This window comes from Haliotis cracherodii, unplaced genomic scaffold (assembly GCF_022045235.1).
Source record: "Haliotis cracherodii isolate W230 unplaced genomic scaffold, xgHalCrac1.p SCAF_9, whole genome shotgun sequence".
In the NCBI taxonomy this organism is placed as follows: domain Eukaryota; kingdom Metazoa; phylum Mollusca; class Gastropoda; order Lepetellida; family Haliotidae; genus Haliotis; species Haliotis cracherodii.
In genome coordinates, this window is record NW_027266343.1 from 5,524,081 (window position 1) to 5,596,169 (window position 72,089).

The 72,089-nt window shown below is 39.7% G+C and overlaps 2 protein-coding genes across 2 annotated transcripts; one reads left to right on the forward strand and one right to left on the reverse strand.

Annotated features, from left to right (window-relative positions):
* Positions 1-4,789: 4,789 nt before the first annotated feature.
* LOC139453052 (salivary glue protein Sgs-3-like) lies at positions 4,790-7,302 on the reverse strand. Its single transcript, XM_071234676.1, has 2 exons — positions 7,256-7,302; positions 4,790-6,029 (listed from the first exon to the last, which is right to left on the reverse strand). Exons 1-2 carry the CDS (start codon positions 7,300-7,302, stop codon positions 4,790-4,792), a joined length of 1,287 nt encoding a protein of 428 aa, XP_071090777.1.
* Positions 7,303-27,463: 20,161 nt separating this feature from the next.
* LOC139452544 (homeobox protein slou-like) lies at positions 27,464-35,395 on the forward strand. Its single transcript, XM_071234057.1, has 2 exons — positions 27,464-28,149; positions 34,341-35,395. The coding sequence occupies exons 1-2, from the start codon at positions 27,690-27,692 to the stop codon at positions 34,907-34,909; spliced, it is 1,029 nt and encodes a 342-aa protein (XP_071090158.1). The 5' UTR covers positions 27,464-27,689; the 3' UTR covers positions 34,910-35,395.
* The last annotated feature ends 36,694 nt before the right edge of the window (positions 35,396-72,089 follow it).

Here is a 72,089-nt window from a genome sequence, read left to right on the forward strand (position 1 = left end):
ATGTTGTAGAATGGCTGCTATCCCTCCCGTGTGATAACGGGAATAAACCACGGGGGTACATCGTCTTAATCACATAAAGCTGATTACATGTTGAAGGATGGCATACGCGCATTCCGCCATTTTCGTATCAGCAGACGATATCCAGCCTCGCTATGAGAGTCACGTGATGACAACCTCAAGTAGCAAGATGGCCGCTGTATGTGGTCTGTTATCTGCCCCGATGACACGTGACACGTGTTGCTGCGATATTTGCCCCCGTTCGTGATAAGACGGGATTCACGCTTCTGGTTGTGATACTTTAATTGGGTCTCATAAACTGATAATATCACAATTGCTGCTCCAATAGTCATAACACGATAGGAGGTGATTAAGTTTGAATAATAAACATCATTAATCTAATTGGAACATGAAGTGCCTGTGCGTGTGCTATACGCGATAATTGCCGCCCTCATTCCAGCATGTATTGTTTTCTTATAGGAACATTTTTCTATTCGACGATTAATATCACGCTTTTGGTCCTATTTTAATAGTATTGATCTTGAATTTAATCCATAGTTGCGTACATTAGTGGTGCCGAGATAAACCTGTGGTGATTCCAGAATTGCTCTCATTGCAATCCTTCATATCAATCAGTAGGCACCTTTCCGCGCAGGGGGTGTCATCAAGTGGAAAACATATCTGACCTGGGCACCGCTCCACAAAGCGATCTCAGCGCTACGACTATTCTAAGCCAGTGTTAAAGTATGGATGTGATGGCTTAGTGGAACGGGGCCCTGGATGATCTACACCTACGTTGGATCGTTGCTCGTGCTATCAACCACTGGTTTGCAAGACCATCACTTGATGTCTCGGTCTGGCGTATACCAGTGAGAGAGTGGGCTCGGTTAACGTCGCCTTTAAATGCATTTCTTTTATATGATGGCTTGTCGTCTTAATGTTAAGAAGACACAAAGTGCCGTTGGTCTTACACGTTTAACTCTTTGGTTAATCCCACGGGCACGATAGCTTCTGTCAGCTTCAGGGTGGGAGGATGCCTGAAGGGATGCAGATCATAGGTGCTTATACTTACCCCTTTGGTGAAACCTATGGGTACACATGATGCTGATAGAGCCAGAAACATTACCAAGGAAACTCTGGGATTCGAACCCGCAACCATACGTTTCTTGTACACCAAAAGGGAACAACTTTGCACATGAATCTGTGGCGCCTTGGACGACTCACCGTTCGTGAGGTGAGGTGAAATTGGGCATAGCGTCGCATTCAAGATCATCGCAATTATACAGCGACGTGCATGTACGTGTATGTGCATGGCTGCTTGTACAAGTTCGGACTAGTCTGTCTTACAGACCCTGATACAAATATATATCAAATACAGCCCATGCAAGTCTATAGTGTTTGGCAAGTCTAGATCACTGCAGTCTGAAAATGAAGAGAGTCACTGGGCTCCTTTTTATTATATTTTTATTAAGATAACTGAGCAACTGTTTTTTATGTACGATATGTTCATTTCAGAGACTAGATTTTAGTCTAAAGTTCGGACTTATGCGAGTTTTACTGTGCTAGCCAAATGAGGTACCATACCGCAGTTTATCATAAGTACTCCACTTATACCATTCCTGGATTTTATCCACTTAAAGGTAATCTGTTATCGTCTTTTGGTTTCACGCGGCCGGGGATCGAACCGCCGACCAACGTTCTGTCGCGCCAAAGACAACTGAGATACCCTACAGTACATTCTTACATGAAGACGTCGGCCCTTGAAGATTCGGGGGTAGAACAGGGCCCACTTGCACAAAGCGATCTTAGCGCTAAGACTATTGTAAGCCAATGTTAAAGTATGGGGGTTACGATCATCTTAGTGCTAAGATCGCTTTGTGCAAGTGGGCCCAGGTCTTCAGCAACCCATGTTTGCTGTAAAAAGCGACTAAGCTTGTCTTAAGAGGCGACTAACTGGATTGGGTGGTCCGGCTCGCTGACTTGGTGAATGCATGTCATCGTATCCCAATAACATGGATCGAGGCTCATGATGTTAATCACTGGATTGTCTGGTCCAGACTCGATTATTTACAGACCGGCGCCATACACCTGGAATATTGTTGAGTGCGGCGTTAAACAACAATTAAACAAACAAACAGATATATGAAGACGTTAAAATCTAAGTGAGGTCTGCTGGGGAGGGAACTTTTGTGTATATAATATCTACTTGGGATCAAAGTTAAGAGACACAGGACTTGTTTTTTGTGATCGTCTCACGATCAAGCTCATTCTGCTATAAGAAGAGCCCAACACGTGATGTTCACATGCACTTGAGCAAAGATGGGTTCGTTGCACAAACATGCGCCCTACGTTTAAATGATTGCTCTGCCTGTGCCTATCAGACAGTTCATTTTTTCGTAAGATTTTTTTACCAGCAATGATTGTCAGCAAACGGACTATGATAACGAAGGCAACGGGCACTTGCATTCTTAATCTCCAAATTCTATCAAACAGGCCCAGATAACATGGAAGAGGTTTTGTTCCACAATGTCATGTACACGCTAGTGACAATGGATTCTGTGGGTGAGTGAGTTGGATTTAACGCAGCTTTCAACAGAATCTATTAATATATTACGGCGTGTCAGCTGTGCCACGAAACCCACAGTGACGCAGGTCTTGGACCTTCAAAGCTTTGGTAAAACCCACGGTTAGTAAAAGGTTAGTAATGGAGGCGAATCTGAGATTCGCAACGGACTACCAGCGGATCCTGGCAACTATGGGGGTGCAACTCTGCACAGTGGTTTACGGCGTCCTATGTGTCAGTGAGCCCACTGGCTGCTGAGACGAATGTCATGTTTTCCATGAGTGTAATATCATAGGAACTTGTGTTTATTGTCGTTAACCAGTTATTGGCAGGCAAAATACTAATTATTTTTCTATAATGTGTTTGGGGAGGATGTTTGTATGGGTAGCAGAAACGAGGCAACCCAAGCTAAATTGGTACAGAATAACCCTACTTTGATGAAGACTATTAAAAACTCGGTGATTGACATCAACCGGCTTGATGAAGTTTCCATACTGAAACACTAGGCTACGCGATACATATACCTATAGACAGGCGCCCAGTCTGTGTCGTGAACGATACAGCGACATCTGTTGTAAGTGAAGAAACTATATCCATCCGAGGTTTAATTGTTTACATATCATGGCGGCAGCAGACAGACTCTCAACACGGAGGGGGTGGGGATGAAATGATCTGACAGGTTTCTGTACACAAACACTCTAATTGCTGCCATTATAAACTATCAATATTGTCTCTCGTGCGCCCTTCTGGTCTGCGATGTTGATGTAGCAACGCTGCATGATAGTGTAATTATCACGTGTCAGACATGCGCACAAATGCGGACAATACGAAAAAGACATGCGCACAAAAGGGGCACTACCAATGGCTAATGAAGATACGAAAGGGAGAAGGGTTGCATTTAATGACTTGGAGGGACAAAAGGAAGATGACAACGATATCGTTGGGAACGGGGAGATGAGAAAGGGGAGGAGTGGGAAGAGGTGGTGGTGGTGGTGGAGGAGGGGGTCGGGGACTTTGTGTTTGTGTGTAGTTGGCGTAAAAGCGTCAACTCCACGATATAAAGTTTAGGCGATACCAGTAATTTCTGATGGAACGGCTTCTGTCGCGGATGAAATCCTTTCTACTCATCTTGAAATGGACTCCAGTGGTCATCTTTGTTTGTTTGGCCGGACAGCGGTAAGGTCAGAGGGCAATAAGGATGGACGTACAAACGATCACCTGTTGGTTATGCCTGCTATTATTGCCAGCGCATCCCATCCTGATCAACATCGACTGCTAACGAGAACCGTTCTTCGTAGACCGGCACGAATAGGCGGAAATGCTGTAACTGTTGGTTTTATTAGGCCGAGTCAGGGAGGTCTCGAGTAGATGGTTAATGATTTAAATGTCAGTCAACAGCTTAGTGCGAGAAAAGTGTCAGAACGTATCTTGTGTTTGTTTGCTGAATATGTACCTCTTTACAACGATACTAGATGGTCAAATGACTAATACAAGAGACAGCTAGACAGATAAATGGACACTGTCAGGGGAGGTAATTTACAAAGCTTCTGCACATGGAGAGCACTGACTCGTCCTGGGGCAGTTAATGCTAAGCTCTATCAGATGGAGGAAGGAGACATTGACACGAGGGGGAGTAGACACGAGAAAGTGTTGATGAGAAGATGGATTATGTAGGGAGTCTCGCCAATGTTGCTGCAAGAAAGTATACACACCATAAGAACAAATGCTGAGTGTTGTTGGCCAAGTTAATTGTCGTCGCTCCTTTTGAAGTACCCAATTACCATGGATTTGTCGTCAAGTAGTATTTGGGTAGAGGGATATCAGTACTAGTGATGTTGGTACAGGGATGTTGGTACTGGAGATGTTGATACTGGAGATGTTTGTAGTGGGGATGTTGGTAGTAAGGATGTTGGTTGCAGGGTTGTTTGTAGTGAGGATGTTGGTACTAGGGATGTCGGTAGTTGGGATGTTGGTATTAGGTATGTTGGCACTGGGGATGTTGGTAGTGGGGGTGTTGGTAGTGAGGATGTTGGTAGTGGGGATGTTTGTAGTGAGGATGTTGGTTGTGGGGAGGGGCGTTGGGATAGTGGTTAAAGCGTTTGCTCGTCACGCCGAAGACCCGGGTTCGATTCCCGACATGGGTACAATGTGTGAAGCCCATTTCTGGTGTCCCCCGCCGTGAAATTGCTGGAATATTGCTAAAAGCGGCGTAAAACCATACTCACTCACTCACTCACTGGTAGTGGTGATGTTGGTAGTGGGGATTGTGGTACTGGAGATGCTGGAACTGGGAATGTTAGTACCGGGGATGTTGGTACCGGGGATGTTGGCAGTGGGGATGTTGGTAGTGGGGATGTTGGTACTAGGGATGTTGCTAGTGGAAATGTTGGTAGTGGGGATGTTGGTAATGGGGATGTTGGTAATGGGGATGTTGGTAGTGAGGATGTTGGTAGTGGGGATGTTGGTAATGGGGATGTTGGTAGTGAGGATGTTGGTAGTGGGGATGTTGGTAGTGAGGATGTTGGTAATGGGGATGTTGGTAATGGGGATGTTGGTAGTGAGGATGTTGGTAGTGGGGATGTTGGTAGTGGGGATGTTTGTAGTGAGGATGTTGATAGTGAGGATGTTGGTAGTGGGGATGTTGATAGTGGGGATGTTGGTACTGGATATGTTGGTAGTGGGGATGTTGATAGTGAGGATGTTGGTAGTGGGGATGTTGATAGTGGGGATGTTGGTACTGGGGATGTTGACAGTGAGGATGTTGATAGTGAGGATGTTGATAGTGAGGATGTTGGTAGTGGGGATGTTGGTAGTGGGGATGTTGATAGTCGGGATGTTGGTAGTGAGGATGCTGGTACTGAGGATGTTGGTAGTGGGGATGTTGATAGTGAGGATGTTGATAGTGAGGATGTTGGTAATGGGGATGTTGGTAGTGGGTATGTTGGTAGTGGGGATGTTGGTGGTGAGGATGTTGGTAATGGGGATGTTGGTGGTGAGGATGTTGATAGTGAGGATGGTGGTAGTGACGATGTTAGTAGTGGGGATGTTTGGACAGGGGATGTTGGTAGTGATGATGTTAGTAGTGGGGATGTTGGTAGTGGGGATGTTGGTAGTGGGGATGTTGGTAGTGGGGATGTTGGTAGTGGGGATGTTGGTGGTGAGGATGTTGGTAGTGGGGATGTTGGTGGTGAGGATGTTGGTAATGGGGATGTTGGTGGTGAGGATGTTGGTACTGTGGATGTTGGTAGTGGGGATGTTGGTAGTGAGGATGTTGGTAATGGGGATGTTGTTGGTGAGGATGTTGGTACTGTGGATGTTAGTACTGTGGATGTTGGGACAGGGGATGTTGGTAGTGAGGATGTTAGTTCTGGTGATGTTGGTACGAGGGATGTTGGTAGTGAGGATGCTGGTAGTGGGGATGATAACACGGTATAGAAATGTCGATGCAGGATACAATATACCCGACAACCTATTATTAACAAGAAACAAATTCAGAATCACAGAAACATATCTGAAAATATCATGTTTAAACATAACTATGCGTGAACAACATGCAGTACATGTTTTGGTTCTTAACCGCAGTGTAGTAGAGGTTCATATACTACTCAAAACAAGAACACCCGCTCCTGGAAGACTTTGTGTTGCAGTACCCACAGCCATGGCAGATTGACTATAGCCAGATGCAAAACTCGGGTGTTCTGTAACTCCTTTGGGTAGTATAGAGATTCATATATCGATAGTTCGATACAAGTCTATGGGTGATATCAGTTCAGTGAGTGAGTGAGTATGGTTTTACGCCGCTTTTAGCAATATTCCAGCAATATCACGGCGGGGGACACCAGAAATGGGCTTCACACATTGTACCCATGTCGGGAATCGAACCCGGGTCTTCGGCGTGACGAGCGAACGCTTTAACCACTAGGCTACCCGACCGCCCCTGATATCAGTTCAGCAACTGCTTGCATGCAGCTCCACATATATGATTTAAACTGTGGACAATAAATCTACCATAATAGTTATGTCCGTTGAATGATCAAACGTGTTTGACTGATCTATTTAATTGGAAACATTCGGAGATATCATGCTTCTTGTCTGTCAACCAGATGATGCATATACCTACATATAAAGAGAAGGAAACGAAAGTTTTGTTTGTTTGTTTGTTGTTTAACGCCGCACTCAGCAATGGTCCAGCTGTATGACGGCGGTCCGTAAATAATCGAGTCTGGACCAGACAATCCGGTGATGGGCATCATAAGCATAGATCCACGCAATTGAGATACGATGATATCCATCAACCAAGTCGGCAAGCCTGACCACCCGACCCCGTTAGTCGCCTCTTACGACAAGCATGGCTTGCTGAAGACCCGGATCTTCACGAGTAGAAACGAAAGTACTTTCAGAAACAATCTATAAAATATACATTTTCGAAACACTGACACAAAAAGTAATTACATTTTCGTGTGTTGCGTATTAAAAATCACGGAATGTTCAAAACATGCCTGATGTAATTTTAAAATAATCCGACAATGTGCATATGTAGGTAGGCTTTGAACATCACATAAAATCACATTTTTGGCCCCACACATCTCCCGTACGGACGAGGTGGATAGCTAATGTTGGGTAAAGTATGGAGATTAGTGGAGTAAGGATACACCTTTGCGTCTGTGAGTGTTGATACGTTGAGCTGACATATACAATGCCTCGGTGTTGGCTTCTTTAGGCTCTTCCAGAATGACGTCCATGTTCTTCTGAAATCTTATCTTTGTCTCCCAGACATGTCCTATTCATGTTTAGACCCAGGAAATTGACGGGGAGCTATCATTTGCAAGATTAGTGTCAAAAGATTTAAATTTAATTATGCCATTGTTAGCTTCCCCATTCTATAATGCCAGCGTCACCTTAATCCAATTTGTCATCGAAGTGCCTAATTTCCTTGAAAATTCATAGGCCCATCAACCGATGGAAAAACATTGATTCGAGAGTTTAAATATATATAAGATTTCTCATTCAATATTTTCTCAACACTCTAATAATTGACGCGACCCGCAACCCGTCAGGCTCTTCGGGGGGAACGTGTAATATAATCCGGGAAATACAAACCCGAGAACCGGATCGCTTGGACCGGGCGGATTCCACCACCCCTAAGTGATCGTTGAGCACTCAACGACACTTGTTTTGTAAACTACCCCGGGTGGCAGTATATTCATCACGGCGCTGCTTGTTTTCGTTTGCCGTATTCCTTTGTGATCTTCACGTTAACAAGGGAGACAAATATTTGTAGACAGACTCCTATGGCTCAACCCTAATTCAGGGGGCGGGGGAGACCTGTGAAGGGGGACGGGGTATCATCTGGTAATTGATTGTCAAAGCCACCCCAGTTCACATGACAGTCAAATCTACCCAGCGTCGCAGCGTTGAACCCGCATTCATTACGTCATACGAATGCTTTTATGACTGAGGAACATGCACAAGAAAAAAGCGAGGCCAATTTCAATTTAGCAAATGATTTGGTAAAAAACTATCCATCCGAAATTAATGTCTCATTTGACCGAAAAAAATTCAGTACGAAACTATTGACTGATTCGCGTGACCGAAACTTATCTAATGCACCGTTTCGTGACGTTGTAAATGTTAATCGTGTTTTGAACCTGGACATTAATTTATAACATGAAACGCTCATTTCACTTGAGCATCGTACTACTTTTGGTACAAACTCAAGAGCGTGCAAGGTATACGTGCAATGAATTATGAATCAAATTTATGATAAATATATATCGTCAACGTCAACGCCAGAGAATAACCAGTTTCGACCATCCGACGCAACAAACTCCATTGAATGGATTACTGAAAATCAGTGATGACACTCGTTGTTCGGGAAAAGGTATCACATTTTCAAAATGAGTCACTCATATCCGGCTTCAACTTCTACCCCCTCTAGTTTTAATCTCGTTTTTTTTATTAAAGAGAATACGGTAAACGTCCTGCAACCTTGACCCAATATCTACCAACGTTTAAATAAAACAGAACATAACCAACATTCACACCGTATGTACACACGAAAATGCCGTCGAATCACACCCGAGCTTAAAAAACCCTTCCAATCACCAACCGTTTTCATTGAACTATATTATAATTTTGCATTTAATTTCAGTATCATTAAATATATCTATTTCCTGTAAACGCGAAACAGTCTAGACTAATTCAAGGAGTCACGTGACATCCCGAAGGCCAGCCCTCCGGCGACAAAATTCGCCTTCACCAATGTGCCGCGAGATGAGAGCCTAATAGTCTCCTAATACCCGGTGTGCGACCTCGCTATACCTGTCAAGTGCGTATGAATATTTGAAATATTTTTGTCATTACCATAAGCTAAAACCACTCTTACCATGTATGGTGTGTCACGCACAGGCTGCTAAGTAGGGGTCACGTGGTCATTAATCTGGCTATCTTGATTCGATCTATACATACCATCACGGACTGGGAGATTTCTTTTGTCACCCCGAGTGGGATATCTCTTTGTCAAACTTTACTATGGTTAAATATTGAAGGAATAAACATATTAAAGCAGAATAGTTCACAAATTGGTAATAAAAGTGTGTTATTTGATTTCGCGAGTGTACATTCAGTAGCTTAATAATACCAGCAGATCTTACCACATTCCAGCATAGGAAAGACGATCATGTTATGAAACGCGTCCTTGAAAAGAATATGGACGAGAGATTTGTGAAATATAAATATTTGCTTATTGCAATGACGAGTACGAATGGATGTGAAAAACTAACATAGCGTGATATATATTATTGAACAGGGGAAAAAACATTGTGAAGCGAAGTAGCCTAAAGAACAGCAATAACAGAATATTTTCATACGCAATAAGTAGAAGACGCACTCCCACATCATGCGCATGATAAAAATTAAAATTGAATAAATAGAAGACGCTGTAATAGATTTAATACATGTAATAATAAGGCATAAAGAAAAAAAACGCAAGATGAAGTAGGGTGCTTTTTCACTCAACTGTTGCTTATAATTCCGATAAAGTATACTATAAGTCCTCTATTTTTGTTTGTTTGTGTGTTTGTTGTATAACGCCGCACTCACCACTATTCCAGCTATGTGACGGCGGTCTGTAATTAATCGAGTCTGGACCAGACAATCCAGTGATTGATATAATGAGCATCGATCTACGCAATTGGGACCGATGACATGCGTCAACCAAGTCAGCGAGCCTGACCACCCGATCCCGTTAATCGCCTCTTACGACAAGCATAGTCGCCTTTTACGGCAAACATGGGTTGCTGAAGACCTCTTCTACCCAGGAATCTTCACGGGGATGCATGTTATACGGGATCATAGTTGTGTTTTGGACCTTACGGTTGCAGCGTTTCGGCGACTGTTTTTTTACTGAAAACTGTATCAGATAACATTTGTAACTGTTTTGGTCACATCCAATTTTGAAATGTACACTTACCTTTGCCTGGAAGTTTTTCCGTGGAATACCAAGAACATTTTCAAGACACATTTCCTGCTTCGAGTGAATACCTTCTTGTTCCTAACAGTTTACAACACTTCGAAATACTAGAAGAATTCAAATTCAATTATATTGCATTACTAAACATGAATGAACAAATAAAACGTAGTTATTCTATTATATTATTTTTAACATAAAAATAAGCATCTGTTTTATTAAGTGCATAAGCTAATTTGACCTGCAGCAATTATTCATTGTGATATGGACGGAATTATGAATATCATGAACTCACTTATGATTCATGTTAAATCCCCCACCCCCAGTTGTGTACACTATCTGCCTGACAACATGTTATGGGTATCTTTTCACTTGTAATCCACTTTCAAGGGATTAAAATCCTGGAGATGTTTAAGATAAGGGGATCGGTGTCCTAACATGATAGTCCGCTGTTGGCTCCTAATAGCATAAAGTAAAAATGGGGATTTAACAATTAACGTATTTAGATCTCAATAAATCTACAAATACGAATTGGAACGCTGGCATAACAAAATCAACAGGGTAACTAGGATACGCGAGAGGACGGACCAACGACATCGTCGTGGGTTATCTGATTGAATAGGGTCGCCACAATAATAGACGCCGTCTCCACGTTGGCATTTTTTATCGTACTTTCAAGTCTTCAGTAAAACAAACGCGAACACGTGCATGAATATGATTATTCTTAAACTAGTGTATTTGTGTATGCATTGGACATTTGTCCTGTTCGTTGCATGTAAAGTACCGGGCAAAAGAAGTATACACCCATGTAAGATAGTGGTAAAAAATTAAACAAACAATAAATGTTTATTCGATGGTCATGAATTTGCCACGGGTACCATAGTTGTGTTGTGGACCTTAAGTTAGCAAATGTTTCGGCGAACTTTTTGATAACTTTTGTATTTTTGTGGTCTAATCCAAGTGCATACTTTCTTTTGCCCGGCTGATCATATGCACGTATTTATGATATGTGGTTTGTGTGTGGGCTCCTTTGTGATTGTAAACATTTATGTATCTATCTTGTGTATTTACATTCTAATATCATCCTTTGTATAATGGCATTTAGAACGTCTCCTTTGTCAGAAACAGCCCTGCAAGGACCTTATTGTACTGTTTACTTTATGTATAAATGTATCTTGTATGTAAGCGTGTGACACCTTTCAATAAACATTCATTCATTCATTCATTCATTCATTGTGGATAATTTGTTCTCGATGAGGATTATATCGCAACGTCTTACACTGAACTGCCGGGCAAAAGAGAGTATATACCCATGTTTGATTGTAGCTAAATATGAAACAAACAAATGAGGGTTAATCGACTGTGATGGGCATCCTATGCGATATGACATTGTTATTGTTAAACAATGATTGTAACTGTATTACATTGTTTCTGATCCGATTCAGTGTAAGCTCATTGGATTTTATTTGGAAACAAATGGTAAGGAAGTTATTATATTTAGATGCTCGAATTATCAGTAAACTTCCAGAATGGCATAGACAGATGTCAGGCGTTATAGAAACATGACGAATATTCTGTGATGTTCTGGTGACACTGGACTCGTTTGGCACTCTGTTTCATCTGACATTACCTCATGACCAGCTTTCGTGTGAAGATCACTCATCACCCCGTATTCCCAGCCTAAGCCTATCTAGGAAGCTTGACCACTGTTGCGGCGAGGTGATTATTAATTCTTATCATTGTCATTTCCACTTCCCTCACATTTATGCTGCCATTGAATACCATTCCTCCGTACTGCCATAATAACTGCTGTAATTTGTATTGATTTGTAAACTTTGTTAATTTCGTCCTACAGTTGTTGATTGTGTACCATTTGTTGGCTGTTTGTTGGTTTCACAATTAATTCTTTTACGTGCAGATTTCTGGGTAAAAATATTGTTTCAATTTGGAAAACGACACGTAACAACACGCATCACATCAATGACTATGAGGTCACGTGCACATGACGTCACAAGGAACATGGGGCTCGCAATTTCAAATCCAATGTAGGTGTGTACTTTCTTTTCCCCGGCAATTTATACCAAATACTGCGGGACGTCGCTTTTCATCAAGTAATCATGTTCACACTTTCCACGTAGAAATCACCGAAAGACGTCATCGAAGATGCCATGAAATGATGGTTTAATAGAAATGTAGACCTTTGAATATTTTACCTCAATCCATACATCATTACTTCGGGTAAATCTTAATTAGCGGTATTAATATCTGACTTCGCTTTTCGTGATGCATGCACGTGTTTGACGTGAAAGAGTCACGTGACTATCCACGTAGGTGGCGCGTAGCCTGAGCCGGGCTCTTTTTCTGCGAACCTAATTTTCGAACTCATCAAAGATGGCGCCAATGGCTACAAACGTGATAGGTTGAAGCAAAAGTCGACGAAATGTCGCGGCAAAGTAATTGAGATAAATAAGTTAATCGCAGCCATAAAGCGATATAAAGATATAAGCTTCGTGGGTTATGAGGTATCCCCCTGTCAACCGCCATGCTGTGTTCTTCGTCTCAAGCAACGTTTCGCCGCTAGTGTTTTAATTACGTGTTTTTCAGATGCATGTGCGCATGCGGAACGACTGTTGCATTATGGTATAGAATTTCTAATCAGATTCGGACGATAAATGCAACAGTTGTGGATCGCGTTCGTCTTTTTATTCCCTGATTCCTTACGCGCAGAACAACCACCAATCATTAAAAGCAGGCTAGCATGGCATATAAAATCAGTTTCGTTACATTTTATAGCTTACACTCTCATTCAAAAAATGAAATGTTAATTTTTTCCCTCGATATCGCGTAATTTTTGTCGAAATAGAGATGTGAAAGCAGCCTCTTAAGGTTGAAGAGCTGCCCCAGGGGAGACAACCGTGATTCTACCAGGCCACTAGCGATTCGAGAAATGATTAGCCGGCGTGTTTGGTACAAGTTATATGGATAGCGACAGGTGAATTCGCCCCCGCCAATTTGCGGTGTCTGTGATTCGGTCATGCTTGGCTGATATTTACAAGCAAAGAAACAACACCAAATTTTCACCAAATTTCTATAATTACTCGCACAGGGAACGGGGAATGTGAAACGTTTTAGCTACCCTTGTCTCCACAGAGAAAGTATTCGAGAGAACAGCTGACATTTCATGAAATCAACACCACTGCGGTGATATTATTTGATATGAAATGGCCATTCCCATGACGGGAGGGAGCTTCTCGCACAGGCGAATACGCAACGCACCGTTTGCCAAAATCGTAAATTTTCTCGCAAAATGTTTCGCATGGGTATTGAGCAAACGCTAAGAAATCCCCGGGATGCTGTTAAATGTTTTAGGTGATTGGAACTACGAGTTTATTAACTTTATTATCGCCCATGGTGTTCTGGGGATTTTTTAAGAGGACCATACAACCATGTTTTCTGAAGTGTGAAGATGCATGTGTTTTTAAGCGTAAATATGAAATATTAGTTCGTCAATTGCTTTTTGGAAAAAAATATGTTTTTGCACGGAAGAGCTTTATTCCTATAGGCGCATTGCTAGAATATTTGATGTTCTTTTGGGACGGAAAAACTACCTAAACAATTATATCGGAAGGCAATCTGGGGGTTTATTTTCCGTTGATGAATGCTCACAGGTTTAACAGATCAATTATAAAAAGAAATGTAATCATATGATTCTGATAACGCCGTTTCCATTTTCCAAAATCTCGTAAATGCAATGTTCTTAAGAAGCAATCGATACTGGGTGTTTCGTCACACGTGTTTGTTTGAAGTAACCCCAGGAATCTCATCAATCACGGAAAGATGTTTTCTGACATGGTCTATTGTGTGTCTTTTATTGACAGAACATGCAGATATTATCTCATGAAGTGTGAATGTGTTTAGTGCCACGTGCTTGAAGTAAAGTGCCTGGCAAAAGAAAGTATACACCCTTGTTTTATGGTTATGGTTATTCTATGGTGATGTATTTCTTACGGATATCACAGTTGTGTTTGGACCTTAAGTTTGCAGTGTTTCGGCGACTGTTTTCAGTTTAGTTTTTTGAAACGTTTGTGATTTTTTGGTCAAATCCAATTTTCAAGTGCATACTTCATTTTGCCCGGCAGTTTGTTTCGATGATATCAGCTGGAGTCACTTGCATATTGAAGGTAGTAGATGTGTTGTACTTTAGCATGGCTTTGAGTTGACATGCCGAGGATCATAATCATTTGTGGGATTCGAACTTGTCGGGACTATAAACTAAACATATTCACGACCCGTAACGGTAGAAGACTGATATACAGTAAACGACGGTTATAACGAACTCAAAGGGATTACTAATTTTAGTTCGTTATAACCGTAGTTCGTTATAAACACATATACAGCATAACTACATCAAGTAGTCGGGACCAAAAAAGTAAGTTCGTTATATCCGTCAGTTCGTTATAAGCGTGTTCGTTATAACCGTAGTATACTGTATAGTCCTCGATTTTCAGGTACTTGTATGACTGATGCAAAACGAAAGAAATCTATTAAGGCGCTCTGGAGCACAAAGGAACTCTCACGAATATGGTGTTAGTATTGGGAAAGAGGGGAGAGAATTGGTACTGAATCTGGTAACGAGTGCGAAAGATTGGAAGGGATGCTGGAGATGGGAAGGATGCAATAGCTGGAAATTGGTGCTCAAGCAGGGTAGGGGGTGCTAGAGCTGGCTATAGGTGCTGTATGGGGTAAGGGGTGCTAGAGATGGGCAGGGGTGCTATAGCTGGCTATGGGTGCTCTATGGGCTAGGGGGTGCTCAAGCAGGGTATGGGGTGCTAGAGATGGGCAGGGGTGCAAGAGCTGGCTATGGGTGCTCTATGGGCTAAGGGGTGCTCAAGCAGGGTATTGGGGTGCTAGAGCTGGCAATGGGTGCTGTATGGGGTAAGGGGTGCTAGAGATGGGCAGGGGTGCTAGAGCTGGGAAGAGGTTCTAGAGCTGGTAAGGGGTGCTAGAGCTGGGAAGAGGTTCTAGAGCTGGTAAGGGGTGCTAAAGCGAAGGAGTGCTAGGGCTGCGAAGGCAAACAGTTATCCTGGTTACCCCCAGCTAAACAATGTAATGTTTGTTTGTTTGTTGTTTAACGCCGAACTCAGCAATACTGCAGCTATATGACGGCGGTCTGTAAATAATCGAATCTGGACCAGACAATCCAGTGACTAATATCATGAGCATAGATCCATGCAATTAGGATCGATGACATGCATCAACCTAGTCAGCTAGCCTGACCACCCGATCAAGTTAGTCGCCTTTTACGACAAGCAATGTAAGTACTTATAGGTACACATACATGTACATACATAATATGATCAAATATTATCCCTTTAATTAAATTGAGACATTCCATATATTAATTGCTCACATGGCGGTGCTTCCGAACGAACGTGGTTTCACTTAGAATAACATGTAGTCACAGAAATAAAGTTATGCTACTTCAAACATATTTTAAGAAAATAAAAAAACACAATCCAAATGGAGCCCAGAACAATTTCAGAGTTGAGGCAATCTAGTCACATCATTCTATTCATGCTTTGAATCCTTTTTGAACTTATTTCATTCTTTGAGGTCTTGGAGACAGACTACGTTAAACTGAACATCTTTCCTCCCATCCTCATCCTTGTCCGGTTTATGTATTTTTTTACCCGTGTATGGGTACACGAAGTGGTACAGATGCTAAAGGCACTAAGTTCACCTGTTCTCTACGTTAAATCCTTATCTCCGAATGAAATTGTTTGTGTTGGTCTTTCAATAAAAACTACAAACGACAAGGTGACCTCTGACCCAGTGCAAGGAGCCAATACATCACGTTCTGCTATAACAACATGTTGAATAACTGCCCAATCTCCCACCGTCATCAGTCGTCGTGTCACGGCTCACCGCTACGTAGTTACGGACGTTGTGGCTGATGTAGTTTGAGACTTTGATGTCCATGGTGGTGGTATTTCGGCCAGGGGTATAAACACATTTAGAACTAGAGTCACAAAGCGGTTGGTCAAAGACTGTAAACGTTAAACTGGGCATAGCGGGCGACTTGTGAAGACATCAGCAGGGACATGGTCAATCACAAGTTGTACTGGTTAGCTAACTTCGCAGCGCCAGCGCTGTTACCGCACTAAGACTTGAGTATACGTTCTCCGTTGTACAGCGCCGTGACTGTGGAATTAATACATTGTTACAACTATTTTTTACTGAAAGCCAAAGCAAGTCTAGATCAAACTAAACCAAGAGAATTAAGAATCAAGGGCCTGGTACAAAAATAGAGTATTTATATGGTGCAGAGTAGACTAACATCTAGTCTCTGATATGAATATATCGTACATAAAAAAACACTTGTACAGTTATCTTAATAAAAATATAATAAAAGGGAGCCCAGTTCATCGGGGTATATTTGGGATATAAAGGTATCTGATTATAATTTGTCCACAGATTTTAATGGCAGATACAAAAATGGTTGAACAATCACCAAATTGCAATTATTTAAAAAATAAATGTTTTCATAGACAAAGTATTAACCTAGACATTCTCATGTCTGCTAAAATTGTAGATATCAATCTGAAGATTAATATCAATAATTCGATATCAGTTTCCCACTGCGATGATTAAAAAAGTGTCAACTAGGATTAACATATCATCAAAACAATTATTTGAATCATATTTGGTCTAAACCTAATATTTGGTATAAACCAAATAAAAAACAAATATTTCATACCAACGCATGTCCTGTTGTTTTTTTACTTTTCTCTCCAGGTGTATATATTGGACGTCATGCAAATGGGAAATCTGAACAGGTCTGTCCGTTAAAACCAGATCAGAGCGGACAGATCGCGACAAGAAACTGTTCCTAGACGTTATAAACGTGGCGCAAAGTATTTTCAACTAAAACCTGCTTCTGTTTCAATGACGTCATTTCAGCGCGTAATACATTCGCTTTCCTCTCCTTAGAGGAATAAGAAACTTTGGAATCTTGCGGATGCGCTAAACCGTGACGTCCCTACTGGCGTCCTACGTCAGTGAATGAAAGAGGGAGCGTTAATTTAAACATATTGTATGGTCGTTAAAAAAATTAGTAAAAAACGTGTAGACGCATATGCAAAAACAAATCGGAAAAAGGTAAAAAAAATGCAAAAAGGATATTTCCTAAACTTTATTTTTTACACTCTGTAACAGTGCAAATTGTTTACTTTTTTAGAGAAAATGTTTGCAAAAAAAAACATTTAAAACTTAATATTGTGAAAAGGGAAAATAATGCTCGGTTGTCGTCTTCAGAGGTAAAGTTGAACTGGTTTTAACCTCTCGTTCAAAATCGTTAGCGACGTGCATTCAAGTGTGCGTCGCAGCTTGTACTAGTCCGAACTTAAGCCGGTTTTATTGTGCTAACCTACTGAGATACCATGCCGCTGTTCAACATGGGTACCCGTCCCAGACACGGTGTAATGACTCCAAGCCTACAAATCCTTGTTTCCTTAATGTCGAGCGCCAGGCAGGGTAACAACAAGTACCATATTTTAAGGTCTTGTGGCATGACGTCTTTTGATGGTGATGATGATGATAATTATAATAATAGTCAATTTCTATCGCAAATTTCTCCATGCACAATGCATGCTGAAAGAACATAATCGCAGGGAATGACTCAATCTTGAAAGACGATCAGGAACAGATGAGGTTTAAGACGAGATATGAAGAATGAAACACTTGGAGAACGTTTCAATTATTATTCCTCTCTGTGGCGGCAGCGAAAGAAAAGTTTTCAAAGCTGAGTGTTCTGTTAGTTGTCGGTCGTTTGTATACAGTGAAAATAACTAGTAGTACTAATATTTGGAATTTAGATTCTAGATTCTAGTTGGAAACTAACTAATCAGAAGCAGTTTCGATATTCGTTGATAATTAAGTATAGAATTATAACACAGCCAAACACCGTTGTGACGAATTTAAGGGAGCTTCGTAAATACTTCGAGTTATACGAGGTTCGACACAACCGAAATTGATGAAAAAGAGGGAATACGCTTTTACTTCGAGACAAGTTCGACACATCAAAGTTCGGCACATCGGTGTTTCACTGTATATACGAATACTAGTATTCCGGTATAAGTATCCTTGCACAAAATTATTCCTACCTTTATACTAAAGATATTTTCAGTGGGCGATTTAGTTATAGAGATAAGCCTGAAAACTAAATATTTTTCGGGCATTTTAGAAAACAGTTTATAATCCCAAGCACTCCCTCCTCCCCTCCCCACCCCCGTAGAATTGCATTACGTGGGCTACTGTTAAGAAAATAGTCTTGGCTTCAAAATGACCAACTTTGGTTGAATGCCGTTATCATCTTTGAAACAGATCTCAAATCTCACACTTGCTTTTTAAGCAAGAATCCCGTGCACGTTGTCTCAGTACTGTATAAAACAAAATCTATTGCTTCCGTCCGTGCATGATAATAGCAGATGTGCTACATTCTGATCTTCGTTTCTTGAAACATATTCACAACAGAGGAAAAAAACCCTAACCATTTGTCATCGTTCATGCGACATATACAATGTCATTGTTCAACCAGGACTTCGCACTCGACACCCTGTCTGCATAACAAGACCGTGAAGCCATTTGCTGTGTCAAAGACGGGTACAAAGATCGTACATTGATGAGATCGTGTGGTTCATGCTTATCCTATAGCTCAGCAACAACTACAAAACTAATTAGGGTAACTTGTTCGAACACTGGTCTGGAGAAAAACACTTTGACCGGAGTTGTACTCATTTTTTATCCACCTGTGCGGGTGCTGAGGAAATAAAATGGTTTCCTTTTTTAGACAAGAACAACGAAGGTCATGGCACTTGAACATGTTGTTTTCCTACAACCAATAACACAGCCAATAAGTTTTGAAAAGGTGATAAATAGAGGATTTATTTGCAAACAATTTGCTCACCTGTCACCGTCACTTAATAGAGTTTCGGGGAATATTGCAAAAACTACGGTTAAATAAAGTACCTCTTCGCGTACTCTGGAGGAACAATCTGGCTTAAACGCGCAGCGCATGTCGTGATTCTAAAAGCCAAAGTTGTTACCAAATTCTAGGAGAACTCGCGGAATGTTCTTTATTCCGAATGCTATTCTTCTCCCGTTCATTCCGATCCTGTGGAGTTAGCAGAAAAGTCTAAACAAATAATCTACACAACGTTGTTTGCGGCGAGCCACTTCTAGTCAATTTTCCGCCGTTGGGAGACGGAATGTCAGCTTCGTGTACAATGTCGAAGATAATGGCAGGGACCACGGTTGGGGACACATCGGAGAACATAACGCTATCCATTCGGAATTAACATCTCATACCTCGTTTCGCATTTGGCAGCAATGGGGGCTCTTCTTAGCTCCCATGACAATCCAATTCGTCAAGACATGCCACGAGAATCAAGGAGAAATTGCGTGAATTACTTTGAAAACGCCGGAGTGAATAGGCTATTAAGATAACAAGCTCATCAACCGCGCTTTGTTACGGAGTTAATTACTTAGACTGTGAGGGGCTACCGGACCCCACCCCCCGCCGCGCCACCCCCCGCCGCGCCACCCCGGGCCTTGCCACATACACCCAAGGTGCTCAGGGCATCTGTATTGTGCCATGGTCTGTTTCCTGTCAGAACTGGAACTGGGTTCCATCTACACATTAAACCAATCCGTACACAAACAAAAGAACCAGTTTGGTGTCAAGATCCTTAATACGTAATGACTGGTAAATGAGAGTTATCCGCCCTTACTCAACACCACTCAAGGCCGCTGCTGTTCAATGTCATAAGATGGCTACTTGTGTAAAATGGTGTAACAATTAATCGCGAGTGGTCCTTCAATGGCTTAATGAGTGTTCGTGCGAGCGATCAAATTAAATCAACGAGTGCAATTAACGTGAGTGAAATAGCGAGAAAGATGATTCCAGGCAGTGTAACTCATTACGTCTATGTCAGATGCCAGGACACTCCCGTATTTCTGTTTTATTTCAATGGCGAAACAAATCTCAGGCAGCTTTAAAAATTATTTTGATGACCTTTCGTGTGTACCGAAAAACCTTCCCTGGTGTCTGTTCTGATGTCCCCACCTCCTCCCAAACCGTGCGTAATATACTTAGTCTAACATTTTTCAGGTATTGCAAGCATGACTTTACTTGGCTCGAACTGTTGCTTATATCGAAGAGAACATCTTTCCTTTGATCCATTCAACTTCGAGACAACCGTAGCATCATGAGAATCTGGGAATAACCACGCGTTGATATATCTACTTTGATAATTCAATAGGAGTCGTGTGTACCACTGGACTCGATTATATAGTTAAATTCTTATTAAGCTTGTTCGTAAAATACTCTTCCCGAATTCAAACCAGTATATGGGGGGCAGTCGTCTAAGGCGCCGCGATTCGCTGTGCAGAGTTGCGTCCCTTCGACACGCCAGAAACCTATAATTGTGGGTTCGAATCCCGGTTCGCCCCGATTATGTTTTTAGGTTTGTCAGCACCATACCCGTGCTCGTGGGTTTCACCGAAGTGGTAAACGTTTGAGACCTACATCACTTCGGGCTTTCCTCCCGCATTAAGCTGACACGCCTTGATATAACTGGAATAATGTTAAAAGCGGCGTTAATCCCAACTCACCCACTCACACAAGTATATGAACTTATAGAACTGTAATGTTAATTCCTCAAATTACTTTTGCTGAGTTGCGTCCCTTATCACTGCAAGGATTCTCTGATCTTGGGTTCGATGCCTAGGTTCTCCCCGATTTGTTTGTTTGGCAGTGGTTTCAAAGAGGAAGCTCTGAATTAAGTGACGCATGTCGTACGCGACACGGTCTAACTTAAACCCTGCACATAACGGTTGAACCCCAATTTACACGTATCCATCTAATTCGATTCGTGGTCTGGACACAATTTGAATAATATTAACAAACAAATCATACAATGATAATCTTAAGTTTACAGTAAAACGTACTCGGTGGGTGGCAGGGTTGCACACTCCCTTGCTTGTTTTTTGTTTTTGTTTTATTTGTTTGTTTGTTTGTTTGTTTAACGCCATAGTCAACAATATTCCAGCCATATTAATGAGGCATGTAAATAATCGAATCTGGACTAGACAGTCCTCATTGATATTCTGAGCAACGATTGACGCCGATGAGGCAATCAACCAGGTCAGAGGCCTTACCACCCAATCCCCTTGGTCGCCTAGCATAGGTTTACTGAACGCAAATTGCGGAATCATTAAATTCACGCCTCCTTTTCTTCTCAAAAGCTTTTTATCCGCGTTATATGCAATATATAAACTGCCAGGCTAAAAGAATAAAAACTTTAAGATAGAATTTGACCAAAAAAACCAAATGTTATTAAAACTTTACAAGGCTGAAAACATTTGCAGTCGAAACAAGGCACACTTCAGGTGCAAACATGACTATGATACCCCTATCAAACACATCACCATTGAAAAATAATTCTGTTTTTGTTTCATTTTTAGCCACCATCAAACATGCGTGTGTATCCGCTTTTTGTTGTAGACGTTCTTATGTCGGCTCTCCGAGTGATAACTCTTGTGTACGATGGTCTAAACACCTTCAAGAATATCATGTCCAAAAAGAAAGCACAAAATGTAAATTCATTATCAACATCGAAAGTACTAATGTTGTTATTTGTCAACTCAACTGTCAGCCATGGCGATATCAGGATGATGATGCTCGTGTGTGGCATTCTGGGATATTTCTCTGGATTGCCTATTAGTGTCATATTCTTCAGTTAAAGATAAACAACAATATATTTATCGCAGTGTACTGACATGCAATTTCCTGGGACACTCGAAAGTAATGAGTTATTGGAATTTTTCACTTTCCAAAAATATCGTCAAAGTATGGAAGTCGTTTTCTTAGACGAAACACAAATAAGCTATAAGGTATATAGTTTTAAGGAAGACATTCCGGAAGTTGCACTTCATCAAAGATTGGTTTGAAACACCTTTCACCAGTAACACCTTACAGACTGCCTGGTGTACTGTGGTTGTACTATGGGTGTCTATTAGGACCAAATCCACTATTGGGATGGTATTGCCATGTAAAAACACTATTGCGATACCCTGACAGTATTATTGCAATTACAGTAAACTACAGTTATAACGAACTCATAGGGACTACTAATTTTAATTCGTTATAACCGTAGTTCGTTATAAGCATATATACAGCATAACTACAGCAACTAGTCGGGACTAAAAAGCAAGTTCGTTATATCCGTCAGTTCGTTATAAGCGTGTTCGTTATAACCGTAGTGTATTGATTCTAATTGCGATAGGATGACGCCCTTGGGTTATATTCTCAATGCAATGTAGAGATTATGAAAATTCATGGCCTCTGTTGTGTGAGACTGAGCACTACAGACATTGTCCAGTTTTATTTTTTTATTTTTTTAAAGTAACGGTAAATCTGAAGAGAAAAAAATTAAATCGTTCCTTGGAGCATCCCAGTTCTCACTGCTTGACATATGTTTGAATAGTTACCTAAAGTGCCGGGCAAAAATAGTATTCACTTGAAAATTGTATTTGACTAAAATATTACAAACGCGATGAAAACGTTCCCAGGCTGACAGAGTCGCCGAAACACTGCACTTGTATCGGGCAGAACGTGTCCATGATACACGTATAAAATATATCACCATCGAATAACCATTTCTGGTTTGATTCATATACAGGCATCATCAACCATGGGTGTATACTTTTCTTGCCATGAATCTGGGTTTGATTCCCCACTGGGTTCACTGATTGAAGCCCATTCGTGGTGTCGAAGACACACTCACTCACCCACTAGACTCACTCACTCACTCACTCATCCACTCACACACTCACTCACGGCTCTTGTAATGGAATAAGAATATATGAGTAATCTGTTATAAGCTATATTTAAATATGTACAGATTACAACAAGGCCCGTATAAAATTGGCATTTGATTCCTTTAATTATGTATTCCGTAGGCTACAAACATATATGTGTTTACCATCCTGACCCAACGCGCTTTAAACACCATGTATGTTATATCAAACGGATTTTGAACTACATATCTAGTGTACGCTGATTTCAGAAAGGTTTCGCTGCACAGTCGAATCTACACACAAAAAGGGTGTAATTGTTAAATTACTTTTTAAAAAGAACTAATAGAAAATAAATGTAAATAGCTTGTATTTCTCGAAAAAGTTTCTGGAAATCGGTTTTAAATCGAGGTGTTAGTGCCGTCCATAATCACAAATACTATTGAATTTCTTGGGTCTTCCTATGAAAACAATTCCTGCAACGGAATTCTTATAAAAACAAATTCCCATCACGTTTAAACATGCATTTTATTCATAGCACTGCTTTTGCAATTTCAAGCATTGTGAAACTGTTTTGTGCATACATACGGGATGATATAAAGTCCTGGTCCCCAAAAGTAAAACCGTTATTTCACTTTAAAGACTGGTATAACATCTTTCGTTAACACCGAAACTTTCACAAATATAACACCATACGGTCATGTTTCGCTGTAGTTTTGCATAACCTTATAAGACATCATCTTGCTTGGTCAGGTGAGAATTTAATAAAGGGTTTGTTATGATATTTGGATAAAATTAGGAGACAGGTGTCATCTGCAAATGGTCAAACTGACAGATAATATTGCTGTAGTGATAGCTGGCTGTGTCTCGTGCTGGTCCCACGTGCTGTCGGCCCGGGGGTAGGGAATTGGCCCTTAGGGTAGCGGGCACCTGTCCGTGGTGTCTCGTGCTCGCCAAGGCGGGGCGGTCATGGTAAAAGTGTCTTCATTAGAGTACCACAGGTTCCGTTCGATTTAACTTCTCTTGATAGTGGGATAGATGCTTGTACGAGCAAATATGTGTCAAATCCAATCTGTCATTAATTATTGAACGGTACTGATAGTGTCAAATTAGTAACGGTAATATTGATACTAGCAACCCTCAGATTTTAATAGAAATACAATTTACATTTTGTTGAAGTAAATCAATAACAAATTGCTGAGTGTTAATAAAGAAAACCCTGCTGTTAAAACTATTTGTACTTGAAACTGGATTGGCATTATATGGCTGGGTTATAAATAAATATTCAAATGTTTTTCATACATATGTGTATAGACATGTTATTGGAAAGCGTAAAGCATGAACATTTATTACCTCAAGTACATTGTTATACCGATTTCGATATCTTCAATAATAACTATTGACAAATATTGTTAATTGTTTGATATTATCTTAAATATTTGCAATTATAAAAAATCATATTGTACACGTTAACATAATATCCGTTCTTACGTTTGTTATTATTTTGAGAGCATTATTAAATTATTTGTAGAATACAATGGTAAAACCATTGTATTTATGAAAATATATTCATGTACGTTAAAAAGTTCAACGATCAAATGTAAAATTATGCGTTTCAGTAATGATGTTAAAATAGTTTCAATAGGGCAATATTAGAAATCGCCTGGGGAGTTTGGAATTTTTTTCTACTTCCGACATATGGAAAAGTTCTTTCAACTTGCCGCATTCTTACAACAATGCATTTTTGTTGAAGCACAGGGACACAGGAGCTATGAAAAAATGCGACAAGAGAAAAACCTCCAAGAATTTGCAGCTGATGTTAATTTTGTTTTCGAGCTTCAACTAAACAACAAATAATAATGAATTTTGTCAAGCATATTTTGGCAGCATATTTATCTTCGTACATGCGTACTTCCAAAATATCGTGTTAACAATGTACCGTGAAGCTCGCACCATGCGTCGAGTTCCGTTCATCAGTCGGATTCAAGGATTCAACAGATTCATGCATAGCTTTCCCCGAAGATGCTTCAGTATAAGTGGAAAATAGCCAAAAGGGTTCATGTAAGAAGTCCTGGTATTCTTCACTTTAAAAATTGAACAAAATACAAACGAAATGTTAAACTCGTTTTATTCGTTGAGACAAATAATGCAACTATTTTCCTTCGATAACCAGTGTTGTAAAATCACAGCCCCATTCCTGCCGCTGAGTTTGCTTGACCAGTGGTCAGTATAGCACGTGAGCGTTCCCCTGGGTAGTCCGGCTGCGGTCAATGTCTATAAGAAAATACACAGTGTAATGAGCAGCGGGGAGACACTTGTGTTTCAACAATTGAAAAGATAGCCAAATATTTATCATCACGCTTGTCGGACAGGCTTATTCAGGCGATAACAGCTCGTGAGTGGTGAAGTCATTATAATTTGTCATTATACGCATTTGAAGGGCTGGTGGCTCGAATGGACACAAAAGAAAGGTCAATCGTAAGGTGACCTATCTCACACAAGATACACACTTTAAAAAATATTATTTTGTTAAATTATCATTTAGATATTCCCGAACTTTTAGAAACACGTGGTTATTGAAATGAGTGTATTACATGCTGTTGTTTGGCGAGAAGGGTGGATATCCCTCGATAATGAAATTTACATTTAACGGGGGGTTTATATACAATAACCTCCCTAGAAATACGTAGTTTAGGTCGATGTTTAATTAATATTTCATTCATTTGATTAATAATTCCATAGAACACTGCAATAAAAACTCGACATGGTTTTAACACTCAATGGCCAAGCATATCAAACTGACAAGTATATAATTCGAGTGTTCAACATATTAAAAAAATACGTCGAAACTGACACAGACGTTGGCCTTGTTTTTTATCATTCATCCATCGCTAGCAGATCAATATTTTCTTCGAGATTTTCTGTTATTTCTACAAAGAATATCGGGTAAAGATGTTTCTCAGAAAGATATTTCTAAATGTTTTGTTTTAATTAACGAAAGAATTATTTAGAGTATGAAATGCATCTTTCTTAAAATTATGTAACTTTTAAGTCACGTGTCCTCGCGTGTTTCTGTTATGACTTAAATTTTATTTCGATGGAATCGGTAGATTTCGTTCCCGTTTTGGTTAATTATGTATGGAGGTAAGCAACATACGGAGGAATCAGTCTCATATCCGGGACTTGCACAACGTTCATGCATTAATCGATATCACGCCACGAGGATACACGTGCAAACCGGATCAAGTGTCAACGCTGATCAAATATTACACATGCATAAAACCAAGTTGAGAAGAAAAAATAGTTTCCTTCCGAGAATAAATATGTTAATATCACCAACGAATGTTCATAATTAACACCTAAAAAATATAAAACTGACACCCAATGCAATTTACGGTAAAACGACAAATATAATAATGTTGAAAAGGTGCAATAAAAACAGTCCCTTTTCCCTTTTCTTATATATATACAGATGTGTGTGTGTGTGTGTGTGTGTGTGTGTGTGTGTTCTGATGCATGTTTATATTTATGTGCTGTGTGTGTTTAAATACGTATTCTTTGTGGTTAAGGGCGAATGAAAGTATAAATAGCATCACACCCTTAAGTTAGATTCAGAGTTAAGATTTGAAACATTTCCTAGATTCCTTGCCACGTTCGCGTTATTTAGTTTGAATAATCCAAATGAAAATCTGTTAATTATATGTATATATAAGATCACAAACATGACTGATTTTACATATGTCACATTTAAAAAAACGTGCTCCTGCGCTCTTTCAATTACTTAGATAAAAAGCCCTTAAATTTAAACTCAAGGAATTTCTTGAATTTCTGAAAGTGGCAGTTTGATTGAGATCTCACTTTATGTCGAGAACGTGGGACATGGGCCCCCGACCAGATCCCCCGACACATGATTTCCTCGTCAAACCCCCGGGGTAGCGTTAGATGGGGAGGGGGAGGGGGGCAGAGGGATAATGTTCTCTTAGTTTACCCACGTGCTGGTCAAACCATAATGACATCTCCTGAGACCGATTCTCAACATCACTTTCACTTTTATCTCCCCGTGTCTTAAGAGCTTGGTATTAACAATTTAGAACTTCTAAAACGAACCAAGTTATTGCCATCACACAATGAAAATTGTCATTTCCCCCTCTCTATACGCTCAAATGATCCTTTGCATGTGTGAGAAATTCCTTCTAAAATCGCGGATAGATCATTCGTTATTGACTATGAGTTAGGGCCATAGAACAGCTCGCTCCCTCACACTCTAGTCAACACATTTCCTCGGCAGTCGATCGCGTCTCCCAACGCCCGCTAAATTTATTGTAAAATTACCGTCAGCTCTTCTTCATCAGTAACTTGGAGCTAATCGCGCCCAAGCTCCAAGTCTCATCTCATTTCCAACTTAATGCTATCAATTAAAGCGATAGCCAATTAGCGACGCTCTGAGGAATTAATAGGAGTTCTCTTTCAATTAGGCCCGCCGACCCACAGGAGCGAGCGCACGAGCGAGGGGAGGTACTACGCATGCGCATAAGTTAGGATCGCTGAAAGCACTTGTTACTGCCATCCCATTATAACAATCAAGCAAGGTGCATACGGGTCGCACTTGGAGTGAAGACAGAAAGCTTGTTTTGAAGACTCGTCTAGTTCGGTCGTTACCTTTCATCTCAGCTACCGGTCTGTTGTGTTCCAGGGCGACAGAATACCCCAGTCGAGACGTAGTTTGAATTTGAAGTGACGCTCTAGTTTCCAAACGTAGGCCACTGATGACAGATTTTATTTTGTGTTTTTGTTCAATTTGAGTGTATGCAGAACCAGACAGAAGTACCCTGCCCTCAGGGTGAAACGTATGAACGACTGAGAGAATATTCGGTCCGTCTTTTGCAACAGTTATATCAACACAGGATGGACACCCTAGTCAACAGACTCGCCGATACCCGCGGCCCAGACAGCCCAGTGTCCGATGACGAAAACTCCGAAACATTTCCCGACACGGATATAGAGGAGAGTGAGAAGATTCCCAAGGAGGGGAGAGAGTCGGACACTCCCACACCCACCCCTAGTCCCGGGGGGTCACGTCACACACCCTCACCCCACAGGGCGGAATCTCCGGATGAGCCGAAAGTTCAAACGACATCGTTTAGGGTGGCAGATATTCTCGACCCCAGCAAATTCACCGGCACTACAAAATCCCGGGTGTGGCATCCGTGGAGAGACGAGAGCTCCTGTGACCCCAGTCAACTGGATGACCTCACACATAGCTCAGGTAAAATATTGATCTGCTTTTTTTGTTGACACATTTTATTGATTTGTTCTTATTTTCGTATCTGTTTACACAGAAGCACATGTTCGTCAATGTTATAGACTCACCATAGGCAGTCTCACAGAGTAAATTGTCAGTTCGTTTTTATTATCATATTCTTTTGAGTTTCTCTTGAAAATAATTATTTATTCAGAAATATCAGTCATCCACAACCTTTTATTTAAATTCGAATAATGTGTATAAGTCGAGCGTAAAAATAGCATACGTTTTCTTCTTAAAGTAAATGTGTTGCATTCTATTCAATGTATTTCATGTCTATCAAGGAAATTGAAGAACAGACGTATATATATATGTCATAGCATATTTTGTTGGCAAAACGAACAAATATATACATACTAAAATTAATTGTTTTTTGTTTGTGGTACTGTTCTTTGATTATCAACTCATAAAATAAACATTGTAGATTTTATGAACGACAGTTGCGGTTTTCCAAACAAATGTGGCAAAAATTTCTATTTAAACGGATCAATACTGCGACCACGTATTTTGTTCATATTAAAACCTCACAAATATACCATATACATATTTTCACCAACCCATAAAACCGGTTATGTTTTGCCATGTTGCTCAATGTTTTGTTTATCATAATAAATCTTTATTTCGTGTCACGTTGAGGTTATTTATTCTTATATTTATTTTATTGAGCCAATACAAGCTTTCTTGCCTCCTTCGTCTGCATTCGTCATTATCGTCGTCAAACTTGGAGCCATTACGCCTCGCTTCAACTTTTTATTTGATCTGGGTCTTTATGCAATCTGCTTTTTACGTAATCGGTTCAAGTTCGTTTTAAATGGAAATCCACATTTTCCAACACCAGAACGAAGTTTTTGCTGAATTCGAAAAAACACATGATAAAATTCAGCCGAAAAAACAACCCACCCACTTTTTAAAAATTCCAATATCAGTGCACAGCCATTTTTTAACACTTTAATTCTTATGTGTCGATGTGAAAGCAATATACTTGAACACAATATGCCTTTTCCATATCGGAATTATTTAAGATACTTTCACGGTTATTTAATCTTAATTTAATCTGTCAACGCATATTGTAAGAGACCCATGTCTCAATGATAATAATTAGTTAAGTCAGATTCCTTAGAATTTCGACGACGGGGATACCAACGTTCCCACGGGGAGGGTAGATTAGAAGCGTGTGTCCCGGCTAGCTGTAGATCATCACACACAAATCTAATGTCTCGTCACGGCAAATCACCTATCTGCTAACTCTACATAACCACAACAAGATCTGGTTACATGTCCCTGAAAATCAAGAGAAAGAAGCTTTTCAGTAATTATATATTTATGTGTATTACTCGCGCAGCGTCCTGTAAGAGCGTCTGTCAACAAATCTGGTAAACTCATTAATAGATTAAAGGCACTGTCGCTGTCTTGAGTGTCCCTGACCAGTGGTCAATGACTTTGTGGGGTGATTAGACAGCAAGTGTAACGCGTTGTACCAGCGGGGTGGACTTTGAAGAAGTCGTTATGTTATATTACAAGAGTCATTATCGATGTTTGGGTTCACTTACATAGCACTAAACTCTAAACTCCACACATCTCCTGGTTTTACAGAGACCTGTTTACCCTAAACGTGTTTTACATTGACCATGACGGCATTGTAGTACATCAAGTCAGAAACATACGTTACAAAGGCCATCAAATACCACTCCTTTTAACAGAAAACGTTAACACTAAAAAAATATTAAAAATACCTCTTTATTTCACCCTGTCGAATATATTTCATGGTCACTGAATACGCAGAATAAGTGATATAAATGGACTGTCACGGTGCAGTTTTTGTTGAGATTGTAATACCGATTAGTTGAAAGTGTACTTACATAATCATTAAATGTGTTTTTCAATATTGATTATTCCTATACTTAATAATCAAGGAAAGTAAACCATCTTTGACAACATTTCCCTCACATTCTGCTGGTGAATTAAATATTCATTTTGATAAATTCATTATAAACAGTTCCACTTAATAGAAGGGAGCACAGTGTAAAGACGAACGCTCAAATAGACAAAATGGGATATTTCCTCTATGACAATATCTCCCCATCTGGAGCACACTGGGTCAATAGAAATTGGCAACATATATTTACTTAATAACATAAAGCGTCAACATATTTAATATACGAGTTTATATTGAATTACTGCAACATTTGGAAATGATATTTACTTGACATATGCATTATGTATCATCGATCTTAAGACACGTCCTTCCCTTGGCACTCGACTGTCAAACTGAGAATGCTTCTAATTACTTTTTGCCGTTTTATTAAATGTTGAAGTAAACACCATCAACAAATTGAGTGAAAAATCAACCGCACTGGCGATCAGATTTTAATTAAAGCCTCACAATTCCTGCGTCAGCTGTCATCGATCTTCAAATTCCGACTGGAGGTTAAGCTGAATTATTTTGATACGCCTATCACATTACAAAACGAATAATATATATTTAATAAGAAATCGTAGAAAGGGTGAATTGTTTTCCCCCATGGAATATGTGAATAATTATATTTTTAAACCTTCAACTGACATTCCTTCGATAACATACATTTATGTCAGGATGTTTATGGAAAGGAAAATCGGGCCATAAAATAACATATATTTTACGAAATACAAACAGTTTAGCAATACGCGAGTTGATGTTAGCTGCTCAAATACTGGGTCATTTCAATGCGTGGTTTTTATTACTTCAGCTTACGACAGTGGAAGATATTTAGCGTTACCGGCACGTGTTGTTCATGTGTGCGTTCTTATATAAACATACAATAATTACCATGTTAATTAAAAGCTCATATTTCCTGTATGAATTTCAAACATAACGCGTGTGCTTAACGCCGGTGATGTTGCGTAAACATTGGGAGGAACGAATCTCCACGGAAGTAGTTAACTAGTTAAGCGACAGGCATCATCAAGAAACTAGCGGGTTAATTAGCTTACATGGAAATAACACGTTTTTAAATCGAAAATGCCACTTTTTAACACACGGTATATGAAGCAAGAAGACAGCTCGCTCTTTTAGACGTGATCGTGTGTCTATCACGTTCGTTCAAAGCTAAACTCCATTAGCCAACAGCATCGAGATGGTTCGCACAAGGGCTCCAAAAACAGGATAAACGATTAACTGTAATAATTTTGAAATCCATTCTTTCCGGAAACATGGTTGGTAAATGAGCCATGTCAAAATATTGATTATAAGTTAGCAAATGCAACAGGAAAAGACCCCCCCCCCCCCCTTCCCATTCTGCCCCGTGCCTTGTTTCACATGGTCTTGGTATAAATGTTCATGCATGTAGTTTAACCGTAGATAGCTAAGAAAATTTATCTTGCATGCAAAGGGGCGCTATTATTCTTCTACATATGAACAGCGTCAAATGGAATTTTAATGCATCGCATGATTATTACAAGAAAACATACCATTACAATGTAGAGTTGTTTACGTTAGCGAATAGCCAAAACTACATCAAAATGCATTTAAATGGGTATTATACTGTTGGTTGTGTCTTGCAGAATGTTAAGTGTTATTCGATGAGAACTTAGCGGGGCAGAAAATATGCTGTAGAAAACGTATGTACGAACTGAAATAACAGTTTATAAGGTTTAATGTTTTCGACAAATGCATTCAAACAGGCAACCGATCGCGATGTTAAAAAAAACACACCGCACGTACTGTCAAAGTTGTAAAGATGTTTTTGTGTGTGAACTTTTCCTACATTTTAAATAAAAGAATATTACAATTCTTGTTAATCTCAACATGAATTATGAATGAAGACATTGGAATTAACAGAGTCGGGTGATAATAGGGAAACTGTATTATACTGGTGAAATAACTTATGGGCGATCTTCGGTTTTAATATATTGTGACGGGTGGTTAAGGGCTGTCGTGTCGTTTGACGTAGCTGATACGTTGGGTCGAGTTAGGAAGCTGATTGTGGGGGTGAGGGGTAGGGGAGGTGATGGGGGGGGGGGGGGGGGGTATAGCCTGGAGAAGGGTAAAAATAGTTACACTGGAGGTTGTTCGATTGAGCGGATGAATAACATGAATGGAAAGTTAGAGAGAGACGCTAGTAGCGGGTGGGGCGTGGGGCTGGGGGAGGAGATGGGGGTAGCCGGTTTGCAGTTCATATAATAGCGACTTCATCAGACTTGACCGGTCTCTACTCCAACACACAATCGCAGGGTCAGCTCAGGCTATCTCGGCTCCATCACAACCACTAGAAAGCGTTCAACTGAGAAATTTGCCAATTAGATATTAGCGATTTTAGTGTCGCGCGACACTAGGGCAGAAATTAGCAAGCACATCTGTTCCACTGGCTTCTCCCATCTCCAGCGATTAATAGACGGGGGTGGGGGTGAGGGGTGGTGTGAGGGGGAGGGGACTGACCCGATATGAAAAGATTGGAAATTGATGATGTCCCATGAGACTGAATGTAGCTGGGCCGAATGGCGATCTAAAGATGCGCTTTAAGATAGGTTGAAAAGCGTCGCTGACGCATTTAATGTTTAAATCATCCCTTTGTCTGCTCGTTTATTCTTCTATAGTCGGTACGGCGGGATCGACCCAGTATTTATGCATCTTTAGACAAGACGCCACTTGACAATGATAAACCTCTCCCGTTCCTGAAAGTCCTAATGTCGCAAGGAGGCAATACGGCTATGAGTGTTTGTTCCCGAGATCGGACACATATAAATCAAATATGTATGCGGGGAAAACAGACCGATATGCGGGGGGAACAATGTCCTAATTTGGTCAGCAGCTCGTGAAGTACTCCAGGATCAGAGAGAATCAGCACCGTGGACAATTGTTTCTAACGCTGAATCTGTTGGCTAAATTGTTATATTGCCGCCATGAATTGAACGCGGATCGCGACAGTGGGACGGAGCGGGTTTATCCAATCAGACACCTCCACAGAAGGGTTCGCTAAGCTATTATCATTTCAATAACATGTTCTTTTGCATTTTCACTTTTACTCTTCTTGTGAAACTTCACCAAATGCTACAGAAATTCAACTTTGTCGAGCTGGACAAAAGTTTCCTTTTAATGGAGACAGACGGAGTTTTAAGATCTCAGTACCTCGTGGTGTGAACCTTGCATCCGCATCTGTCATTCACGCCATCACGTGCGTTAAGTCATTTGTTACTATTTTAGATTTTGCTAAATTTAAGAAAAAAATATATTTCCATACACAACGAAATTTCTAGAAAATAAAATCTATATACCTAAATTATATATTACCGCTGCTGTGTTAACATCAAACACATACTAAACAAACAACGTTATTGTAACTGCATATTCCCAAAAAACTAACACAAATCATGATGACGCAGAACATTAAAAAAAATCTATCAGTCACTGCCAAGTTATACATAATGTAACCTGTAAATAGACTTACTAGCGTAAGGTACGCTGTAAAGCTGCAATGATTACAACAAGCACTTTTCACATCCCCAGCCACCGTTTAGTTCTCTCAGCAACCAAATAAGAAAAACTAGATCAACCTAAACCAAGTCAAGTTTCCTTGATAAGACCGCAGATTCTTTTGAAAAAAAATACAATTAATTGAATTATTTTAATGTAATATAATACTATCCATACACGTTATGTGTCCTACAGTGTAGAAAGGTTGGCTTTGTTTAAAACATCTATTACGACTAGGGCATTCAACCGGAACGCAGGCAAACTCCGTTAATCGGATGTTACCGTCCCAAGCGAAATCGTCCGGAACGACGAATTTCCAGATTGACGAATCTTTGTTACTGACCTTTGTGTTATAATTTTTATGTAGCATTTTTAGCAGTTATCGAAAGCAGGGGCTCTATACTAACGGTGTTCGCTGTAAAGTTGTCCGGGAAAACAAGGTTTTTATTTTGTGTCTTGAGAGTTCCAATTGGTACATTATTTGATTCGTTGCTCCAAAATGTGTTTCACATCTCTACCGAGTCGTCAATAAAACTATTTTAAAAGAAGAAAAATAACACCAACGAGTATTTATTGAATACATGCCATCAGGACAAAATACATATGTGTTTTTGGCTCGAACAATTTTCTATATCTGAATCTTGACGCTTTACAGATTTTGAAATTGGCTGTGAATATTGTTTAAGTCCGAATTCTCACTTTCCAGGTTCACCTCACGACGATGATCTCTTGTCACGTGACCATGGCGGCGACTCTGACGACAACGACATCATGGACGGTGATGACAAATGTGATGACGACGATGATAATGACGATAAGGACCGAGAAAGACGTCGAAATAAGTCGTCGTCATCTGACGGTGGAAAGGCAGGAAAACCAAGACGGGCGCGAACAGCCTTCACTTATGAACAATTGGTGGCCCTGGAAAACAAGTTCAAAACGACTCGCTATCTGTCAGTGTGCGAGCGACTCAACTTGGCCCTGTCCTTAAACCTCACTGAAACTCAGGTCAAAATCTGGTTCCAGAACAGGAGAACGAAATGGAAGAAGCAGAACCCAGGTTTGGACGTGAACAGTCCAACAATTCCTCCATCATCTGGGAGTATGAGCACTTTTTCGTCACCTTACTCTGCCAGCATGTTGTACGGCCAAGGCCTCCATCCATACCTCCCAAATCACAATATATTAGGGCATCTTGGACTATTCAGAGCGCATGCGTCATATCCCGGACAGGCGCATTCGATATACTACCCCTACTTTAGCCAAACCACGTGATACGAATCACGTGATACGACATGGTGAAAAGTTTGCGTCAGAATGACGTGAAATGTATTACCACTCGTGGTAGACGTCCTGTCTCAGAATGACATCATAAACGGATATGACGTCACAAGTAATTTATTGACGTCATAAATGACGTCATCGGGAAGAAATAGTGCTGGAGAGTCCTACATACTCTTATATTGAACTGTGCCAATAGACACCTCTCCCAGGAACACAAATGCCAGAAACACGAGTCAGAACAACAGAAAAGGGAGACTTCGGTCCGATGTCATATAGCCGTCATTGAGACACCGTGTCCACATTGTTCGCCGTTGTCAGTTGCGACGGAGATGCTGCTGCAGGTGTAATGATGGAAGATGATTCTGGCACAGATGTCCGCCATGGGGACGTGGTTAGGTTGTTACTGACGACGAAGTGACCTCATTCATAACTATTCTTCTGTACATATATGGCTGTGGTGAAATTAGATGTATATATATACATCAAAGGTGCAAAAATAAATAGTGCTGAAAAAATAATGAATACAATATATGACTTATGTTTTGTTTTGGATCGCCGTGCTTTTAATTTATTCATAACTTTTGCCGATTAATGACCTTATTTTTCAGTTCACCCTAGATTATTCAGTGTATCTTGTCCCTGTATTACGACACATACTCTAACCCGGTCCATTCTCCGTCATGGCTTCTTTCGAAAGTGACGTCAACATCTATATATCTCTTATCGCTAACAAACCCTTTAGCCTGGGATTTATCATACTAGATTGGGGATACGATACACTGGATAATCAAGGGTGTTTTCAGTTAAACCGCTAAAAAACCCAATAGGACCAATTTTAGTTTAACACCTTCAGGAGTAGCAAAGATATTCATGTGAATAGAAAACTTCGAATGTTGTAAATGTGTTTGGAAGTCTCGTTTATGTAATATACAGTATACTACGGTTATAACGAACTAAAAGGGATTGCTAATTTTGGTTCGTTACAACCGAAGTTTGTTGCAAGCATATTTTCAGCATATCTTCAGCAAATGACCGGGACATAAAAACAGTTCGTTATATCCCTCAGTTCGTTATAAGCGTGTTCGTTATATAATACTCGATACTTCGTTTAATTGCGTAGTATGTGAACAAAACGTTTCGAGAAAAAAACGGTTGGAAATTGCAAAACACCATGAGTTGGAGCAAAGATACCGTTGATTGAGTTATGTTTACTACATATCTAAATTAACTAGCTGTATAACTAAACCTCTGGACGAAAAAAAACCCATATACATCCACGTTTGATGGTGACTAAAATGAAACAAATAAGAAATAGTTATTCGATGGTCCTGTGTTTGACACGGGTATCGTGGTTGTGTCTTGGACGTTGAGTTTGTCGTGTGCTGTGTTCATCCTATTAACGTGTTGAGAACGTTTGTATTTTTTTGGGATAAAATCCAATTTTCAAGCATCTTTTGCTCGACAGTTTAGATAACTATTCTAGTCATACAGAACTCATGCCCCGAGAACTCTAATGCTCCAAGGAAATATGTGAGCCACAACGAATTGATTATTTTCTCGTCGGATTCAGGGTTACTTTAAAAAATAAAATACAACGTTGTTTTCTAGGGAATCCGTTATTTTTATGAGGCTCATATTATATTTTGCTATAAACAAAATAACTCATGGAGAAAATATGCCCACTTTCGACGATTCTTAAAGAGGAATAAGACAGACAAAATGTATCAAATTGGAGAAATGGTGACTTTTGATGGCATTTTAACAAAATACGTTTGACATTATCTTCAAATATTCGATTTGTTATAATCCACAAACTCAGGACAAGTGTTACAGCACGTTATTATCTATAACGACGTCACACATTGAGCACAATCTTTAAAACATACTAACATTTCTACCTTTTCTATATTTTGTATGTGTCACACACAACAGCAACTGCTTTGTTGTTTAACGCCCTCGGTAATATACTGTCTATGCGATAGGATTTTTAGAATAATCAAGTCATCAGACAATCTTGTGATTGACATCATGAGCATCGATATACGCAATTATGATGTAAAAACATGAATCAACCAAGTCAGCGAGACTGACCACCCGATCCCGTTAGTCGCCTCTTACGGCAAGCATGGGTTGGTAGAGAGTACATCTAACCCGGATCTTCACGGGACAATGTATTGTGTGTGTGTGTGGATGTCACATACATCGAGTGTCATTATGATATCACCTAGATAATGTTGGTAAAACAAACCCATCCATATGCTTTAGGCGACTGATAAACTGCAGTCGATAATCACGTACTGGAACACACGGCAAATTAGTTGTCCATTACAACGTGACATAGACGTGCGACTGTACGTGATCCGCTGGCTACAACACTCAGTGCACGTGTGACAGTTCCCCCACCATACGGACCTAACACCTCGCCCCTGCAGGGTTCACTCTCCCTTTGTAGCGCACCATGGCATTCCACTCACGGCGTTTAATCTAACGCTATATATACAACCTGCGCAAGCGCTTTAGCACTTCTTCATTTCTGGTTTGAAATAATATACTCGTAAATACTAACATAAACAATTAATATAGTAATAACAAACACATACATATACAGACAGGCATACACATACATGTAGACAGACATACACATTCAGACAGACATACAAACAGACAGACAGACATACTCACATACACATACAGATAGACAGACACACATACATACACATACAGCCAGACATACACACATTCATAGAAACACATACATACACATACAGATAGACAGACAGACACACACATACATACATACACAGAGACACATACACACATACATATACATACAGCCAGACATACACACATTCATAGAAACACATACATACACATACAGATAGACAGACACACACATACATACATACACAGAGACACACAGACATACATACACATACAGACAGACAGACATACACACTTACACACAATCATAGAAACATACGTACACATACAGATAGACAGACAGACACACACATACATACACAGAGACACACACACATACATACACATACAGACAGACATACACACTTACACACATTCATAGAAACACATACATACATATACATACAGACACACACGTAGACAGATACACACACACGCACATACAGACAAACACACATACGCACATACATAAACATACAGACAGACATACACACATACAGAAAGACATATACACATACAGACAGACACATAGATAGACATACACAAACATGCAGAGAGACATACGCACACATGCACATACAAACACACATATACACACATACATACACATACGGACAGACACACATAGACAGACATACATACATACAGACATACATACACACACATACACACATACAGACAGACATACACACATACAGATAGACATACGCATGCGCAGACACATACATACACATACAGACAGACAAACACACACACGCATAGACTGACATACACACACATATACATACATACACATACATACAGATAAACACACCCACATATACACATACAGACTTGTTAAACGTGTATGCCCTAAAAGATCAGCCAATCATGATGTCAATCATTGAATTGTCTGGTCCAGACCCGATTATTTCCAGAGCGCGGCTTTAACCACAACAAATAAGCAAGAAACAAATCACGAATCCCCACCTGTCTACTGCGTAAGCTATGTTTCCATATCAACTAGTCATTTGTAACAATCGTATACCTGCACTAAAGGTTTGAAGAAATACATTTGTTTGTTCACAATTTGACGTACCCATACTGAAATCCTAACACTGACACGTAAATCGATTATCGATTGTCATTTTTCGAAACCATTTCAACAGGTATTTGATTATTCTCTCAATCGCTTTTATTTTGATGCGAACCAGAACTTGTGTCTTCCAGAATAACGTGTACGATCCTATAATACAAATATCCATCCGATATATCGACGGTGTCGTAGATATATATTTACATGCCATTCTATCAAGGTGTTCCTGACGTTACAAGAAAGTTCAAGATATAGGAAACTAGATAGGGAGTTTAGCTTAACGTTTGTGTTCAGATGTGTATATACTGGCGGCCAAGAGAAGATTGTACTTGACCAAATAATTACAAACGTTATCAAAACGGTTCTAGATTGAAAACAGTCACTGAAACTTTGATACCAGTCTCATATACATCACTGTGAAATAACCATTTCTTGTCTTTTTTTCATTTTAGCCACCATCAAATATAGGTGTATATTTTCTTTTGCCCGGCAGTTTATACTGTTGAAATCCTCCCCATAGCCCTGCACCATGACCGTGGAATATATTTATTTTATTAAAACTAATAATCTAGCAATGCATACAAAAGCAATTCTAGCCAGTTCAAGCTAGCTCTATCTGAAATCAGCATGGGGAATTTTTTTTATTTTTAGAGTCAAGAAAGATATTGTGTAATATAAGATTTCAGAGACTAAATGTTAGTCTATCCTCCCCACTGCGCAAAGAAATAACACTTTAGTTACACAATGATGTTTTGGATGTATGTCATACCCTTCATTATCTATATCGGCAAATAGGGTTGTAAACTATTAAAACTTAAACCATGACATAATTGGGTTTAGATGTGACGTGAAATGAATAATTAGGTTACGTAACTATTCTCAAGACTTTACCATGTCTTTACTTTTATGTAATATAATAAATATTTGACTTTCACGAAAATCCATAAAATCCACAGCTCTGTTTTTGTCAGTTTAGGAAGTAACACGGTAGCGTAGAGGATACATATCGCAAGTGTATTATTTATATATCAAAAACTTATTTGCTAAAAGTAATATGCTCTTCCTAAACTTAGTTTAATAGATGTGTTTATTGTGACGAAGCATTCGGTGAGACTGTTGCACCTTCATGCTGCAGACATGACAATTGCACCAATTAATAACATGTACAATTAAAAAATCAATATTGGAATTAATGCATATGTGGTGCAGTAGGATAAGATACTGGATGCATAATAAAATACACATAAACTGCACATTACTAACACTTACATATAGACAGATGAATTAACTCAGTTCTTATGCAGTTTTAAGGAATATTTGATACCAAGATATTTGGTCCAGAAATATATATACGTGTATATATGTGATTTGTTATATACATATTACCGCCTTCCTATTGGTAATATGTTTATAAATAAAGACAGCAATGTCTGCCTATACTATGTGCATCATTTGAAACCTGTTCAAAATTCTGACCTGTCGATCTAGAATTGCAACACCCTTCTAGTAATAGCATATTCTCAAGTTCCCGTTGTGCTCAGCATATTGAACTATTTTCCAGTAAAATCAAAACCCGATCCTTAGTTAGCCACCAAAACACTCCGTGTGAGAAAGTGGTAAGAGGTGTAGAGTGCTTGACAGTGGCCATGGCTCGGTCCTCAGCTTCTGTCTGTTGTCGTCATGTGGTGAACACGTTGCCAAACACGGCAGCATTCTCCCCACACCTTCTAACACGTGGTCACCGCCACTTACATCAACAACCGAACCAGTTCGCATTGTAGAGCGTTCTGTTGGAAATATGCTCACGCCGAGCAGTCAGTCATGAAAACTATGGACAATGTCTGCATGGCTCAATCTGTATAAGGGGGCGGTGGGGTAGCCTCGTGGTTAAAGCGTTTGCTCGTTACGCCGAAGACCCAGGTTCGATTCCCCACATGGGTACAATATGTGAGGTCCATTTCTAGTGTTTCCCGTGGTGAAATTGCTGGAATGTTGATAAAAGCGGCTTAAACCCATACTAACTCACTCACACAATCTGTTCATCGCCATGGTTGTCTGAGATCAGGCTATAACTGATGCGATGAATGCTTTATTGCAGCATACACGTGTTAATACCCGAATCTGTGCCAAGAAAACTAGTGGTTGATATTATGAGCATCCACACACAGGAACGTCACGTTGTAGGCACGAGTTCCTGAGAATACGTGGATACAAAATATCCACAGTGCCATTGGCCGGTTGGGGGTGCATTAGTACAGCACCATGACTGTGGAATATATGTACTTTATTAAACCGAACCTAATTGTTATGAAATCAGCATCAAGATATAAAGGAATTTATAGAAGAGTATTGTATGGGTAATAAAAGATTTCATAGACTGTATATCAGTCTTGGGCATCAAGAAATAAAGGAATTTAGAGAAGAGTATTGTACTGTGTAATAAAAGATTTCTTAGACTATATATCAGTCTTGGGGGTCAGATGAAGCAACTAAATATATAACGTCAACGCCGAAGATTAATAGTCTCGATTATCAACCGAACTAGATTCCATTGGACGTTAAAGGCAAACTAGTGGTGACAAGTATATCAGTGGATCACAGTTATTACACCCGGTGTTCGTGCAAAGGGTAAGCATGTCTTGTATCTACCAGTTGGGGGTTGACAGTGGGTGGGGTGGCAGAGCAGGTAGTATCCAACCTCTCCCCATTTTCCCAGACACATTTACAGTTAACTACGTTTATACCGAACACGCTTATAACGAACTGACCGATATAATGAACTTATGTTTTAGTCCCGGCCATTTGTTGTATATATGTTGTTTATATGCTTATAACGAACTACGGTTATTACGAACTAAAATTAGAGGTCCCTTTGAGTTCGTTATAACCGTAGTTTACTGTACACGTATTTCTGCGCACACAGACGAAATTCTCTTATTCAGTCCAATAGCCCGTTTTTAAAATCATATAACTCCTCTGTAATACATTGTCGGTTAAGAGAAAGTATACGCTTGAAAACTGGATTGGACTTAAAAGTTATAAACGTTTCCGAATGGTCACAAGATTAAAAACAGTCGCCCAAACACTGTAGGCCAAAGGTCCAAAACACATCTATGACGATTGTCTAAAGAAAATCACCCTGGAATAACCATTTCTTGTTTGTTTCATTAGCCACCATTCATCACTGGTGTATTCTTTCTTTTGTCCGTCAATTTATAAACCGCCTCCGTGGTCTAGTGGTAGTGCGTCCGCCCGGAGAGCGGAAGGTCCGGGGTTCAATCCTCAGCCGCGTCATACCAAAAGACGTGAAAAGATGGTACTTGTTGTTACCCTGTCTGGCGCTCGGCATTAAGGGGCTAAAACAAGGACTGCTCGGCTCGGAGTCAGTATACTGTGTCTGAGTGGGGTATTCATGTTAAACTGCGGCATTGTATCTCAGTGAGCTAGCACTATAAATCGGCATCAGTTCGGACTAGTACAAGCAGCAACACACACACATACACGTGCATGCACGTCGCTATATAAGTGCAATAATCTTGGACGCGACGTTAAACCCCATTTCACCTCACCGTCAGCTGATAATTAATAAAATCCACAATTCACCATATTCCCCCTTTCACACACAGGGTAACCTCGTTTATCCGGATAATGCAGCTGCAATGAAATCGTCTATTGCCATACGTCCGGATGAACTGATAACGTATGCACTAAAAAAATGTTCATTGTCAATTACCAAAATGAACCTTCACAAAAAAATGTGTTATTGGAAACTGACTTACTAATAGGTTGTGTATCAGATGAAACGATTTAATATACCCAACCGAGAGTTGAAAACAGCGGAATTCTCGACCGTTTACGCTTAACAGAGCCGCTATAGTAACAGACCCACTGACTAAGACGCAATGAAATGTATTAAGTTGCTCAATAAATATACACGGAAAATGGAGAAATTTAGCTTTAACCCTAAAATGTTTAATACATATAATTCGGACACAAATTGATATTTCTTTAAAAAGATATGTGTCGAAAACGTGACTGGATTATTGGATAAAATCGAATATTTGTCGAGTTACCCAGTCCTTGAAGAATGTGTGCTCTCAAAGAAGTATATTGGCATTGATATGCTATTGATCATATGACTGATACACCAGCTCCAACAGACGAGACGTTTCTAATCATGCTGCCTGAAGACGTTCTATTGGCTGCTGATGGTTAAACCATAAAGGTGGTAAAAAGCGTCTACTGCATTCCAGCACGTTCAGTCGGCTGCTTGGTGGAATGGGTATACTTGAACTCCGACAGAAACCAAATTATGTCGAACATACAAAGTATGTGTTATACATATACAATGTGTCTGACATTAAAGTATGTGTTATACATATACAATGTGTATGACATTAAAGTATGTGTTATACATATACAATGTGTCTAACATTAAAGTATGTGTTATACATATACAATGTGTCTGACATTAAAGTATGTGTTATACATATACAATGTGTCTGACATTAAAGTATGTGTTATACTTATACAATGTGTCTGACATTAAAGTATGTGTTGCACATATACAATGTGTCTGACATTTAAGTATGTGATATACGTATACAATGTGTCTGACATTAAAGTTTGTGTTATACATATACAATATGTCTGACATTAAAGTATGTGTTATACATATACCATGTGTCTGACATTAAAGTATGTGTTATACATATGCAGTGTGTCTGACATTAAAGTATGTGTTATACATATGAAATGTGTCTGACATTAAAGTTTGTATTATACATAAACAATGTTTTTGACATTAAAGTATGTGTTGCACATATACAATGTGTCTGACATTAAAGTATGTGTTATACTTATACAATGTGTCTGACATTAAAGTATGTGTTATGCATATAAAAATGTGTCTGACATTAAAGTAAGTGTTATACATATACAATGTGTCTGACATTAAAGTATGTGTTATACATAAACAATGTGTCTGACATTAAAGTATTTGTTGCATATATACAATGCGTCTGACATTAAAGTATGTGTTATACATATACAATGTGTCTGACATTAAAGTATGTGTTATACATATACAATGTGTCTGACATTAAAGTATGTGTTATACATATACAATGTGTCTGACATTAAAGTATGTGTTATACATATACAATGTGTCTGACATTAAAGTATGTGTTATACATATACAATGTGTCTGACCTTAAAGTATGTGTTATACATATACAATGTGTCTGACATTAAAGTATGTGTTATACATATACAATGTGTCTGACATTAAAGTATGTGTTATACATATACAATGTGTCTGACATTAAAGTATGTGTTGCACATATACCATGTGTCTGACACTAAAGTATGTGTTATACATATACAATGTGTCTGACATTTAAGTATGTGTTATACATATACAATGTGTCTGACATTTAAGTATGTGCTATACATATACAATGTGTCTGACATTAAAGTATGTGTTATACATATACAATGTGTCTGACATTAAAGTATGTGTTATACATATACCATGTGTCTGACATTAAAGTATGTGTTATACATATACAATGTGTCTGACATTAAAGTATGTGTTATACGTTTACAATGTGTCTGACATTAAAGTATGAGTTCAATATATTCAACGTGTCCCACATGTAACATGTTGGTTATGCATAAGGAAATACAGTAAACTACGTTTATAACGAACACGCTTATAACGAACTGACCGATTTAACGAACTTTTGTTAGTCCCGACCATTTGTTGTATAAATGTTGTATATATGCTTATAACGAACTACGGTTATTACGAACTACAATTAGTGGTCGTTTAAACCGTAGTTTACTGTATTATGCAATGTGTCCGATATACAAAATTATGTGTCACGCTTATACAATGCGTCCAGCATGAAAAATTATGTGTCATACATATACCATATGGCCGATATGAAAAAAGTATGCCCTACATGAAATAATTGTGTTATACTTAATATAAGGAAACAAACATATCAGAGATTAATAAGATAAAATGTTTAAGCATGCATGATGCAAGATATGTGTCAGGTTATATAATATATGTCACGTATATGTCACGGGTCTCGTAAGCAAAATATGTCAGAATGGATACATTTGTTGCACTTTGTTTTACATAATTTTGCAATACGTGTCTGATATAATACAAATACCATACATAGAAACTCACATGTGTAACGCATACACTATATAAACATACAACATATGGTTCAGATATTATCCGCATATAAATATGTGTCTGACATGAAATATGTCATAAACATGCAGAATATGTGTCAGATATACACAATAAGGGTGAATAGGCAATATATGACAAACAGATCAAAATAAGGCTATCTACAGTCAAATCGCATATTGGTTTGTAAAGGGTTAAAGCGAAATTTCTTAAATATTTTCATAATTGTCTCTTACAAAGCAAACACTGTTCGAAGGAACTCATACAGTGCTATTCTACTTGTCGTCCTCAGTTCCAAATAAAAGTCACGCTCATATTTCAATTATTTCATTTTTTAACTTTTAATAGTTAAAGAAATGAAATATTTGTTTGTGTTATTTGGAATGAAATATGATCGCGACAATAAATAAATATATATCACAATGAATAAATATATATCACAATAAACGCCAATTCATCATTTACTATTTTATAGTTTATTTGAATAGTTGAATGCATTTATTTTGAAATTCAATACACATATTTGAAGTAAAATAAGCGTTTTTGACGTAATGGCGTTTATAAGATTCCCGTATCCAGTATCTAAAGTAAAGTGCTGGGTAAAAGAAAGTGCACACCCATGTGTGATGGTGGCTAAAATGAAACAAACAAAAATGGCTATTCGATAGCAAATGTGTGTTTTTACGTGTATCATAGGTGTGTTTTGGGCCTTAGGTTTTCGGCCAAGTAATGTTTCGATAACGTTTGTAATTTTGGGGTCAAATCCAATTTTCAAGTGTATGCTTTCTTTTGCCCGACAGTGTATTAAACACTCGTTTAGCTGGAAATCTTTCGCGAACAGACAACTGTTACATAGAAATAGAATTACTTTGCTGCGGCGTATAACAACACTCACCCTCTCCCTTTACTAGCATAAGCCTCATGTTCATGCATAGTTCTTACAATGTGTGTAAAATTTCCAAATTTGACGCATCAGTGACAAAAATGATATCTGATGCAATTCCCTATTTTGACTAATACCCTATGTTCCCGTGCTTTTTCAGGTGAACAATTAACTTGCCATTGCATGTGTTTGTGACGGGTTGCCTCCGGTGCTGCAAGACACGCTCACCTTTTCGCAAACACCTGGTATCATTTTTACTATTTGATAGTGATTCATAAACACATGCTCATGATATAGTCGGAATCGTACAGTCGACTCTTTCTATTGGATATGGAAAGGTTTTGTGGCTTTATTTAGCTGTTTCTCCATAGGTGGGGTTTGGGGTTGGGTTTGGGGTTGGGTTGGGTTTGGGGTTTGGTTGGGTTTGGGGTTGGTTTGGGTTATATATTATATATATGGGTTATATTTAGCAACATGGGAAATGACTCCATGAATTAAGGACCTGATGTCACAATTTTTATACCTCGAAGTGAAGAGCAAAACACACCCTTTTTAAAAAGCATTGTTTTGAGGAAATGCCCATATAGTTAAAGAGATTAATGTTCGTTTTTAAACTGAAAAGGATCTTATGCAGAGGAATATTTAGACCTTGAGAGTGCGTGACTAAACAGCGTTACCAGTGTTATCACGCGCTTCCATTTAACTCACTCCTAAATCACCTGTAGTCACAACAATTTACCAGTTTTGTTTTAAGCAGTAACCAGGCTGGCTGACGGACGCCTCCCACAGTACGTCATGTATAATATGTGCGTATTCTACGAAAACAAACTAACCAGGCGCCACGTACAAAACCATTACATACATGCCCACGTGTTTTTCTAGCAATAACTTTCCGTGAAAAGAACAAGCCAAACACATATAAAGCATAGTTAACTGCTATCATCACAATACGATTATGGCTTGAACTATAACACGTGCACAACGCTCTAGATAAAACAACGCGACAAAACCCTTTCCATGATCAACTGTCTGCTCAAAGCAACATCCATTGTCCATTGTTCAATCAACGCAATGCAGATCAACCAGTGACTGGATTGCTCTTTTTTGTTGTTTAACGCTGCACTCAGCAATATTCCAGCTACATGACAGCGGTCTGTAAATATGCAAGTCTGGACCAGACAATTCAGTGATTAATATCATGAGCATCGATCAACGCGATTGGGATCGATGACATGCATCAACCAAGTCAGCGAGCCTGACCACCCGATCCCGCTAGTCGCCTCTTACGACAAGCATAGTCGCCTTTTACGGCAAGGATGGGTGCTGAAAAAAACTATTCTACACCGGGTGTTCACGGGTCGTCAGTGACTGGAACTCTTTGGGCCATAAGACAGATATTTGGTCATTCATAATTTCGGGACAACCGTATGATCAATATAAAGTGATCCGTTGGATAATGCGAATGACTTAACGGAAAATATAAAACTTCATAAACTGGTAAATAACAGCCATCATGAGTATGTGTTTGTGAATAATCAGTGATAGTGATATGATATCAGTTGTTTGCGAAAACGTGAGCCTATCCTGCCCCAGCGGTGGCACCGTTCACAAACACACGCAAAGGCAAGTCAAATTTGGAAACATCCTCCACATGTCTACAATACCACTTTTTGACAGCTTTACTAAGGCCTTGAATGTTGTAACACTGCACGAACAACGTTTGAACATGAGTCGTATGACGCACTTTGAAATCGTCGTAGAAGTAGCATGCTCGACTACACCTCAAAGGTACACATTTCAGTTTTGTATTTGGTTTGTGTAAATGGTCGGTGAATAGTTAGTTATAAGTCACATAATTTTGTTTTCAATACGCCTGTTTAATTCCACAGAAATACTCACGATATCTCATTACATTCTCTGCATGGAGGGTGCTACCGGAAGTAGGGGTCAAGTATGGTCTAACTATTCCGCATTCCCCAGAAAAAGGCGTCATCATTTGTGATAGTTTGACACTTCCAGTTTGACTTATCTTGGAATACATTTTACAAGCGACAGAGATCCACTTAAACGACGCCCTCCATTGGCGTACAAATAATGTACGTACTTGTGAACTGTTCATGATCAGTATCAAAATCATCGTGTCGTCAAAAAACTGACAGATAGTTTATTCAGTGGCAGACCATCGGCCCATAATACATTACTACAGTAAACTACGGTTATAACGAACTCAAAGGGACTACTAATTTTAGTTCGTTATAACCGTAATTCGTTATAAGCATATATACAGCATAACTACAGGATATAGTCGGGACTAAAAAGTCATTTCGTTATATCCGTTAGTACGTTATATGCGTGCTCGTTATAACCGTAGTTTACTGTATATGAAAAGTATATAACAATCCATTTATGAAAAAAATAGGAGTTTATGTGTGTCTTAATAGCAGGTCGTTGCTTAGTCTGTCTCTCAGTGAGTGAGTGAGTTAAAGTTTACGTCACATCGGCAATATTTCAGTCATATTGTGACGTCTCTCAGACTCTAGAGAATAAATTTGAAATGAAATCAATCCAACTCAAGTCTAGAGTTATTTGGCAAGTCTAGATTGCCTGAGCCTGTTCTGGGCGCTATTGGGATTTTATTTAATGTTTTGTGGGACTAACTGTCATTCTAGTTTTGGGTATTATCAGACAAGGCGACCAGTGTAAACACGTACCACGCTCATTACATAATATGTTTTTCACACATCTGGAAAAATAAAGCAAAAATAAGTTTGCTCAAAACGCTAAACAGATAGAGGACAGTCTGAACACAAAAGAGCAGTAAGGAAAATTAAACATGTCGAATAAATAATCCTTAAAACCAAATTGTCACGTGGCATTTTGGTTCAAGACGACGTTGAAAATTTCCTACATATGTGTAGAATACGACGACAATTCTAATCATTCGCTTTTCAAAACCAACAAAAGATGTTTGTTTTAGGAAAAAGAGGCTGGAAACCAATTTTGCTTCTCGTCAGTCCTAAAAGCGTATGCCAAACATTCTAATGATGCGGAGGTAGCCATGATATGGCGATGCTATCAATATTATGATATCTCGTAACTAGTTTCATGGTGGGGGTACGTCTTGGCATATGTTGCAAACTGGTGCTTAATCACTTTACGGCCATGGTAAATTTGCGTCAAAATACTTTCAATAAGGTTTGTGGGTGTATAGAGCTTCATGACGTCGGGCCTCATTTAACACGGGCAGCCCTTTACTCTAAACCGCCTACCTGAACTATTTTCTTTCGCAGCACAACTTTGCAATATTTTCTTCCTAGTAAAACCATCCGCTCTACCGGGCTTTACAAACAGAGAAACAAATGGATAAATACTTAAGCTGCAAATTATCTGTGTTTGACTTTAACGGATGTTTAACATGAAAACACTAAAGTGGACCTATTTTCCGCGGTCGGACTAACTTATGTTTTACTCGGTTGTTTGTATTGTTGCGCTCCAGTGCATGAAGAACGCGCACGCCGAGCAGCGCCATGACAAAGCTAGCTCAGCCTCGCTATGGTTCGGCGGTGAGACCATTAATTCTGCTTTCGGTTATTTATGTTTCATTACGAATCCGTAGCTTAACAGCCGAGAGCATTCCAAACTTTGTCTGTGGCCCTACTCCCCCTCCTAAACATTTTGGGAGAATAGGAAAGACGGGAAAAAATTCCTCCCCAACAACCATTTCTGTATGATAGATGGTAAGGTCAGAGATAGGGGTCATAGCAGAGAAAGTGACGGAATTACACTTGCTGAATTCTGGTTTCGTGTAACTAACACAAACACTATTCTCCAAACAGAGACGAGAGAAGAAATAACGCTGTTAGGAGCTTTAGAAGTGCCATGCTTGTTGTAACGTCTCCGTAATTTTATTTTTTTTATGAAGCGTAGAATTTCTTTTCAAAATGACATAAGCACAGTTTATCTTTCAAATATACGCTAAATAGTTTCGTTCATCTTTGAACGTTGTTCTTATTTTCTTTTGAAGGAGCAAGGCAGCAGTTTTGATACGACATTTGTAACGGTATAGTTGCGCTAACGGTAAAGAGTATTGACACACGTTACGGGGCCTTGCTAGTTCAAATCCTATATCAAAACAGCGACTCGTGTTTCGTCATACCGCCTTTGTTATCCAACGAAACGACTTGCACTACACGACAAAACTTCGTTCAACATGTGCAAAAAGAATTTTAAACGGTGACATCTTGAATTCAAGAATTCAATCATTACGTTATGTCCACGTTTAAAGTAACCGTTGATCGTTTGGGCTATGATCAATGTTTCTTATATGTATATGTGTATTCTTACAGTTCAAATTAAAATGATAAAAAAAACGTTAAAAAATTGTACTTGTTACCTGCCGAGCGCATTGAGGGAATGAAACCACGGACTGGGCTGAGTCAGTATACTGTTTCTGAATGGGGTGACAAAATCAAACTGCGGCATGGTATCTCAGTGGACTGGCACTATAAAACCGGCTTTTGTCCCGACTAGTACAAACAGCAACACGCACGCACACACGCACGCACGCACGCACGCACGCACGCACGCACGCACGCACGCACGCACGCACGCACGCATGCACGCACGCACGCACGCACGCACATGTTTCATGATACCATTTCACCTAACCTAGAGTGAAGCTGCGTGTCAGGATCCGCGGCAGCTAATGGTTTGAACCCAGTATTATCATCCTTGGCCTGTTAGAACCATTTTGCATGTTCTATTAACGTGGCAAACGTCCACGACCTGCGTCACCCCTCCTCCGCCATTAACCTGACACACCGTCATATCACCGAAATATTGTTCAAAGCACCAAATGACACAGAACAACTATGTCTTGCTCGACGTAAGACTGTACAAGATCATATTGGTAATGGTGAGGTTCACAATTTGGTTGACAAAGTACACCATTTTCATATTTTAGCAATGTCACGGCGAGGGATACCAGAGATGGGCTTCACACATTGTATCCATGTCGGGAATCGAAACCGGGTCTTCAGCGTGACGAGCGAACGCTTTAACCACTAGGCTACCCACCAGCCCCTGTATAACAGAGTAACACTTAGCTCACGCGCTATAAAACCTCTGAAGTGCTGTTGAAGTGAGTGAGTAGGGTTTAACGCCTCTTTCAATCAGTTTAATCTGTGATAAGGGTGACGCAGACACGAGCAGGGGTATAGAGCTGACAAACCAAGAATTATAACATAGGCCCATCTGAGATTCGAACTCGTGATCATTGGATGTGTCACGACTGAGGGACGCAAATCTACCATGCAGTTTAAAATGAATACCCAACTCAGACACCAAGTCGACCAGTCTGGTATCCCCTTAATGTCGAGCACCAGGCATGGTAACAAGTATCATATTTTGACGGTATTTGGTATGACGCAGCTGGGAATCGAACCTTCGACCTTACGCACTCCGGAGATGCTTTGTCCAACAGACCATGGATGCGGTCACATACAACACGGAAGATGTGGTGTGAGCAGTGCACGCTGTGAGAGGCATTGAGAACCGCCATAGATTGTTCTCAGTGTGAGATAAGAACCCGTTGACATATGTAGTGATGTGTTGACAGCGTGGCCCCCCATTATAAGCCCCGCACGGAACGGATCTCTACAAGGCAGCAGGCATCCCGACGGCGGCATCAGGAGTTGGTGTGATACAACTACGTGTATTATTGTCATTGATCGGGTGTAATCCGAACCCACTTTCAGCAACCTGTGACACGATGCACTTCAACAGCATGCCACCCAGTCATTCTGTCCATGTTTGCCTAGCATTAGATAAACACTGACAGATACACAAACGGTGTGAGTAATAATAATAATAACTATAACAATTGTAACGATGCGGAGGACGTGGTGGATGCAACTGATAATATATGTAAGGCTGCAGGCAGAAACTATGTTTCGTTTTATGAGCACAAGGTCATTCTCGTTTTGTCAGAAGCACGAGTTCATTCTCGTGTTGTCAGAAGCACTAGGTCATTCACGTGTTGTCAGAAGCACGAGGTCATTCTCGTGTTGTCAGAAGTACGAGGTCATTCTCGTGTTGTTAGAAGCACTGGGCCATTTCCGTGTTGTCAGAAGTACGAGGTCAATCTCGTGTTGTCAGAAGCACGAGGTCAGTCTCGTGTTGTCATAAGCACATGGTCATTCTCGTGTTGTCAGAAGCACGAGGTCATTCTCGTGTTGACAGAAGCACTGGGTCATTCTCGTGTTGTCAGAAGCACGAGGTCAATCTCGTGCTGTCAGAAGCACATGTTCATTCTCGTGTTGTCAGAAGCACGAGGTCATTCTCGTATTGTCAGAAGCACTGGGCCATTTTCGCGTGGTCAGAAGCACAAGGTCACTCTCGCGTTGTCAGAAGCACAAGGTCATTCTCGTGTTGTCAGAAGCACATGTTCATTCTCGTGTTGTCAGAAGCACGAGGTCATTCTCGTGTTGTCAGAAGCATTAGGTCATTCTCGTGTGGTCAGAAGCACCAGTTCATTCTCGTGTTGTCAGAAGCGCTAGGTCGTTCACGTGTTGTCAGAAGCACTAGATCATTCTCGTGTTGTCAGAAGCACGAGGTCATTCTCGTGCTGTCAGAAGCACGAGGTCACTCTCGTGTTGTCAGAAGCACGAGGTCATTCTCATGCTGTCAGAAGCACGTGGTCACTCTCGCGTTGTCAGAAGCACAAGGTCATTCTCGTGTTGTCAGAAGCACATGTTCATTCTCGTGTTGTCAGAAGCACGATGTCATTTTCGTGTTGTCAGAAGCATTAGGTCATTCTCGTGTGGTCAGAAGCACAAGTTCATTCTCGTGTTGTCAGAAGCACTAGGTCGTTCACGTGTTGTCAGAAGCACTAGATCATTCTCGTGTGGTCAGAAGCACGAGGTCATTCTCGTGTGGTCAGAAGCACTAGTTCATTCTCGTGTTGTCAGAAGCACAAGGTCATTCTCGTGTTGTCAGAAGCACAAGGTCATTCTCGTGTTGTCAGAAGCACTAGTTCATTCTCGTGTTGTCAGAAGCACAAGGTCATTCTCGTGTTGTCAGAAGCACAAGGTCGTTCACGTGTTGTCAGAAGCACTAGATCATTGTCATGTGGTCATGGAGTCATATATACAGAACGTCAAAGTAACAGCAGGAATACAAGGGTTGGGGAGACATATGTACTGGACGTCACAACAAAAACGTCGTATACCGGGGCTGGAGGGAATCTGATATACTGGACGTCGAAAGAACCTCAAAACTACTCAACCCTGGAGAAAAGGGACAGTTTTTAAGGGAGCACGGTCATACATTGGGGAACACTGATAGATTGATTACAGCAGGAAAACGAGGAGAGAGTGAAGATTACACGACTCGCTCCATTAGAACCCACGCAAATCAAAGAAAGAGCGATGGACCCTGCTAAGAAACAGCGTCCATCATTACTACCGTGTGGCAAAACAACGCTCACTCATTCCCCCTCCCCCGCGCACTAACCCCACCCCTCCCCCGACCCTCCTGCGAGTCATTCTCCCCTCCCATCATAGACCTCTAATCTAACACAGCTCTAGCAAATCTTGGGACAGTTTGTTTAGAGTTTCAAGCGTATTGTTTTCTTCTCGCCATGGCATTTATCATCCGTCTACATTGTTTCTCGTTTTGTGAGTGTTTGTGTTATTGTAAAACATATTTATCAATGGTGGAAGTAGAATACCAGATGTTTCTCCACCTCGGTACTTGTCCTCCGGCGTATCGAGTTTTCACGCCATGGAAATATGACATTTGAACCAAAGAATTGTTAAATAACGTGAAAAGTTTGAAATAATATTTTGCTAATCGTTCCTAGCATGTGCATTTTCTGAAGAATTTACTTTTCGAAAGTGGCATGCAAAATATTGGTGTCATATTTCTTACGATTGTATCTTTTAAAATCCTCGTTAAACATTACTGAGAAGACAATACTTGTTTTGAGAGTAATTTGAAGAACTAAAACGTTTTTCGATAATTTGTCTTCACCGAACACTAAGGGATGACTGGACAGTAAGGTTGGGAATGTTTGTTGTTTAAAACATAAACTGTCGGGGAAAAATCAAGGTGTTTGATGGTGGTCAAAAAATGAAATTAACAAGAAACGGTTACCGATGGTGATATATTTGATAGCCTCCGGATATCATTCTTGTAATCTGGACATATGTCTCAAATATATCACCATCGTATATAGATATGTTCTTAAGGCCGCATATGTCTCAAATACATCACCATCGTATATAAATATGTTCTTAAGGCCTAAATGACAACAATGATACATACATATGTATGTATGTATGTATGTATGTATGTATGTATGTATGTATGTATGTATGGATGGATGGATGGATGGATGGATGGATGGATGGATGCATGCATGCATGCATGCAGGCAGGCAGGCAGGCAGGCAGGCAGGCAGGCAGGCAGGCAGGCAGGCAGGTAGGTAGGTAGGTAGGTAGGTAGGTATATATTAAAAACTTCAAAACACAAAAAAATCTAAATTAAATCTTTACATAATAATATATTACAGAATATGACATTCTTTATGTTTTTAGCTAAATATATCATTGGAATTTTGTGATGTTTTTTTAAGAACACAAAATAACCGGAGTTAATAAAAGTTACAACACAGTTGGACCAAATTGTGATAGATTGTCATATATATTACATGTGCTTCTGTTAAAAACATGTAGTATGTAAACCAGAATACTATCTATCTCAGTGAAAGAATAAATATTCCTAATATTTATTTTACCCACTGAAACTGTTTTGGGTAAACCATTCTTATCAATGACGGAACAAAAGATGTTTTTTGGGCCACAGCAGCATTCAAGTGGGGAACGGATTTAACACAAAGGTACAAAATACGAAACACAGACAATAATGCACAAAACATTATTATCAAACATCCAGAAAATAAATAAGTACATAAACAAGTTTAATGACGAACAGCCATTAACTTACTAAACGGGGCCCATTTAAGTTCTATCAGTTCCTACGATATAATGATGGTAACGATTTTAACATTCCTTTTAGGACCATGGTTTTATAATCAGCTGCCAAACGTGTAATTGTCTTCCAACGTCGAGGCTTTAGACAACAGTTTAAATGCATACATTCGTGATCGGATCATTGGTGTGAAACGTGCTTAGATACTCATGCTCAAAAGTAATGCAACATCGGAAATGAGGGAAATTTAAAACAACCATGTAATGCAGTGGTTTGTGCATCTGGGCGATATAAATATTGAACAAAAAGAATTGATTTAAATTGATATGTAATAAAAACTAAATTCAAGGGGAATGAACTAAATAATATTTCTTTAAACATTGCCGAACAGCGTCTTCAAAAGGAATATGTATACAACTGTACGTGTTGAAAAAGGTTATTAATTGATATATTGATTACAGATTCCCAGCACAATGGAGTTCAATACCGCAACATGCAAGTTCAAGGGAAACCTCCGAGTGTTTATGTGTACCTATTCGTGTATCTATGTCACGGTACAAACAGAAGAGCTGACATTGATATGGTGGCTATACCTGTTATCAATACTATACTGGATCATTGTGCATTCCCCAGGGAGTTGAGAATGCAAATGAAATGCACACTGATCCGCGTTAAAATATCATGTGTTCTTGGCATACGTTGCGTGTGGTGTAGCACTGTAAAGCTTTCAGTTGTGTTTTATTATTTCCATATTAAAATAAATAAATGTAGCAAAGAGGGTTTGGGTGATCCTGGCACAATCAGGCTGGTTAGGCTCATCATCAGCTCAGGGCCCTTGCCCCCTCTACCAGACAGCGAATGGGACTTCTCCCAGGAAGAGCTGCCTAGTCAAACCCACCCAGAAGTTTTCGGAGAATGTGAAGACTCCCCAACACTGCAGTCCTCTGCATTACCCAGATTGTCAGAAGGGTTATTTTCCTGGCAGCAAACTCGGGTACTCTCCCAATGTCAGTCAACAGATTGGGAGGTACCAAACTTAAGGCACCGAGAACAATGGGGAGTCGGACAACTTGGTTACGGGATGCAAGCGTGACATTTCGAAAGCGAGGTCCGCATATTTGCCATGTTTTTCCTGAATCTTGTCAATGACAATAGTGTCAAAAGGGACAGAAAATTCAATGACATGAATGATTTCATTGGATGATGATGATGATGATGATGATTATTATTAGATCAATTTCCAAAATATCATTAGAGAAAGCACAACGAAGATTGAAATTCTATTCTTATTGCGACACGATTTGAATGTGCATAAAATTAGCATGGTTTCAAAATACAATACTCATTTTAAATAAACTTTTGAGACACGACACCATTAAATATAGAATACTAAACATATCAAGAAATATGATACATTTGTAAAAATAAATTAATTTATTTCATTACGACATTTACGTGATCTATGTGACTAAAATAACAATGATGTTCCTTTAATTTAAATATAACATAACACAACTCAAAAGGCATAACCCTTTTATTCCGGACACTTCATTATACGGACGATTAGTGAGGAACGTCTCCACAAATACAACTGACATTACTCTACTCCTGTTATTTGTTAATCCGGGCATTTTCAAAACCGGACGATTTTACTTTGAACATGGTCCGGATTAACGAGGTTTCATTGTATATATATTTTATATAGCTGCTGTACACCTACATGTATTGATGTGGTGAGGTATGGGTGCAACAGGGAGTTGGACATGGCACTGTACTGAAGCATCTACAAGATGTACAGATATTGAAAAACAAGTCTGTAAACGTAATCCTCAAAGTTACTGCCAAACTCAACAATATTGCTCCAAAAAGGATGATTTACACCATTATAATTATCTCAATTACATTGATGTAGACATAATAATTAAAATCAATTGTGTCTGATTTGCTGCTCCTGTCACAACCTCCTGATAGAAACTGGCACATATTATCAAATACCAAGGCGTGAACGCCTATGTCCCTTCTGCATTGTGCCATCTGTCGAAGATGAATTTCATTTCTACCCCATCCGTCCATTCAATACAGGATTACAAACCAGTTTTCTTCCATTGGGACAAGCTGATATCACTGTTTCCTGCAACAATAATGCCATTATTACATAGATTGCATTTTTAAAGTTATTTGCTCCAAAAATGAGACATATTTTTTTTAAATAGATGTTCCAGTAATATGTGTTTACACATAAATTAGAGTCAAATTGTATCACCTATGCCGTGTATGAATATAATATCATTTTTGTGTCTGTACATCTCGTCAGCGGTCCATTTACGTGAATAAAACCCAATCACTTATATACATACTACTCAAAACTAGTTAAAGAACACCTGGATTTTTTTATATGACTATAGTTAATCTGTCGTGGCTGGTTGGTATTGCAAAACAGAGCCTTCCCATTGTGAGTGTTATTTTACCTCTTGTGTGTAGCTTATATCAGAGCAATCTCAGGTGGAGTCAAGTGATTAGTTGTTATTGTGTCTTCCAAGTAATGTGAGCCGTTCACATGCGCAGGTGAGACATAAAATCCACCGCATCATAAAACCTTAACACAACATTAACCACCATCAGACACAAAGAGACACAAAGAGACACAAAGTGGATGTCAGTAATTTCAACTTAAGTTAAATGGTTACCTCACATAAATATTATCCAAATGAAAACTATATTTGATTATGATCCAACACGAAGATATTTGTGTGCAAACATGCCACTCAGTCTCGCACCTGCAAGATGTGACACGACTATCATCGTTGTACACTTTTCTACATTAAGCACGTATCTTTATTTCATTTTACGATTTTATGAACACATAATTGTGCCTAAACTCGTAAGAAAGAGTCTAGTGTTATTACCGTTAACAATGATTTGAAGAATAAATATTTACCGATTGCCAAGGCAGAACATTCCATCAATTTTCCTTAATGCACTCAGGCTTTGACTTTGAATGACGTTGTATATGTCATAGAGCAGTTATGAAATGCATGTTCTTTAATTGGCACCGCGCACTGAAGTTCACGGTGAGCTACTCTGCGAACGTGTCTATATCACTTGAGAGGCTGTGTTACCGGCAATCAAGGGCTTGTGTGAGTTGTGTGTCTGTAGATAATACGGTGAATTTGCTTAAATTGTCTGAGCAGGATCATTGCAGTCCGATGTTTGTGGTGGACAACTGTCATTCTTCAGAACACACCGACTCCATTCAAATTGAAACATTTCACAAATTACTGTATTCGTTTTACAAGGCGTGTGCGGCTTAGAGCCAAACATTGAAATAAATGTTCAAGTTATTAATTCATTGAAGAACCTCAGCCACGGCCGGGTGTTTGTATGGGTGCACAAAAGGGCCAAAACCCACATACAATTACATCTCATTATTGCAAACGTCCTCTCGATGTCATTGTGCATTTTTCCTCATGTTGCACGACTTTGTATCAAAACACACGAAACGTGAACTCCCAACACAAAAGTGTGTTTTTTACGAGACCAAGTTCAACAATCGTTGAATTCATTAACAAACGACTTTAACCTCGCGTGGCACGCGCTGTGTTGTGGACAACCAGACTATATCACGAGCCGACCTGAAATGTCTAGCGCAGCGCACGGCGAGTTTGGGTAAACTCAGTATATTTATCAGCCGCGAGATGTATTCAAAATTTTCTTAAATGATCGAAACAGGATACCGAGAAGCTGTGGAGCAAAGGAGATCTTTTGAGCCGGCGGAATTTTACTAATGGTTGAAAAGCGACCTGTGGCTTTAGAAGGAGCACGATCTTTCCCAACAAAAACACGTCGCTTCATAACATCAAAGACAAACGCGGGATACACCCAAACTTCTCGTGTTCGGCGTTTTATACAGGGACAGCCCAGAAAATTGTTAAACATAATTTTTCTCTATTTTGTATCTAAACATAGAGTAATTAGTCAATGGTCTCCGATAGTCTGTCCCGGGGTTGCAAATGTATCGCTTACCTTCTTCACAGAACGTCTACACAAGACGGTCCTTTGGCAAGTGTGTGAAAAGTCACTATCTCCTCTACATCCCATCACTACCACACAATGGATGAAGATATACAACGTACAGTTCTCAAACATTGACTTTGAATCAGGTTTTTGGCAGGTGTGCGTTATAAAAATGGACACACCCTACTCTTTTGGTAAATGTGTTTTCTTGTAATGTAATATGAAAAGTGAAGATTCTTTGATGAAGGCATGGGAAGTATCATGTGTGGTAAAGTATTACACGATATAAGTAAATAACTCCATAATATTTTCTTAAAAGGCGCACTCAGTGCCCGTATTAGCAAGTACTCATGTTTAGCTTTAAAACTGCATTTGCTTAATAGTTAAAGATATAATTGAAGTGAAAGTTTCAAAATGATCATATTGTGGGTAATTATTTTGTATGAAATACTTCCTAATAAATACACTTCAAACGTTATGGTGAATGTAAGATGGGTTCCAGTTATAAGCTTCGAAGACGCCTTAAATACTTTTAGACTATCCGAACGAAAAACTTAAAATGGTTTGTGGCATACAAGGATGCGCATTAACTTTTGAATAAATATTCAGATGTGAATAAATATTCAGAAGTTATCTGAAAGTTCACAATAGTTTAAGACTAATACATGCATCACAACCACGTTCTCTGCAGGTGAATTGATTGCATGCATATCTGTTCATTCACATATTCACAGAACCAACATGTTTACATGCACTTGACACGGATGTATTTGTTTCTGATGTGTCGTTTATTTGACACACACACACACACACACACACACACACATGCTTACTCATAAACTGTTTCTCGTATTTTGCCATGATTACAATAAAATGTAGTCACATAGCTCTTGCACTAATGTGTGCTTATCTAGTGGTAACATGTATACATATTTAACCAAATGATTGTCCAAGAAGCCCCCTTGTGCGTGTACTGAAGGAAAAGGCATGTATCCACAAAATGACGCATGCTGGTTGGCACTTTTTGGTCAACAACGTTAAGTCAGATGCATGTGATACACGACGTTCAAGGCATGTTGTTATTGACAAGTACATGTTGTTCATGACGCCAAGTACATGTTGTTCATGACGCCAAGTACATGTTGTTTGTGACGCCAAGTACATGTTGTTCATGACGCCAAGTACATGTTGTTCATGACGCGAAGTATATGTTGTTCATGACGCCAAGTACATGTTGTTCATGACGCGAAGTATATGTTGTTCATGACGCCAGGTACATGTTGTTCATGACGCGAAGCATATGTTGTTTGTGACACCATGTACATGTTGTTTGTGACGCCAAGTACATGTTGTTCATGACGCCATGTATATGTTGTTTGTGACGCCAAGTACATGTTGTTCATGACGCCAAGTATATGTCGTTATGACGCTAAGAACATGTTGTTTGTGACACCAAGTACATGTTGTCATGACGCCAAGTACATGTTGTTTGTGACGCCAAGAACAAGTTGTTTATGACGCCAAGTACTTGTTGTTCATGACGCCAAGTACATGTTGTTTGTGAGGCCAAGTACACGTTGTTCATAACGCCAAGTGCATGTTGTTCATGACGTCATGTACATGTTGTTTGTGACGCCATGTACATGTAGTTTATGAAGTCGAATACGTGCAATGTATGACTTCAACTATATGCAGTTTACGACGTCAACTACGCGCAGTTGATGCTGTCAAGTACATTTGGTTTATGACGTTAAATAATACTTTATGACGTCAGGTACATGTAGATTATGACATCAAATAAAAAAAGTTTAAGCCGTCAATTACATTTAGTTTATTACGTCAAATACATACAGCTAATGGCATCAAAAACATACACTTTGGTTCGTCAAATACATGTAGTTTATGCCGTCACGTTCATGACAACAACATACTCGTTGTTAATAATGTCAAATACATCTAGTTCATTGATAAAATACAACGTTGTATAAATTAAAATACGTTTTGTGCATGGCGTCAAACACTCTCGTACATAATTTAAAATACATGTTAGTTCATGACGTCAAATACATACAATTCCTTAAGGCAAATTCATGAAGTTCATGACGTCAAAAACACATAAAACTGTGAAGCTTTCCCATAAACGAAAAGCCGGTCACATGACCGCGCAACTGACGTTCATTGACGTATGACACAACTGACGTATAAACGAAGCATTTTGACGTTTTTTACGAGGATGTATTACAGATATGACGTGAACACTGGAAATTACCTGGCATGGGAAATTACAGATCTGTTGTTTATGGTCACTTTGACATTCAAATCTCATATTGCGATACACCGGAAACGTTGTCCGATATGTTATACTTTCAATAGGATTTCCCCTTGTGAAAAACGTGAAGTAAAAACTGTCTTCTGGATGTCCACACCAGTTTTCATGTAATTATAAATTAACTGCTTTTAAATATCACATTTACATGTGTTTGGTCAATTCAGCAATGATGACTGTCATCTTATCGGCACGTGTTTATGGAAAATACTTTAATCTCCACTGTCGCTTTCATTATGTCGGCCATTTTGACGTCTTGTATTTGAAGTCGCCTGTCAATGTACTTTCACATAGACAGACCTAATGCAGTAGTTCTTAACATATAACGCTCGTCTAATTATTCAAACCTTTTTTTTGTAACCAAACTACAAAGAATGTAATGTAAAACATTGTGTTCATACACACGCACCTGTTACCCTCCGTTTTTTACTACTTTTTGCGATTCAGTTGCACAAACTCTGTGAAGATTCATACGCTAATGAACTCACACACATGTGAGTCAATTCATGTCGTCAATTACACGTTGCACAAGTACATTAAATACCATGGAAAGGAAATGGCGAATATGACTGTCATGCGATCTCTCTCTTAAAGCTTAACATTGTACAAAAGTGCACAGAATAAGTAGAACATGTTACCTTAAACATGTTAACAAAGATGGGAACTCCAGGCTCTCGTCCAATGAGAAATCGCCATTTGATCACGTGGAGTAAATTTAATATCCGGGTATTTGAGCTGAAGACACTATATTGAAAGGAATATTAAAATGCTGCAGGTGCACACGCCACCTGGTGTCAGTGATGATTTTCACTGCTCCATTCATATAACTTTCACCAATATTTTTCCTTTTACGTCAATGGAGTCTGATTTTTATCTTTAATCGCGACCGGTCAATCTCTTGCGTTGACAATTAATATTTACATGCTCGTGATATTTAGTTGCCTTCAGGTTGCGAGCTGATGACAGTTAAAAAAAACCCGTAAAGGTACTTCCGCACGAGCAAATGCTCCGCTCCGCCACACTTTCAGAGGCAGAACCATTCGTCACCACTCGCCCCTTTCCGTCACCTGCAAGAAGACTCGTCCCCCTATCGATGAATGTTATGTGCGAAAATACGACAAACCAATCAAAATGCGCGTATCATTTCAAGTTCTTCGTCAAAGAATCCCTCAGAAATATTTTTTGATTTTATATATGTCTTGCATCTTAAAATATACCCAAGACACAGTTAAATGTGTTCAATCATACTGTATAATTCCGCAAGTCCCGATGTGCTGTAACTTGAATCTGAAATATATAAAATATATTGGGAAATATAAATGAACCATCACGCAACGAGTTGACAATTGTTTTAGGTATGCCCGTTTGCGCTAAGACGGAACCCGGTCGCCAAAATGGCCATGAGAGGGTCACGAGACGCTATTCGGCTTGTCCCGGAATAACACGAGTTTGTCACGAATGAGGCAGAACGTTTATCAACGAATGCAAGAGTTGCAATACCATTTCTTTCTAATGTCTATTCTATTTAACTAATATTGAGAAGTGAGGGCATGTTTTACTGCCGAAATGATCACTTTGACAGCTTCCTGGTATGAATCCAACCCAAATTATTGTGAACACTCTATAATGACTAAATAGTTATGGTTACATGACAGACCTATATAACAAGTCCGTGGTTACATTGCAGATGATGGTACCGGCTCGGGCATCAGCATGGCGTAAGCATCGAATCTAGTTGTTTGTATGCATGCACTTATATGTTGAAGTGACGTTTTTCAAGATGTAGTATATTATAGTTTTCACCTTGTATAGAAAGTCTACTGGATTAGGGGATTAGGCGTCATTTGTCAAACCGGCGCCGAGAGTTAGGCCCCATAAATAATTAAGACCATATTTCAATGAACGTTTATTCGAATTTATCAATAATACAACAATAGTTTATGCTTCAAGCTGTTAGTTTAACGAAAGGTGAATGAAAACAGCCAATCACATACTTACATGTGTTTGTATGCTGGGCGCAAAGAACATTATTTGAAATTATGGTTGTTTGCACCTGTGGAGCCGTTTCAAACCAATCCTAGCAGCAATGAAGAAAACGGCGCCAGATGAAATTATCTCCCTTTCAACAGAGTCCCACGGAACACGCCGGCGCATGTACTGTCACAGCAAGTGAAAGGCGTACATACGACCCTCAAACGTCTTGATGAAGTATTTAAACACTTACAAAACAGCCATTAAATACCATTGTCCAATATAATGTATTCTCAAGATAGAATTTTTTCCACAGATTGAAATCATACATACAGACAAATGACATGTTAATAACATTTATACTGGTTTATTTGTATGGATGTCGAGAACACGTTTCTGTGTGCAAGGGATTAGTTTATATGTTGGGGCTGGTATTTGTCTGTAAGGTACGGCGCCTGGCCCATTGACTAGGGTCCCGCCCGAGGCCAGGAAAATCGCAGCCGCTTTTACTTGTTAACGAGATATTGCTCGCAATGAGGCAAGTCATTTTGACGGTGTTATTACGACACTCGCCCCTTCTGAAGTTCTCATTCGAGTCAAAACGGAAGGTTTCCCTTTCGCCCTACAGCGAAAGTGACGACAGAAAGGAGCTTGTATGAGTTGCCGAAGCTTTTATGCTTTTTATTTTCCCTGTAGAAGAGCCTTTGATAACCCTTTTAACAGCAATTAATATGATCGGACCCATAAATAGCTGATAAACAATGTGTTTAGTAGCGACCACGCCATGGCGGCCGTGATGGCGATGGACGCTGCTGTTTCAGCTGCGTACGACTTCAGCTCAATGTTAGGGCAATTAATTCCTCAGTTACTTGAATTTCCTTTGGGTAAGATCCGACTAGGCTAAGATTTCCCCGTGTGCGCGAAGTGACATCGCGATTTTAGGATGATATCCCCCTTCTAAACGTCTAAGTCCAGCGACTTGCGAGAGGATCAATGGAGAAAATTAGGGTGTAGAGGCAAGACACCACTGCCAGGCTCGCTTATAGGACAGTAATAGTTTTATTTCAATTTCCTGAAGACATTCTGAAGGACCAGGGAGGTAATGCAGCGGGGAGTGGGGAAAAGCGATTATAGTGATCAGAATTTAATTAAAATGGAAATCGTCGCCATCAGCCCAATCCCGGTATTTAGACTCTCTCCGTCTGAGATCGTCCTCCGGGCTGTTGTCAGCTAATTAAATACTGTTTTATACTCGGTGTCGGCAAAATGAGAAATTGAAATCGCGGCCTGCGTCAGCACAATTAATCTCAGTTCGCAACAAGATTTAAAACATTCAATTTGTACCCAAAAAGATTAGATGGGGCACTATTAGCGCTCCAATCTGAGATTTATTCGATAATTAAGACGCGTTTTCCCGGCAATGAGGGCTGATAGATTTCATTTGATGTGGTTGTCTAGCGGGCCCTTCTGAGGAGAGATTAGATAAATTGGTATTAAACCCTCTTGCAATAGCCGATGCAGCACCAACAATGGAGGGGCGCATTTGCAACCATTGTGCTCGGCTGGCCCCATCGGCCGGCAGACAAACGCTGAATGTGCCGGGATGCTGAAAATAAAGGGTCTCAATTCATCAGTTCAATATACATCAGGCAAATTGACACCGTCAAATGAGCAGCCATCATCCTCAATTCTTTTCCCCGGTCTTGCATGGGCTTAACACTCTGACATTACTTCAATCAACGCGTTTTCGGAAGGAAATTTGCAATTTGTACAACTTATCCGTTTAGTGGTGAAATATTGACGTAAAAAGTTTGGTGAAAGAAACCGTGGTTGACTCACAAGTTGGCTGAAGATGGGTCGATTTGGAGGGTAAGAGTGAACAACGTTTATAGAGACAAATACCTCCGTAATACACTAGAACATTATTTTTAAAATGCATCTAAAGCAATATGAAGATTGATGACAAAAATATTTACATTTTTATTTTACTTTCGCTTTAACCAGTTTATTAAATCTATATCACTGGAATCTCAAAAAGTCTTGCTCTGTGTAATCATTTTGCAATATGTACAGAATACGCCTATAAGTGGCCTATGGTCACAATATGTTTTTGCAAGGGCAGATAACTCTAAATACCATTAACAGGGGAGGCAAATCTTAACCCACTTCAAGATTCCTCGACTCATGTGGTTGTGCCACAGAATCGTTACGAAGAACTCTCGAGCATGAAGTATGTTGTTAGCAGCTATGACTGGTGGATATTTAGATTAACAAGGCCAAGAAATAAACGTTATCTTCGCTTAAATATGGAAATGGAGCCCACAACAAAGCTTAGTTAAATAATTGTATAATTACCCAGACCTGAAGCTATATAGACTTGCCAAATCATTCTAAACTTGAGTTGGATTTATTTTTTTCAATGATTCTCCAGGGTCTGGGAGACAGAGTATGGGATATGCAGATTTAACTGTTAAATCTACACCGGCTAGATATTAAAAACAGACCATGATATTTAATAATTCAATATTTTGTCTTTTCCATATGCTCAATAATGTTCATTATTTTAGCAAAATAAATTTGAACTACATGGCACTTGTACAGAAGCATTAGAAGTGGGGAAGCTGTTCGTATTTTAGTTTCTGTAAAAAACAAAACAAAACTTACTTCAGTTATAAGGAAACGCCATGCAAATATGTACATGATGTGGATTTTTGAAAATCGTTTTAGGAAACTTCGCTTGGATTTGAGACTTATCAGTACTTGGATTTCGGACGCGAAAAACAAAACCTGTTTATCAGGAAGTGAGGAAATAGTTACACCACGTTAACCAGCACGCCATTCACAAGGGAATAGACCCGTTAAGATCCGGGGTAGAATAGGTCTTCAGCAACCCATGCTTGCCGTAAAAGGCGACTCTGCTTGTCGTCACTGGCGACTAACGGGATCGGGTTGTCAGGCTCGCTGACTTTGTTGATGCATGTCATCGTATCCTAATCGTATCATGATGTCAATCACTGGATTGTCTGGTCCAGATTCGATTATTTACAGAACACCGTCATACAGCTGGGCTATTGCTAAGTGTGGCGTTAAACGACAAACAAACGAAACACAAGGGACTAATTTTAAAAACGTAGACACTAAATTTCTCCCTTATATGATATGTGCAAGAGGAGTGTTCTGTAAACAGAAATATATATCGCAATAATCACAAAGTACCGTTATTTTTCGGATCCCACTGAAGTGTATAATAAATGAGAAACTTACGAAGCTAAATTTCCCACCGGGGTCGTAATTGAGCCGTAAACGAGAATACTACCCAGAAATTACATCTGTAATGAGAAAATGGTTAAACTTGAAATTTCAAAGGGGAAAAAGTGATAAAAATACCGTTACAATCAAGTGCAATTTTTGACAGAGACATCAGCTGGTTAAATGTGAAATTCCAAATTTCCCACGATTGTATGGGAGGCGTGGTACGCGAAAGGCCATGTGACCTTCCTTCAAAACCCGTGGGCCAGCTCCCATGCCCTCTGGGATACAGTCAGTGGTTTGTCCCGATGCACTAGAAGTCAACGCTGTAGGCAATGGGGCGAATCGAAAAAGGACGAACAAAATGAGCTAACTGATTTATTAAAGACTTCAAACCGTCCACCTGTTAGTATCGGAGATGTTGTGCGGCAACCAATTTGCGTAGTGTTACTGACGCGCCAACTGCTGCGATCTGACTAGGCCAGCGGTATGTAGATCTCATTGAAATGTCACAGGAGGCTAAATACCACAGAGTAAAAACTAGTCTGTCCTCTTATTTTCATGCGAAAGTGAAAACAAATCGCCGTCATTAATTTGATTGACAGCCGCACGAGCTTCCATGGTGGTGCTGCCACCTAGCGGTTCGGGGCAAGGCGACTTTGCCGTGCTGACAGCTGACGTCGACAAGTAATTAGAGTTATTCCCCTTGATGAAACGTGCACGCGAAGTCTGATTGACTGGTTCTAGTAATGGTTCGAGTTGCAAGATGCTCTTTTAGCACATAGAGATATCGATAGACAGATTCCCAGCCAAATTGGACTAGTGCCTGTATCAGAAATGCGGAAACGCTGAGCCAAGATGTGACATCTATGTATTGTAAGAACGAAATACAGAGTATACCACACAAACCCACGGAATGTGTATGATCAGTGGGTTTACCTCCGCATTGAACTTTGAACTCTTAAAAAAAATCGCTTTCAAGTGCACATTTTACAGTGAGAGTGAGTTTACTTAAAACACTTTGGACAATATTTCAGTTATACAACAGCGTGTCGGCTGAATTGTATTACAGCTTAAAATATAGTGAGTGAGTGAGTATGAGTTTTTTTCCTCTTTTAGCAATATCACGTCGGGGCACACCAGAAATGGGCTTCATACATTGTACCCATGTGGAGAATCGAACCCGGACCTTCTCTTTAACTCTTTAACCACTACACAATCCCACAGCCTTTCAAAGTATAGTAAACTGCTGGACAAAAGAAAATATACACCCATGTTTGATGGTGGTTAAAATGAAACATACAAGAAATAGTGATGTGATTTTTAGAGTGTCATTGTTGTGTTTTGGACCTTCAGAGTGTAGCGTTTCGGCGTCTGTTACGTTTTGTTACGTTAGCCTAGTAACGTTTTGATGACATTTGTAACGTTTTTGTCAAATCCAATTTTCCAGTGTATACTATCTTTTCCCCGACTGTTTAATCCAGTCGATAATTTTGACAGTGAATGTCTGCCACCTCAGACACTTGGGCCGTCAAGTCAAGATTTCCAGAAATGATATTTTATTGTAATGATATGTCATGTTAAATCATGACACGTATATTACGTTTATAACGTCACATCACGTCGTCCCATTCTACGCCGTGACATGATATGTGTTTTATCATACCCTCGACTTCTGGTTTAAAATGATGTTTCACACAAAACGCTCAGCGTTAGTAATTTACGATCACCTCTGAGGTACCGTGTCCTGTCAGATCATATGATCATATTGCAAGCAACATTGATTCTTCTTTCTCAAAATTTATCGTAAAATGATAGTGTTTGTTATATGATTGGAATTTGTTTTAAAAAAAAACACTTGAAATAAATATGTATTATTCCCACCCTACGTTGAAAATGCATGTATCAGGGCAAACAAAATCAATCATGTCTTAATAAGGTATTTTAAAACCAGTTTGGGAATTCTGGAAGCATTGACGACAAAAGTTCTGAAAGTTTTAGCGTCATATTCAGCCTGTCTACCGAACCCTTCAGCATATATAAATATGAATCCAACTCAACTCTTAAATGATTTGGCAAGCTTTGATTGCCTGAAATTAAGCATTGTTCTGGGCTCCATTTGGATTCCATTTTTTATTTTGTTGATTCATTTTATATATTTTAAATAAGATATTTCTAGGACTAAATGCTAGAATACATCTTGGGTAGCCCATTAGTTTAAGGCTCTGAATCTCGATTTGCAGGGTTGCGCCCCTTGCCCATGGTAGGATATTCTGGAAATGCTACTGGTTGAGTGAGTGTATATGGTTTAACGCCTCAGTCAGCAATATTTAAAAATGTTATGGAGTAGTTTATAAATGATGATTTGGTCTGTCAGCTAATACGTTTTATCGTAAAAACCCGCGAAGCTTTGGGTCTCCCACAAACTGAGAGCCCAGTTTGGTACAGCTGCAAATACAAAGAGTGACGAAGTCTTAACAAACATTTCATTTGTGAAAGTAAGACGTCAAAAAGACAAGAACTTAACGTTGAAGAAAAACTGGTGACAAAAGTAATTTGTAATGGAATTAATTTTGTAAAAATAATATAACTTCAGACTCAAGTACGGGATTACCGTGTTCGCTGTACGCTTAGAACATTGGCGACGGGCGATTATTAAAACCATACACAAATAATTCAGATTTGTTGGAAAAAACAACTTGATTCAAACATCGATGACATTCAAATTTGTTTAGTATGGTTATTAGAATATTCTGTACCACTTGTGTACAGTGTGATTTGAAAACAAGGCTGTAAAATACACAAGAAAATACTGACTGTCATTTAAATTTAAATAGTACGAGGCGATTACAAGTATTGTAGGTGGAGAGGATGGGTGCGCGTGATACGGCAAATACGTTTTATAAAACATATATAAACGTTCTCAAAACAAATCACAATCAGGATGTCCACACAAACGACGTATTTAACATCTAACGTTTGCGCTGTCGTTGACCTTGTCAAAGAAAATCATATTGGGCAAATGCGCGTTTAACGAAAAATTAGACAAAAGAAAAAGAAATATTAACAAATCTCTAAATTTGTTTTTTTTGCAGATATGTGTCCAATTGTTATAAATAATTATATCTATTTGGCTGGCGTATAAACATTGTGACTATATTCATAATATTTGTTTTGTGAATTTGTAACTAGTAAGCCCAAATATTCACGTAATGATTCTCAATAGCTAATGTTAAACACGTATATCTAATAGGTAACCTCTTCTCCTTCAGATACATAATTTATTTGTTGACTTGCATAAACGGCCAAAAAGATATATTCACACGATCACGAAGTTATTACAAACAGATGATAATGTATTGTTTTATATCAACTACTTTTTTCATTATGTCTATTTTAGTAGGTGTTTTAGCGAACTTTACATGTTTCTTATTACTTGTAAAATTATGTGACAACGTGGTATTTTTTATAATTTTGAAATAGTAAATCTTCAGGATATTTCAAAATGGACTGATAAGACATTCAAGCAAAACAAACAACACAATTCGCCTCATTAAAATAGCTCACAAATACACCTCCACCAATCCATCAGTCTCACCCACCACAATACCCATCAAATCCCCACCCATCCCCTCCCAACCGAATCGTCCCCACCCACAACCTCCCAACCAAATCGTCCCCACCCACAACCTCCCAACCCCATCGTCCCTAACCACAACCGTTCAACCCCATCGGTCCCCACCTACCACCAGATAAGCCCATCGTCCCTAACCACAACCTCCCAACCCCACCGTCCCCACTCACCGTCTCCCAACCCCACCGTCCCTACCAACCACCTCCGAACCCCATCGGTCACGACCCACCACCTCCGAACCCATCGATACCCACCCACCACCTCCCAACCCCATTGTCCCCCACCTACCACCTCCGAACCCCATCAATACCCACCCACCACCTCTAACTCCATTGTCCCCCACCCAACACCTCCCAACCCTATCGGTCCCAAACCACCACTTCCAAACCCCATACTCCCCACCTACCACCTCGTAACCTTATCACCCCCACCCACCACCTCCTAATCCCACCGTCCCAACGCTCCATCCCATCCAATCCCCACCACCACCTCCCAACTCCATCGTCCCACCCACCACCCTCGAACCGCATCGGTCCCGACCAACCACCTCCGAACTCCATCGTCCCCTCTCACCACCTCCCAACCCAATCGGTCCCCAACCACCACCTCCCCTCCCAACCCCATCGTCCCCACCTACCACCCCAAACCCCAGTTTAGGAGACCATACAAAGATATATAGACTCCCTGCCCCAACGATCCACCCCCACCGTCTCCCAGACCCACCAGTCCCCTCCCGCCCCTCATGCTGATATACCAGCCCCCACACCCGAGCTTCTTCCTGTTACCGGTGAGCACATTCACAAACAGACCCACTCCTCTAAGTGATGCCACTACCCCTTAGCGTTACTCTGCCCCTCACCGCGATCAAAAGCTTAGATAAGTGATCATCGTTATCAATCGATCTCATCAGATTTACCATAGCTCCTCACTTTGATCTTATATCAATTTCTCTTTCTTAGAACGTATTGTTTGAGATCCACAGTATTCTCCGAGGGTAAAATTGACCCTAGACCCGACTCTACGTGCTACCAACCCCTATAAGTATGCGTGTACCTTCCTCGTCTATGTATTCCCCCTCCAAGGGAAGGTGCGATTGAGTTCCCGAACATTAGCACGTGCTAAGAGAGGTATTACACTTCAGTCGTGTAAATACCCCCGATTTGAAAACTACTGATAACATCTCGTTTGAAATGACAATCCAGTTCGAATAAATTCTAAAGAAATAAGAGCGGTATAGTTTGAACTGGCGCAATATATTAAATAGATGACTCTTTGTACCAGTTGCGTTTAAAGTTTAAAGGAAGGTTGCTTCGACTTAAATTTGCTCAGTGCAATTTAATAGTGTTGATGGTAAGTCTGTTAGTTCTTGTCCTCATATCAGTGAAGACCGAACAGCTATATAACGCCATGCAATTATGAAATTAAACGGCCACTCTCAAGCAAATAGTATGGCGGTATGTGTAAATGTGATATTTGCTGATAGGCAGATTATGTGGCAAGTGTTTTATGCGTGTCGCTGAGTATGGCGTTGAGGGGGATATTCTTGAAATTCATAGCTTTGCCTGCGTTGCGTTTTTTTCTCACTGCGGCGTTGTATGTTTTAGCCCCGTTATGAGAAAAATGAACTGCTCTATTGACACATCGAATATTTCTAAATGGCTCGTGAATAAGTAAATATGAACGTGTTTCCTAATGACTCATGTTAAATCATGAATACATTTGATAATAGATGTTTTCTTTAAATGTACTCTTAGACGATGATTTACGTACTTGTGTGTTTTTTCTGAGATATTTTTGCTGAAAGATTGCATTCCCACACCTTTGTTTGCTTGGATAAAAAATAATCTACTTAAGATGGTTATTAGATTACTATGAGTATTATTATTAGCGGAAGTTGTAGCGGGAGTATTTATTGAAATGTCTGCAGCAGAAGTTGCAGACGTGTTAATGCTGGAAATAGCAGTAGATGATGTCGTAATAGTACCATGGATTGAAGAAGTGTAATCGAAACAGTGTAACAGTGGTAACATCACTAGAAGCAGCAACGTGAACTACAGTGAATCACGTTAGCAACATCTTTTTGTACCTTTAGCAGTAGTTAAAATATGATGGATTAGACG

What these genes read in the sequence shown, in the direction of transcription:
- LOC139453052 (XM_071234676.1), bottom strand. Translation starts at nt 7,302, where the DNA reads ATGGACGTCATTCTGGAAGAGCCTAAAGAAGCCAACACCGAGGCATT. An exon ending in GAAGCCAACACCGAGGCATT is followed by an intron (nt 6,030 to 7,255) that starts GTATATGTCAGC and finishes TGTTAATAATAG; the next exon opens with GTTGTCGGGTATATTGTATC.
- LOC139452544 (XM_071234057.1), top strand. Translation starts at nt 27,690, where the DNA reads ATGCAGAACCAGACAGAAGTACCCTGCCCTCAGGGTGAAACGTATGAA. An exon ending in TGACCTCACACATAGCTCAG is followed by an intron (nt 28,150 to 34,340) that starts GTAAAATATTGA and finishes CTCACTTTCCAG; the next exon opens with GTTCACCTCACGACGATGAT.